The sequence below is a fragment of the Nycticebus coucang genome, chromosome X (genome assembly GCF_027406575.1).
Source record: "Nycticebus coucang isolate mNycCou1 chromosome X, mNycCou1.pri, whole genome shotgun sequence".
Classification (NCBI taxonomy): Eukaryota; Metazoa; Chordata; class Mammalia; order Primates; family Lorisidae; genus Nycticebus; species Nycticebus coucang.
The window spans coordinates 46,732,251-46,804,339 of NC_069804.1; the positions used below are offsets into that span (position 1 = coordinate 46,732,251).

General features: G+C 39.4%; 1 protein-coding gene and 1 pseudogene across 2 annotated transcripts; both read right to left on the reverse strand.

Moving 5' to 3' along the window:
• Positions 1 to 11,056: 11,056 nt before the first annotated feature.
• On the reverse strand, positions 11,057 to 37,583 carry NDP (norrin cystine knot growth factor NDP). Of its 2 annotated transcripts, XM_053580576.1 has the most exons (5): positions 37,276 to 37,577; positions 27,935 to 28,058; positions 27,514 to 27,671; positions 20,526 to 20,906; positions 11,057 to 12,242 (listed from the first exon to the last, which is right to left on the reverse strand). In XM_053580576.1, the coding sequence occupies exons 4-5, from the start codon at positions 20,697 to 20,699 to the stop codon at positions 12,015 to 12,017; spliced, it is 402 nt and encodes a 133-aa protein (XP_053436551.1). In that variant the 5' UTR covers positions 20,700 to 20,906; positions 27,514 to 27,671; positions 27,935 to 28,058; positions 37,276 to 37,577; the 3' UTR covers positions 11,057 to 12,014. The 2 variants fall into 2 exon arrangements, with proteins under 2 accessions (XP_053436551.1, XP_053436550.1); XM_053580575.1 differs by lacking the exons at positions 27,514 to 27,671; positions 27,935 to 28,058 and having other exon boundaries at positions 37,276 to 37,583.
• An 18,915-nt stretch (positions 37,584 to 56,498) lies between these two features.
• On the reverse strand, positions 56,499 to 60,788 carry LOC128578120 (trafficking protein particle complex subunit 6B-like; annotated as a pseudogene).
• Between the last annotated feature and the right edge of the window lie 11,301 nt (positions 60,789 to 72,089).

Sequence of the window (72,089 nt, forward strand, 5' to 3'; positions counted from 1 at the left end):
TTTCTCAAGATGCCTCTAAATCTGTTTGTGAATGTGCTTTCCTGGCCTGGTGAAGAAAATTTGAAATATAGGTAGCCTCTGAGGTCTCTCATCCACCTCCTTGATTCTGAGCAGAGAGTATGTGCAGGCTCTGTGTTACAGTAGACCGTTAGCACCATCTAAAGGCTATACACCGAATGTCTTGCCAGTATGCATGCTGCTCAAATGGCTGTTTGTTCTGATGGTATTATTTTTTAGGGGACTGACGCTCTATAATTTTTCACCTGGAATAAAGTAGTAGGTCACTATTGCAGCTATGTGTCTGTGATCTTTGTACTCTTGGGGAGGAACATGTGGTTGATAGTGCTTGTCTGTTAGAAAGAGGTAAAAGAGTAGGCTATAATATCTGAAGCTGTGCTGGACTCCTTTCTTGTATAGGCACAGTGAATTTCCTGAGCTGAAGGATGACAGCTCAGGAAATTTATTCTGCCAGTGGGCCTAGTTTAAACTTCGCCCTGAGTGTGGGGGTGTAGAGGTAAGGGAGAAAGGATGGGGCAGATATCTAACAGCCATTACCTTGCCCTGAGAGATTGAGGCTCCAATCCTGTTTTGTTGTGTGCTAAGTTTGTTACTTTAACCTCATTGAACTTCTTATCTATAAAGCAAGGCCATTCAACTGGGTTATCTCTAGGGGCTCCTCCTGTCCTGACATCAGTGTAGTCTTGGGTTCTGGAAGGATGTTATAGATGGACGGGCTGGTTCCTTACCTCTATTTCATATCATTGCAGGGAGCAAAATAAAATTATCCAGGCAGGACTCTGTTATGGAGTTCTTAAGCCCAGCCAATTTTTACCCAAATCCTTTGGATTCCAAGCCAAGAAAAGTCTGACTTAAAATTTATTTGAGAAGTTTAAAGGGGCCCCTGTGGCTAACTATAGTCCCCAGGATTCCTAGAAGCTGGCAGCACCCAAGAACCTTTTAGAAATAGATAGTGGTCTTATAAAAGACTTGCGCAGTCAGTGGTTTTTAGAATAAATTGACCTTTTTTTTTTTTTCAGAGCAAAGTAACCTTTGATTCTAAACCAGATACTCTGATATAGTCATCCAGTGGGAAAATGTCTTGTCTGAAGGTCAAACCTAGGTAAGTGCAGAGAAGGAGGCTGGATGGAAAAAGAAAAAAAAAAGAATCAAACTTAGTAGACAGAGATCTGTGGTCACCCTGAGACTTGGGACAAATCATGCAACCTCTTTAAGCTTTGGTTTTCATGTCTGTAAAATGTGGGTAACAGGAAAGTCGTTGAGGGAATTAAATTACATAGCGTATCCTTCTCATCTAGCCCCATGGAATAAAGGGTCTATGAGTGCTGTCATTGGCTTCTTATCTTAAAATCAGTCTCTCCTGTTGGACGTAACAGGGTTCACAAAGAAAGGCTGAAGGCTCTTTTCATGAGCACAGGCCCCAGCAAGAAAGTCCAAGTCTAGACTCAACAAAGGCTTGCCAGTTTTCTCTGACACACAGCCCAGGGCCTTGCCTTTGTCTTTCAAAATGTCCTCTCTGCCCACTGTTTTCCGAGTATCTGCTGTGGCCCTGCCTTTCTCATGCAGGGTCCTGCTTCTCTGTGTTCAGCACAAGTAGCTTTTGCTATCAGGGTACTTGAAGTTTTCCTTTGATGGCTCTGTAACTAAGCAACTTAATTATGGATCAACATTCTGCCTAAAAGCTTGTATCTCTCTTTCTTTTTTCTTCAAATACTACTGGCATGTATCCAAGGCCTCAATGCACAAAAGCAAGAGGAGGGATGACCCACCTACTACTGAGCGACCCCCAATTCCTTCCCATCCATCTGGTGCTTGGGGCTTTTGTTAGAAGGAAAAAGAGAGGAAAAGTGAACCAGGAAGAAAAGAAAAGGAGAAATATAACACATTTCCTAAAATATAACATTTTTTATTTTTAAAAAAGTTATATATATATGTTTTGTGGTAGAGTCTCACTCTGTCAACCTGGGTAGATTGCTATGGTGTAGATTATCTCACACTAACCTCAAACTCTTGGATTTGAGCAATCCTCTTTCCTCAGCCTCCCAAGTAACTGAGACTACAGGCGCCCACCACAACATGGTGGCTGGTTTTTATAATTTTAGTAGAGATTACAGGCATGAGCCACTGTGCCTGCCCAACATATTTTTAAAAAATTCTAAAAATGAGTGATGCATGATGAGCAATTCTACCCTACATAAAACAACAGAATTAACTATGTTTGAGACTGGTCAAAACAATATTTTAATGGTTTTACTAGATTACCCCCATTTTTCATCACGTATATAAAACATCACCCATGTACAACCTTTACAAAGAAGAAAAGGAAAACTAGAGAAACACAATAAGTAAAAATACAAGATTTCTTAGAGTGAAAATAAAATAAAAATAGATTTTTAAAAAGCTCCTTTACTTTGAAAACAGGTAGGTATTAGAGGAGGGAGGGAGTGTGTGTATGTGTGTGTGTGTGTGTAAAAAGAATATTCATGGAACAGGAATAGATTTTACAATCTGGTCTTAGAAACTAAGTAGAAGCCCAGGTGATTCAGTTGGGATTACACAGTCAGTTACTGGTGAAGTTAAAGGTACATTAAGGTTTTCAGACTCTGAGGGGAGATTGCTGGGTAAAGCCACATTGGCAATAAAGTCTCTGAAATGTCCAAGTTACTATTGCCTGCCAAGTACTAAGCTGATTCATTCATAATTTGCAGGCCCATCCTTTTTGTTTTGTTCTTAGATTTATCCATCATAATGGCCTTTTCCCCTTGTGTTCAGTATATCCACAAAATCTCAAAACCAATATATATTAATAGTTCAAACTGATATTCCTTATGGGTGTAAAATACATACCAGACTCCAAAGATTTGGTATTAAAAAAAGAATATAAAATGTTTCATTAATTCCTTTTCAATATTGATTATCTATTGAAATGATAGTATTTGAGATAATTGGATTAAGTAAAATAGGTTAACATTATTTCACCTGTTTCTTTTTATTTTTTTAATATGGCTACTAGGAAATTTAAAGTGATATATATAGCTCATATTACGTTTCTATTAGGCAGAACTGACTTATGTAATACAGAATTATAGTGTTCCAATTTTATTTCATTTCATTTTATTATTTTTAGAGACAGAGTCTCACTTTATTGCCCTTGGTAGAGTGTCTTGGTTGCTCACAGCAACCTCCAACTTCTGGGCTTAGGCCATTCTTTTGCCTCAGCCTCCCAAGTAGCTGGGACTACAGGCGCCTGCCACAACCCCTGGCTATTTTTTTTTTTTTGCAGTTTGGCTGCGGCCTGGTTCCAACCCCCCACCCTCAGCATGTGGGGCCGGCGCCCTACTCATTGAGCCACAGGCGCTGCCCAAGTGTTCCAATTTTAATTTGATTTTCTATCCTTTGTTTAATTCTAAGACTTGCTACAAAGGTTTCTGGCTCTGGGTGAATGATTGCTGTTTTGGAAAAATGGGAATTAATGTAAGAGACAAATAATTAAGATGTATTGAACTGTGTTAATTAGTAATTGTGTTGTTTGTAGACAATGTATACATTGGGCTAATTGATAGTTGTTCTATTTTGGAAAAATAGAAATTAATGTAAGGAATCAATGATTTAGATATTTTAACTTGTACTATTTACTATAGTCCTCCCTTCTTTGGAGTGAAACATATAGTCTCTGACTCTCTGGTGTTCTTAAATTTAAAATTGACCAAGATATTTACCTTCATGAGGTTCTCCCATAAGACTGCCAACAGAACATGCTTCAGAATGGGCTTATTAACTCCCATCTTTAGGAATTGTTAAGGGGGGAAGAGGGCATAGTATTTTTTTTTTTTTCCTTTCTCTTTTTTTTATTTTTTTAATGTCTTTTTTTTTTTTTTTATTGTTGGGGATTCATTGAGGGTACAATAAGTCAGTTACACTGATTGCAATTGTTAGGTAAAGTCCCTCTTGCAATCATGTCTTGCCCCCATAAAGTGTGACACACACTAAGGCCCCACCCTCCTCCCTCCATCCCTCTTTCTGCTTCCCCCCCCATAAACTTAATTGTCATTAATTGTCCTCATATCAAGATTGAGTACATAGGATTCATGCTTCTCCATTCTTGTGATGCTTTACTAAGAATAATGTCTTCCACTTCCATCCAGGTTAATACGAAGGATGTAAAGTCTCCATTTTTTTTAATAGCTGAATAGTATTCCATGGTATACATATACCACAGCTTGTTAATCCATTCCTGGGTTGGTGGGCATTTAGGCTGTTTCCACATTTTGGCAATGGTAAATTGAGCTGCCATAAACAGTCTAGTACAAGTGTCCTTATGATAAAAGGATTTTTTTCCTTCTGGGTAGATGCCCAGTAATGGGATTGCAGGATCGAATGGGAGGTCTAGGTTGAGTGCTTTGAGGTTTCTCCATACTTCCTTCCAGAAAGGTTGTACTAGTTTGCAGTCCCACCAGCAGTGTAAAAGTGTTCCCTTCTCTCCACATCCATGCCAGCATCTACAGTTTTGAGATTTTGTGATGTGGGCCATTCTCACTGGGGTTAGATGATATCTGAGGGTTGTTTTGATTTGCATTTCTCTAATATATAGAGATGATGAACATTTTTTCATATGTTTGTTAGCCATTCGTCTGTCATCTTTAGAGAAAGTTCTATTCATGTCTCTTGCCCATTGATATAAGGGATTGTTGGCTTTTTTCATGTGGATTAATTTGAGTTCTCTATAGATCCTGGTTATCAAGCTTTTGTCTGATTGAAAATATGCAAATATCCTTTCCCATTGTGTAGGTTGTCTCTTTGCTTTGGTTATTGTGTCCTTAGCTGTACAGAAGCTTTTCAGTTTAATGAAGTCCCATTTGTTTATTTTTGATGTTGTTGCAATTGCCATGGCAGTCTTCTTCATGAAGTCTTCCCCCAGGCCAATATCTTCCAGTGTTTTTCCTATGCTTTCTTTGAGGATTTTTATTGTTTCATGCCTTAAATTTAAGTCCTTTATCCATCTTGAATCAATTTTTGTGAGTGGGGAAAGGTGTGGGTCCAGTTTCGAGGGCATAGTATTTTTGAGAGTAACTAGATGATTGGAAGAAGAGAAGGCTGTACATTTATTTAAGAGTAAAATAATTTCCCAAGGAAAGTGTTGAGAAACTTGCATATTTCATTGCTTTCGTTATTTTACTATAAACCTGATTCAGGGTATAGGCGGGCACATAAAATGATCTCATGGGCATTTTCTGCCAGCAGTATGAATGTAATTTGAAGGTAGAATACATAAACTAAAAATTAAACTGTAAAACAACAACCAGATCTAATTTCTTCCATTGATTTAGTACTATTTTTTAGTAATTTTTAGGTTTAAAAAATGAAAACTTTTTACTGTAGAGTAATATAACAAGAAATCTCAAGAATGCAGAAATTTTGCCGGGAAAAAACTTAGGGCAAAAATAATGTTCAGTTTATCCAAAGCTATACTTGAGAAGTTATAATTTGTTCAAACTATGAATATGTAATGGGAACAACAGCTAATACTCATGAGTGCCTACCAGGTGTCGGGTATGGTTCTAGGTCTCTACATATCATGTATGACTCATTTAATACCCAGAATATTATTGTGAAGTACAATACATGCCTATTATCCTCATCCCTGCCTTATAGATGGGGAATCTGAGGCATACGGAGACCAAACAACTTGATCAAAGTCACATGGTTAATAAATAGCAGAAGAAGAGTTATGAACCCATGCAATCTGGCCCCAGAGTTCATTCTCTTAACATATGATGATGAACACTATGAAGTGGCAGGTAAGAGAAGACAAAGAAATTAAGAAGGCAGAGAAATTCACAGGATGTTGGTTTCAACAACAATAAAGGCCTATAGTTCCAACTACTTGGGAGGCTGAGGCAAGAGAATCACTTAAGTCCAAGAGCTGGAGGTTGCTGTGACCTGTGATGTCGCAGCACTCTACTGAGGGTGACGTAGCGAGACTCTGTTTCAAAACAAAACAAACAAAAAAAATAAAGCACTTTTTTTGTGTGTTGTCCATGAGAAATTGTTGACAAGAAGAATCAAGAGCATAGCATTGGCCAATGGAATGAATGATGGTTGGAAAGTCAGGAGACAGAGGATCTGAAACCTCTATAAAATGATAAAGTTGGACTATATGCTTTCCCCGTTCCCCTTCGAACCAGTGATTCTGTTAGTGCTGTGGTTTCTCATGGCTTCTTCCAACGATGACTACCTAAAGAGTCATAAATTGCAAATAAAGTTGTGGAACCTAGTGAGGGAAAGAGGAGGAGACTGTCCCAATGCAAAAAGAGAAATAATTAGATATGTTAGGATTATGGGGAAAAACACACTGCTAGAGTAGACCAAACATTGAAGAGAATACATTCTTAAGAATTTAGTTATTTAAAACCACAAGCAGGATTTAGAGTGTTAGCTCTTACAAGGAGAGACTTTACATATTTACATTTATTTTCAGAGCACATATGCCCACAGATACTTGAGTTACACTTTGTAATGAAGATGACAACATTAGATTTGGTGATGGTTTTGAAGACAATGAAGAACTCTGAGATAAAAAATAAAGCCAGAATAATTAGGAACCATATGCACTTATTCATATTGTCTGCAAAGTGGGTGTAATATTAGCCTTAAGGGCTTTGGGGACGATTAAATGAGAGAAAGCAGGGAAAGAGGTAAAAGTACGATGTCTATTTCATTATATGCTGTTAATTAAGGTTAACAATGATGACAATGATGACGAAGATGATACGCCACATAAATGGACCTGTTTCTAGGGACTCATGTCCAACTCTCAACAATTTTTACCTAAAACATTCACATTATACATGTTATAACACTAGGACATTGAAGCTATTCAAAAGATCATAGCCAAATATAGAATTTGGGGGGTTTGAGGGTTTGGGGGGGCAGGACAGGGTCTTACTATGTTACCCAGGCTGACCTTGAACTCGTGGGCTCAAGCTTTCCTTCCACTTCTGTCTCTCAAGTAGCTGGGACCGTAGCACTGTGGCTGGCCCATGGTAGAATTTTAAACCCATAAATACAATTTTGTTTCATATATAACTTGGACTGTATTTATTTTCTCCAGAAATTCATATTAGAATAGTTTATTCTATAAAATTCTACTGGGTTAAAGCACTGTATGCTTTCCAACAACAAGCTCCTCACATTGTGGGGTCATAGTTTGCTAATGAGAACTGACAAATAACAACACAAGGTGGTTCAATCTGCCTTTCAACAACACATGGTGGTTCGATCTGCCTTTCCTTCTGTCCACGTGCTTTTGTAAAAAAGGAAAAAGGATTTTTGAACAGCAAAGAAAATATAGACTTTGAAGTCAGAAGATTACCTCAGGTTTCTTATCTGTGACACTTTTGTAATAATTAACTTACCCCATAAGGATATTTTGAGAACAAATGAGATACTATCTGTGCATATGCTGTACAAAGGCTAATGTTTAAATGGTCACTTTAAGATTAAGAACATCAGATTATCTCTTTGTGGGTTATCTCTATGTGTCACTAGTGCACTTATTATAGTCATCTCTTACCCTCTCTAGCCTACATTAAAAGCAAGGCTATGACTTTTTCATTGCAGTATCTCCAGCATTTAGTATTCTTGCTGACATATAGTAGGTGCTGGCACATATTTTTAAAAACTACACATTTAAAGGAAGAAAAAACATTGATTTGAACCCTTAAATATTTGGGTCATACAATGAAACTAGTTGGCTTAGATCCAAAAATAATGGACTTCTTTCTCTTTACAGGCTCATAAATATGTAAAAGTTACAGTTACAGGCTTGGATCTCAAGAGCCAGATACGAGGTGGAATTTGTGGTGCAGGAGATTTATTAGGGACCAGCACATGTGAAAGGGAAGGGAAGAAGCTTAGGTAGGAAAAGGAGTGCTCATTAGCATGTCTTCCATCAGGCCAAGATAGCCAGGCTTTTTACATTGGCCTCCATCAGTTACTGGATATGAGCCACCCTGGAAGAGGATGTCCTTGGGCAAGGTGACTCTGTAGCTGAGGCAGTCCCTAAATGTGTTGTCAATAGAGGAATGGGGACCTGGCTGGTGCATCCCTATGTTCACCATAGTCATCAAATTTAAAATGTTCTGCCTACTGTGTGAGAAGACAGCACTGATGTTTGAGGATACAGAATAACTTTAGTCAATGAGTCATTTAAAATTACCTTCACAATTGAATAAAAGAAGAGTCCTGTGCTCTCGCAGATTTGTGGTAGAATATATCAAAACATGTAATTAATATAAGGAAGACTTACAGGAAAACAAGGGTTCTAACATTGATTTGTGGGCATGTGATGTCAATTTCTTATGAAATGTTATCATTTGGCAAGTGTCTCCAGGTACCTGTTTGTTCATTGAAATACTTTATTTTATTTTAATTTTTTTATTAAATCATAACTATATACATTAATGCATTTATGGGGTACAATGTGCTAATTTGATATACAATGTGGAAAGCTTACATCAAACTTCTTAACATAACCAACACCTCACTTATTTGCTGTGGTAAGACATTTTATTCATTGAAATACTTAATAATTTAAGTAAAGAGCTCCTCCCAGGGTATAATGATACAGCTACAGGCAGAATTTTTCCCAGATCCAAGCCAGTCCATTGTTCTAACTCATGAAGAGAACAGAGATGTTTGTTGACCAGGATGTGTCTGTACCCTGGAGTCATAAAGAAGGCAACAGCAGCAGTAAATGGCTTCCCTTTCCGTTCTCAGCCTTCCTACCCCCATCTTCTGGGCCCTATGCATTTCAGGTTTCATTTTGGGAAGCTCTTTTGCTCAAGTGTGTATGTTTCAATGGTGCCCAAAGAAGTGACCAAAAGCAAACATGTACCTTAATTCCTTCAAGGTCACTATGAGGAAATCAATTTACTCAAACAGTTCCCCAGTTATGATGTGTATGCAGCTTCCTTCACAAAATAATGTGCTCAGTGTATTAGCAAACACTTGAGTTTAGAAGAATGATAGCCACTATTTCGTCAGAACCAAGAAGGGATTGATTTATCTTTCATTTTAAGCTTCTGGAGAAAGTTTGGCATCTTATATGTAGAAGACTTAAGGGAAAGCTGGGATTTCAAGAAAACCAATTAAGTTCATAAACCCCTCTATCTTCTAGAGCATCATTAACACATTATTATTAAATGCTCCTAAATGATGAGGGTAAGATCAGTTTATAAAAGGGTTGCCTGGACTATTATGGTTCATCATACAGTTTTCTAAGATGTAAACTAGTAAGATTTTAACATTTTAATTTTGCTTTTCTTCATGTGTAATAAATGGGGAAGGCAAGGGAACATTCCTTAGGCATTCCAAAGTAGTGTTTTAAACTGATCAATGTTTTCATTTGGTTCTCTCTCAATCTTTAGGGGTAGGCACCAAAATAAAGCTAAATATGTTTAATTCCACAGTAACTTAATATCCAATGATGTCTGAATTATCTCAGTTCCTAGGGCTATTTTAGGTCTTCAGGGAAAATAGAGCTCTTTTTCTCCTTTCTCAGCCTTGGTATGGCCCCATTAAACTTTTCCCCGGCCACACTCTTTACCAGTCCACTCACTGTGTTCAGCATGGAAGATCCAGAAAGAAGTGAAATAGTGGGCGGGGGAAGAGAAAGGAAGCACCCACGTTCTAGCTCCAAATCCAATACTGTGTGTGACTTTGAGCAAGTTCCTGGATTTCTGCGGGCCTACATTTGCTTGTTTGTTTAAGGAGAGAAGAGAGTAGATGCTTTCTAATTCTTCTCCCAATCCCACTGTCCTGTGAGCCTCTAATGCTCCAAGCATATTATGCTCATTTTTATGGGGGAAGTTTTGACAACAGACCATGTAATAAGATCTGAAGGGGCTATTTTCCATGGCTTCCAGAGAATTTGGAAGATATGAGTCATGGAACTTCCCCCTTGAGTCCCAAATTGGTAGGAAGGAAACAAAGACTGGAATTTGGGGTGCATATTCCAGATTCTCAAAGCAAATTGAATTTTCAAAGCCAAGAAAAGACATTTTAAGGCTAGAAGTAGTATTTTCACTTTGTGATTAGAACATGAAAGAATAGCCATAAATGTGTTAAGAATTGTAACTATTTAATTTTCAGTATTAAATTTAATTATTCTTATGTTAAAATTTCTCTTTGTATAATGGTTCAAATTACCATTTCACATTTGCCTTCTGAATGAAGAGAACCTCCAGTTTAGTGGACTGGTTGGTTCCGTTACCATGAAGGTTAAGATCAAGGTCACGATTTAATAGTATTAGTTTCGCTTTGTTTCAGAGCCATGAATACAAATTTTACCCTGCTGGCTTTCTAAAAAATATATGAAAGCTTCTCCAAAGAGTGTACAAAATCATTATCTCTACAGTAAAAGTAATTCACAGGTTGGCTGTCCTAACAGTCAGGGAAGGGTACCATCACCTCTGGGTAACCAGGACAGCATGGTGTCAGGGTTGCCCTGGAAACTTAGTTGCCAAGTCTGGGTTAGTATTGAGATGCCTAAAGTGAACATAAATAGCCCTACGCTAACATTATAAGTATCCTCATAACCTTCAGTATCACTGTATCTGGAGCACTAGGCAGTCAATGGCACAGACACCATTGTTTGGAACTATTTGTCCTGCTGGTTCATCAGACTTCACTTATGAGTATTTATTGTATTTTCTTTTGAGAAAAGTGAAGAGATTAAAAAGGAGGTAACTTCTTTATTTCATTCCATACCAGCTAAGGAATCCAGAAGGCATTATATTTTGTGTTCCTTTAATAGGCTAAATCCTGAGACTAATAGTCAAATTTCATAACCCCCCACCTCCCTGGTACATTGATTTCAAAACATGCCACCACTGTGCATTCTAGAATCCTACCTCCCTCTTCTTTTGGATCCTTTCCTTATATTACGGGAGATGCTCAAGCACTAGCTACACATATCTTATAGTCTACATCATGGTAGGATATTGAAGAGGAAAAAAAATACTTACACATTCAAAACTTTGAAGATCCTCTGTTTTTATTTCAAAACATGGGAATAACTCAAAATTTGAGCCTCAAGAACCAAAACATATTTGAACCAAATGTTCAGAAGATGAGCCAGGCCATTGTTTTGGCAACGAGCTTCACATGGACATACGGGTATTAGAGAATGATGCCCGTGACACAGCTAAAGCATTTGCATGCATGAGTATGGTACATTCTCCATGCCACTAGTATATATATGCCTTTTCCAAAGTCAGTGCAGGATCCGTATTTGTGCAAGTCTTTAAAAATCTCCTCCCTTACAAAATTTTGCCAAAATTTATCTGAGACAGCCTTCCGGCGATAAATTCTTTATACCACCTTTACTTCCCCAAAGTCATTTCTGAATAATAATTATAGCTATCCAGAGTTCCAGCATCATATAAGAGAATCCGTTTGTTAGTTATTTTAATTTCAGTTAGCTGGCTGTGAGTAAACCTGGCTAAATATATCCACATGCTTGGTATCTGGAATTTGCAATTGGTAACCTTTACCAGTGATGGCAACCTTAGACCAGAAGGACAAAAACCCAACAACGGAAGATGTCCCAAAATGAATTGGGCTTTCCTGCTTTCCAAAGCGAATTCATAACAGCACAGGTGAACACACTCTTGCATGGGGCCCACTTTTGCCCACTAATGCTGAATTGTTGGAAACCCAAACAGCATTCAGAGCCAAGGGGGAAAATGCCTGAATCTGAAAAGGAACCAAAAGAAATTGTACCAGGGAAAAAAGATGGGAACTGAAAACAAGTTCCCAGAGTATCTCTCTCTGTCAACAAGCATGTAGAGTCTTTATTACTAGAGTATGCAAAGTCTCGTAGGAATTGCTGTATCTTTTTTTTTTGTCTTAACTCTTTTCTTGCCACTGTTTCCCTGGCTGGTTGATCTGCGTCTGTCGTTGTCCCATCTTGAAGCCACCCTCAGTAGCAGGCCTCAGGAGCTACATTCCTCACAGTGACAGGAGAGGATGTACCGGTAGGTGGCAGTGAGTCGCATGCCTCCTGAGCATCGCAGGCGCAATGCCTTAAGCTTGGAGGTCTGGGGGCGGCAGCAGTGACAGGAGGAACGGAAGGGTTGCTTGAGGACAGTGCTGAAGGACACCAAGGGCTCGGAGCGTGATGCTTGGCTGCAGTGTCCTTCACACCTGGCCAGGAGCACCATCTGGGGAGAGAAGAGGAGGTAGTTACCATGTAAGGATGCCAAAAACCTCAGCTAGCTACATAGCATCCTTTGAAAGGTCCTCCCACTCCTTGCCAATTCCTGCTGGATTAGACCAATGGCTCTCAGCACTGGTTGCATATTGGAATCACCTGGTCAACTTAAAAAACATCTCAACACTCAGGGCTCATTTCAGGCTAATTGATTTAAAATCTTTGGAGGCAGGGCCAGGTTTATTTGATTTTCAGAGCTTCTTAGGTGATTTCAAAGTATGCATGTAAAGAGGGTTTAGAACCACTGGGTGAGGCCCATCACCGTTCTATGCAACTAAAAATCAAAGAACAGCAACAAAAATATTTCTCCTGATATGTGTCAGTCTACCACTGGTCCAGTGCATTATAACCCTATCAGTAACAACATGCAGAAAATCATTCCAAATTGAAATCAAAGAGTATATAAAGAATGGCTATAGGAAAAAATAATTGATTTGTATAGGGAATAGCTAAAGAACAGGGACACAGTTTCTGAAGGAGGTATAACCTCAATGAAAAGTTCTGGATGCTGCAACTTGGGACAAAAGTATGACATTTATTGGTTTGTACAGTGAAGGGTCTGAGATCTGTGCAATCACACCTTAACCTTCAGAGTCATTTAGGGCAAATACTAGGATACACTCATTGTGATCATCTCCATTTCCAAAGGTTTGGGCTGGGGTCAAAGAGGTTGTATGTTCTTTACAGCGGCTCTTAACTTAGCTTTAGTAAACAGATAACTTTAAGAATATCATGAAAACTGGTAAAGTTATCATCAGAAACAAGTACATAAGCATACACTCAGTATTTTGCATACAGCCTAAGGGAATGGGAAAAAGGCTTATTTAAGTATCCTATACATAAATCCTGGTATCCTGGAAGTGGAAGTCATGGATGGGGTAGGGTGAACCAGCTTGATTCATTAAACTACATAACCCCATATGCTGGAATAGAGAGGGGGTTACAGAACCTGAGATTATGGGTCTGTGTTTTATGTAGGAGGGTTTTGCTTGGTGAATTTTATCTTAAATGATGGAAGAAAAGTTGTCTATAATTCCAGAGCCAACAGCAGGGCCATACAAGGTGGAACTATTCAAATGAAAGATTAAAAGATACATATATGCATGAAACCTTTTGACATTTGCCTTATGATATTTTGGGAATGAGCAGTTATTATTAAAGACTCATCAGCCATTATCTCTGACATCATCATGTAGGGCAGAGTTAAACACTTGAGGATTAAAAGGAAATGGCTAATCCATCTTTCCAAAAGGGGGGAAAGGTAACTTCTGGTAATTATAGATCATTAACATCATTATGTGAGAAGTTGCTGTGGGTAAATCCAAAAGTTACTTAGCAACCAGCAAGGCAATATGAAACACTAGAATAAAAACAGTAGGGCTTGAGGAAGAATAAGTTGGACTGGACCAAGTAATTAATTTTCTCTGAGAGTAAAGAGCAAAAGGCATCTTTAAGGTATTTTGATTTTATTAAAGATTTTTATTCTATCTTGCCTACTCTTCAGATTGATAGGCAAAATTAACATGATCTGAAACAAGTTTTTGTTTGGTTTGTTGTTTTTAGAGAGGGGATCTTGCTGTGTTGCTCAGGCTGGAGTGCAGAGACTATTCACAAGCATGATCACGGCTCACTGTGGCCTTAAACTTTAGCACTCAAGGGATCCTCTTACTTCAGCCTCTAGAGTAGCTGGGAATACAGGTATTCCCACTGCACCCAGCTCTGGAACAGGCTATGAGAGATTATGCTGGTGCCCAACCCATCTCTCTAATAAGAGAGTCCACGATTTTCCCTCATCCTTTCTCCGATACCTGCCAGTACTTGGGAAGAGCTGCTTCACATCTCACCTTGGAGTAGCATTAAATTTTCTGATTTCTAATTTAAATCACCTATTAGGTTGATTCAGCATCACCTCCCAAAACAGAGCCTTTATTGACCCTCTTTCCGTTTGGGTGGATATAGCAAATCCGTACCAACAGACTTAATTCGGAATGGCCACAGATGATGTGGGGCATCAAATCCAAATGATACACATGCAGGTGAACGAAACATAGACTGAATTGACCAGGCCATTAGTACCGGCTGTCAAAGGACCAAGTCAGCAGTGTAGGGCCATTTGTAGACCAGCTAACCTGTTTGTGATTTCACTAAAAGTTTCAGGATATCAAGCTCCATCGCAGCCCACACTGAAGGACAAGAATTCTAGGCGTGGGAGGAGCTGGGGCCAAGTCCAATGGAAGAGGACTAAGCTCCTCTTTCTTAAGAACTGGACTTTCTGCACAAGAAGAATGTGCCAACATGTTCAATGAACACCTTCAATGGCTGCCTCTGGTTGTCAGAATAAAATCCTTCATTTTGAACAGATGTCAAGGCCCTCCATGACCCAGGATTCATGTATCTTTCCAGTCTTATTTGTAACTGTTCTCATCACCCACTGCCTACACTTATCAAACTTTACTTAGGAGTCTATGGAACTGCCCCCAATACCTTTGTCTCTTGCCTTTGCTTGTGTCTTCTGTCACCCAGGAATGTTCTTTCCACCTGGCTCTGCTTAAAGAAATCCTATTTACTAGGTGGCCAAATTTAAATTCCTCCTTCTCAAAGAAGAGCCTACAAAATAATTATTGGATTCTTGATGTTCTCAATACACATACACACCTATGCACACACCTCCCCTGTGGGATACCTAAGTATACAGATCCTGGATCAAAGCTGAAAAGTAGATGGAAATCTACCTCTGTTTTGTGTGTGTGTGTGTGTGTGTGTGTGTGTGTGTGTGTGTGTGTGTTGGAGAGGTAAAACAGCATTTTGGAAGATAAGATCCACAAATGGGTGTCTTTAAGGAATGAAGGGATAACCATCTGCTCTCGGTTTACTCTCAATAGTCCACGTTTTAGCCCTTGTCACACCTCACCTGTCTTTTTTACTAAACATTTTCTGGCCTCTTCCAGACAAGAGCGTCTCAAACAGGAATGTGCAATTGAATCAGCCAGGATCTTTTTAAAAGGCAGGTTCTGAATAGTTCTAGAGTGGGACATGAGATTCTGCATTTCTCATAAAATTCTAGTTGGCATCAGTATTGCTGGGTACTCACATGTTGAGTAGCAAAGCTCTGGACTCATTAAAGTTTGAGAGCTTAGCTTAAGGTTGAGGATCATTAGATAGCCATCATTTTTCTAACAAGAACATTTATTAAGTGCTTACAAGTTGTCTCATTTAATCCTCAACAACAGTACAAGAAAGGTACGATTATGATCCATACTGTTACAATAGATGAGAAAACTCGGGCTTTAGAGAGTTCCAGTAATTTGCTCAAACTCACATTTCTGGTAAAAGGCACAGTGTGTCTGAAACTAAACCCCTGATCCAAACTGCTATAATACCTGCCTCCTAATACTGAGATGTTTTCAGGAGGCATGAGCTAATTCATACCTTTCCCTTCCCTATACTGATGTGTCCCTGGGACCCCTGACCATGTTATTGCCATAGACACACAAGCCAAGTCTAACCTTTGTCTTATGGGCTTCTTGGGAAATAGCATCACTACCCCCAAGCTCATGCAGAACTGAATCTTCTAAGAGCCTGACTGACCAGGTGTGTCCATTAGCATCAGAACAGAGAGCCCTCTGTCCTATCCTAGAACAGTGTTTTGGCTATTTTACCCCCAACTGAGTGGGAAGCATATTTTGCCTTTTCACAGCACTGAACACTGTGTATGTCTATGTGTGTGGCCCTTGAAGCACCCTTTTTCTTATCAGGAGTAAGACCCACCCATGCTGCTTCTCCTATTCCTTTCTCCACAAGCAACCTCAATAAACAACTGCTCATCTCATCTCCATGTACCCAGTTCAACCTCCAAAGGGTCTGTGTCAGGCTGAAGGCACCAACAAAATTGCAACAAGGGGAACAAGAAGTGAGTGGGAACTCAGCTCACTCCAAGAATCTGGTCCCATCACTCGGGTCACAAAGTAACACTACGTGGCCTTTGTACACTGAACACCTCCCTTCCCTCTCCTCCTTGTTTACTTGCAAGCATTTTGAAGGTAAAAACTCTGTCTCTTTTTTCTTTCTTTCCACTTTAGTGTCTCCAGCACCTTCCGCAGGATGTCCACCCAATAGGCATTGAGTTTAAGCGAGAATCAAATTATATGTCTCACGCAGTCAATTGTGTTATCAACATGACAGACCTGACTCCTGTGACTTTTCCTACCATGCTATGAGTTTAGTGGGCAGCTGTAGTTGGCCTGGGGGTCCTAACAGCTTCCTCTCAACTCCAAGACTCAGACCTTAGCATGCCAGTCCCTTTTCCTCTGGGAATTTTCCCAGGCTTTATCCCCTGAACCCTCCTCCTTCTCCTTTGCTGTTGCCCCTTGGGCTCCCCATCTGCTCCCATGGCCCTGAAGAGTTCAGACAACTGTGCCCTGGTTCCATACCCTGGCCTGGGGCCACTATCTCCCACTCTTCATTCAACTCAGCCATCACAGGTCTGCCTTTCCAACCCTGTTCCTGAAAACCCCTCTCTGGCCTGGAATCCAAAACTCACTCCTTTTACGCTTTCCTTCCTCCACTCACCTGGGATGGAAGGTCAGCCCAGACAGCAGGGGCTGTTTCTCTTTCACTTTTATCCTCCCTCTTAGCACCCAGCACAGCTCTTTCTTTCCTTTGCTCTTCTGCCCCATCCTGTGTTTAACAAGAACCACAGTGAAGTTCAGTTTCCTAATCCTTTAAGACTATAGGAGATCCCAGCAGTTATTGAGGTCTCAGTAGTGACTGAAATAGAAAAACGAGTCTAAACACCTGTCCAGTTTATAACCTCACCATTAAGATCATAATATCGTTTATTAAATCTTATTACATGATGGACATTGTGCTGACAAATATTATCACCAACACCCATACCCACACCCTCAGGTGGACAGCTCCATTTTGCATGGGAAGAAATTGAGGCAGCAAATGCAGAAAAGGAATTAAAAACCAAGTGGCTTTCACTTAAAAGTCTTTGATGCCTCAGTTACCTGAAAGATTCTCCAGGCAGTCCATTCCCACTAACCACTGACCTTTTGCCTATTTGCTGTACAGCCTTTACTTACTCAGAATTTCAGAGAAACATGGTCTCTCATGAAGATTATGAATGAACTTGCCACTCCCAGGATCCTTTGTGCCCAGGAGGTACCATGCCTTAATTCTACCAGGCACATCCTAATCTGTGGCCACACTCCTGGGTGGGCCTTTTGGCCAGTTTTTCCTGCCTAATTCCGTCTCAGCCTTTTCCTGAATTGCTAGGAGATGAGTGACAGGACCCTGGGACTGTCCAGTTGCAAGTTCAGAGCTAGGATGGACAAGTAGTCTCATTGAAGGCTCTTCAAAAAGCTTTCAGTACTATTTCTTTTTTCTAGAAAAAATTGCTGAGTATAAATCGTTATTGCTGGCTGATCAGAAGTTGAGCCTGGACTTCCAAACAATGGCTCCTACATTTTGCTTGTGTTCCTCTGTGTGGTGGAAAGATGAATGTCCTGAGACAGACATTGCCAGTCCCTGGTTATATATGACATCAAGCAGCCTACTTCTGACAGGTTTCACTTTTCCTTACTGGTAGAAGGGACATGACAACGCATGCCATCACAGGTTTGTTTACAATCATTAGAACATACAGTATTGGTATAGAATGAGGTGTCCAACATATATTAGGTGTTCAAGCAAGTGCCCTTCTTTCCCTGAATCTGGGTTACATGATCCCCTTCATCTGTCTTTACAAGGCCAGGCACTAGATAAATGTAAGTCAAGAAGCTCTGACAACTTACAGGCAAATTTAGGCATGTGTCAAGTAAGTAATAGCCCTTGAACATGATGTTGAAGGAGAACTTTTGTGGAGAAGAAAAAATCTACCCTAAGTGTCTTCTTTGTAAAAGAGACTAGGGTTGATTGTTCTTTTTTCTAGACACAGGCTAAATGTTTTATCCCAAGTTTCTTTTTTCTTTTCTTTTTTTTGCTTTTTAGAGACAGAGTCTCATTTTCTCACCCTCGGTAGAGTGCCGTGGCATCACAGCTCACAGCAACCTCCAGCTCTTGGGCTTAGGTGATTCTCTTGTGTCAGCCTCCCAAGTAGCTGGGACTACAGGCACCCGCCACAATGCCTGGCCATTTTTTTTGTTGCAGTTTGGCTGGGTTCGAATCCACCACCGTCGGTATATGGGGCTGGCGCCCTACTCACTGAGCCACAGGCACCATCCTGTCCCAAGTTTCTAAAGGCACACAATTTCATTAAGACAGACCCACTTGGGAGAAGGTCAGCCTGAGTTTGTGAGAGCCAAGAATTATAGAATATTTCCAAATGAAAAACAGTTTTGTTCCTGGATACACAGAAGAAAATCTAATCCAGAAAAGATCTGGGTAGTTGGGGTTTTTCCAGACATATTTTATGACCAAAGAAGAAAGGTTTATAATTGTAAGTACCATGTACATAAAATTATTGCTATATTTGAGATCATTTGGGTTATCTGAAAACAGACTGTTCCCATGAAATTACAAAAATTTCTCCTACATCACAATTTTGTGTTGTTATTTACTGTGGCATTATGGAAGAAACAAAGGTGAACAATATTATACTGAAGTCTGTTTCTAACATTCATGTTCAAGCACCATGAGTTTGTTGGGCTTCAGATAATGAAGTCTCTTCTTTGACCCTCCCTAGGTTATTGTGAGAGTTGCTAAGGCATTCCTTCATCATTTCATCCACACTTTCTAGATTGTTTTCTGATTTGTACAAATGCTACTATTTGTTTATTCCTTTCTATCATCACAGTGACACTTTCTCTGACATAATTTTAATCCCCTCCTTTTTTAAAAAAAGAATCATGTTTATGGAGGACAATTCACCAAAGGGGAGAAATTATCCAGGGAGTAAGAAACAGCACTAATATTTCTGAAGGAGGGTAGGAAAGAGAAGCTAGTAATTGTTATAGTCAACCTTACTTGGGCTTACAGTTTCTGAGCAATCACAGCTGTAAAAACACTTCTCATACATATATTTTTTAAATTTGTTGTAGTTTTCTTTTCCTAGGAAAGGATTGTAGGCCTATAGAAATTTACATTCAACTATTTACTTCTTTTTTTGGTTCTATAAGTACAAATAAAAGACAAAGTTTTTCTTAAGTGGAAAATCTCTGTTTGTTCCCATAGTCATAGGTCTTGTTAATGTAATGGTTAAAGTGATTTAACTCAAATTCCGATTCCCCCAAACCAAAACAAGTCATCATCATTGAGCTATAATCAGAGAAGTTAATGGAAATTTTAAAGGCAGAGAGAAGTCACAATGTTTTTAAATGGAGAGTGGAAACACTGACTTATATGGTCTTAATTCTAGTGGTTGATATCATAAAAAGTCTTGATTATACTGGTAATTAAAAAATACTTGTCATGTGAGAATTTTTAAGTGGTTTTAGTCTCAAGACTATAAGTGAAAATCTCTGAAGTCGGGCTAAAAAAATTCTCATTCACCAAATGTGGACTAGTTTCATTCACGCGCCTGTCTGGGGTCGATGATAGTCATGAGAATTCATTCAGAATATGTTCTTCCTTACAATGTGCCTACCTTCTGGGTGGTCCATGTGGCTGGCCACTCTTGACGGCCTTTTAAGCATAATATTCCTTTGTACACCAGTTGGGCATGGGTTTCCTCTGCAAGAGAAATGTAACCTACTCCAAACAAAAATAATTTGGACAACCAATGTAAAGTGATAAGTGATCAAATTTTCATCTTATCTTTTGAGATCATTTTAACATAAACATGGCACATGGAGAAAGGCTCAGAACACAAGCCGGTTACCAACTATTTCACTAGAAAACTCTTTGAAGATCCCTCCAAGAAGTAGGTTCCTGTGCTCAATCATATTTTATTTTCATTCTTTTCCTTTTTATTGCTGATGGAGGTAGAAGGAGTTATGACAACGTTTTTCTTTCATGAAAAAGGACAGTACCACTCATAAATTTCACAGTCAGGAACAAAAAACACAAGATGAGTATGGACATGGTTGATTAGCCAGTTTTACTGACAAAAGTGCTAAGTATAGTAGGAAATCCTAAATGCCTGATTCTCCCACAAGCTCTGTGGGCCAGCCACATAGCTCAAGTTTGGCTTAGGATCATAGTTCTCCATCCATACCCTGACAAAGAAATATGGCTTCTCTCTTGTGTTGAGGGGGAAGGCGATTCTCCCCTACAGAGACCTTGGTCTTACCTTTGAGCTACACTTGTACAATGGGTGACTGATAGAATCCACATAGTGGTGCCTCATGCAGCGTCGAGGGTCCGAGTCCATCATAAATGAGCTATCCCTTTTGCTGTCTGTATCTCCCATTATCACCAACAGGGAGAGCATAGAAATGGATGCAGCTAGTACATGATTTCTCATTGTTGTAAGGAAAAACTTCTCCAGAAGAACAGCAGAGGGAGGCAGAGGACAAAAATTTGGAAATGCCGTCACCTCCTAGGATCCAGGTCCTTTCAAGGAAAGGGCAGGATCTGGCCGAAGCTTTCTGGTTGTCATTGTCCTTTGTATGTCTGAGTTTTGTCTTACTCTTTGCACTTGCAATCCATCATCACAATATCTGCAGCACAGCTGGAATGAAAACAGAAATTATTTTCCCCAGAAATATTTACCCAGAACCACTAATGGAACCCAGGAGGTATTGAGTGGAATTTTTCCATGTCATTTTGAGTGGAGAATATTGGTTTCTAGAGTGTCATTAGCATAAGCTGTCATCCATTCCACACACCACCCCCTGCAGCTTATGCTACATATTTATAACCATTTGGAAGTGGACATAATCGTTTAATGGAAGCACATGTTTACTTTAATTGCTGGAGTCCAGGTTCCTAGGGGTAAAAATAGTTTGAACCCATGGTAAAGATTAAACATGTGGTTCTGGTGACAGTATAACTGAATTGGGTGGTCTCATCTTTATCCTTGGTGGGTGGGGGCAAAAAGGTCTATTCGGTTTCTTAATAAGCTTTGGTGTCAATGTCAGCTTACAGGGCTAGAAAGGAGGCAGATCAGTGATAATGAACACAGGCCACATCACATGAGGAAGCACATTTTCCATTTCCAAGTCCATACCCACCCACCCACCTAGTTTTCCACTTTGGTGCACTGAGCTTATCCTGTTTTTGTTTTAAGCCCTGTGCCACCTAGCATCAGTGACAAACTGCATCTGAAATACACACTATGATAACTGGCCTCTAGCATGGTTAAGTTATCACACGTGTATTTGCTAACAGAATCACACATTTCCGTAGAGCCTTTGTAGCCTGGGTACATGGTATAATCTGAACACAGACTTACCATTAAAATGGGATCGTATTATACAGCTTTTGCTGAAATTTGCTTTGTTCTTTTAATCATACCTCTTGGATAAGGGGCTAGAGTCCAGAAATCTTCCCAAATCAAATCACTAACACCCCTAGCCATGGCCAACCCCAATGCTTTTTATCACAGCGGAAGACAGAGTACATCCAAAATATTTCCACACCATTAGGAAAATTGTGGAGAGCTGACATCGCATCCAAAACAAAAGCAAAGTGATAATTCAAGCTTCAGAAAAACTTTCAAGGGTATTTTAGATAAAGTTTTATCATTTTGTTCACAGTACATTTTTAAACTTCCTACTCATGAATATGCTGAATAAATAGGAAAAAGTGTTGATAAAATCAAGAGTAGAAGTTCAAGTCGGTATAAGCCAATTTGTTTTGCCCCAGTAGAATAGCCTCATACCCACTTAGCCTCAGTCAGCTGTCTTGCAAGTATGGGGCAGGGGATCCTAAGTGGAAAGTGGTATGTGGGGTAGGGCTACTTCAGAGCAGGGCATCATTGGCATTGGCAAAACCTCAAGTACATGTGTTTCAAGAAAGTCTGAGAAATTTCAGGAAGGGCAGGGACCAGTAATAAGGGTATCCATCTGGGCTTGATTCCTGCCCTTTATAAGTTGGGGACCTTACCCAAGTCAGTTAAACTCTTTCAGCTCCAGTTTCCTCATCTGTAGAGTTAGGTGAGTTATCAGAGATGGCATCTGCTATGCTATTCCTTCTTGTTTAAAATGCCACTATGTGATAGCTATGGATTCAGTTACCATGATTTCCACATGCCAAAGGTAATCTCAAGGTTGAGGAGACCGTATTTCCATACAACTTCATACCACTTTCCTTTACATGTATGCTAATGCGATATCTTATAAAAATGGATCAAACCTGTACCCAATGTTCCAAGTCAGCAAAGGATGCAGAAAAGCATGTTTTGCTTTCTTTTCAGCTGCATATTCTAGATTTCTCTTACACATATTACCCCGAAACTCACCAACATTTCAGCTCAAAGAGCAGGCATTTTCTTTTTTTTTTTTTTTTTTGAGCAAGCATTTTCTTGAAGTCTATGTTCACCAGATGCAATATTGCTGACCATTTCATGAGTTTTAATCTGACTAAATTATCCAAAGTGGTTATCTGACTCTTTGAAGCCTTAAATTAGCCTCAGAAAGAGAACTGATTGGATTTCTCCTTCCATTGCTCTAGTCTACAGATATTCTCCCTAGGAGTCAATGGTAAAAGGATGAGGAGAAAAGCAAACATTCTGGTCCTGGCCCTCCTTTTTCACTGCCAGCAGCTTCTCTTCAAAGCCATGGCCAGGAAGTATGGTTAAATAAGTGAAGAAAATTAAAACACAAATGTATAGCCTGATGACAAAGATAAGCTACAACATCAACAACAAAATCCTATATATATGTATGTACGGTTGTATTGACATTTCCACTTTCTCCACAGAAAACGAAACGTAATGCTCCTCAAACATGGAAGATAGGCACCTCACTCATTTAAGAGAGATAAAAAAATAAAAGTATACTGAGATACTTTCCTCAACCAATCAGATTTACAAGGATTCCAAAATCTAATCATGCACTCTATTGGCAAGGCTGTGGGAAAACAGGCCCATTTTGGAGATAGTTCAGTATAAATTGGTCCAAACTTGGTAGAGGCCAATTTGGCAATATCTTTAAAAATGAAAATGTATATAATTTAGACCCAGTAATTTTACTTCTGTGAATTATCCTGCATGTGAGGTCACAAGAGAACATGATGGTAATACGCATAGCATAAAATTCGAAACAGAACAAAATACCTGTCAATAGGGGACTGATTATGTTTTATACAGATTCATATATGAAATACTGGGCAACTATATAAAAAAAGATGAAGAAATTCTATGTACGGATTTCTGTTAAAATGAGGAGGGACAAGAATATATATTTGTATTTGCACAGGAGAAGCCCTGGAAGGATATCCAAGAAACTAATAAAATTAGTTACCTGTGGGAGTTGTGGGGGATGCACGGGAGAAAGATTTTTCTCCGTATACTTTTTTGTAGTTTTAGACTTTTGAACCTGTGAGTGTATTACTTACTTAAAATTTTATTTAAAAAACAATGCTTTAACTTTTAAAAACTCAGCTTAAAACCAGTAACTTGTTGGGCACAGTGGCTGATGTCTATAATCCAAGTGATTTGGGAGGCTGAGGTAGGAGGCTTACTTGAGGCCAGGAGTTTATGACCAGCCTGAGCAACATAGTGAGATCCTGTCTCTGAAAAATAAAACCAACAACAAAAACTAGCTGGGAACAATGGCACACACATGTAGTCTCAGCTACTCAGGGGGATCACTTGAGCCTCGGATTTCAAGGCTACAGTGAGCTATGAACAAGCCACTGCCTTCCAGACTGTGCAACAAAGCAAGACCTTGTCTCTAAAAAAAAAAAAAAAAAAAAGTCCTTATAATGGACTACAAGGCCCTGTGTTATCTGATCCTTCATTCCCTCTCCACTAAAAAAAAAAAAAAAAAAAAAAAAAAACCCAAAACAAAAAAAGCACTACTAGCTAAGTTAATGGATATTTAATGTTTTTGCCAGTTTATTTTAATATTATACTTTTGATTCTTATAAATATGGGAAGACACAGGAAGTCAAAATACTCTTGTCAGGTGGTTCTTTTAGTTCTTATACATTACCACCACCTAGTAGCAACATCTTGAATTGCAATCATAGTTAATTTTTTTTTTCTGAAAAGTGAATAAAACATTTTTGCAAGCGAATATTGTAAAGTTGATACGGATAAAGAGATAGTTAATGTTAGCTACAATGTAATTTTATTATATGTTTTTGTATTTAAATATGATAAGCTGAACCTAGAAGTAGCGATAAAGAATAAAAGAGTGAGAGGAAATGTTGATACACCACTAATTCTAAGAAACAGATTTCTGATTTCAACACACTCATACAGCATGATACTTTTTGTCAAGCATTTTATCTTAAACTCTGAATTAAGGATGAATATCACAATGTAAATAGGCCACAAAAATTGCAGAACCTTCAAAATAAAAAGATTCTTGTAACATAACACCTTAAGTGTTCAAACTTAATGAACCAACATTGTTGCATTGAAGAAGAAATAAAAATAAAGCTCAAGAAATGAACAAAGTTAGGCTGAGTTGTCTTAACACTGTATTGCTCTGGGTGTACATAGCTGAAAATACGCACAGTGAGGTTATAGAGTAGGGGTGAGGCCTCATTAAAAAAGAAAATCAGGAATTAAGAAAATTTACACTGGCTTGGTGCCTGTAGCACAGTGGTTATAGTGCCAGCCACATGCACCGAGACTTGGCAGGTTCAAGCCCAGCCTGGGCCAACTAAACAACAATGACAACTGCAACAAGAAAATAGTCGGGTGTTGTCATGAGCACCTTTAGTCCCAGCTACTTGCGAGGAGGAGGCAAGAGAATGGCTTAAGCCCAAGAGTGTGAGGTTGCTGTGAGTTGTGATGCCACAGTACTCTACTGAGGGCGACATAGTGAGACTTTGTCTCAAAAAAAAAAAAGAAAGAATGAAAAAGAAAATTTACAGCACTAAGATCCTCACTTTCTGGCAGCCTACGTCTGCCTTGTAGGAGCTTCTGACATTTTCTCAAAACTAAGTTAATTCCAGTTTGCCTTAATGTTTTTCAGCCATGTGTCATAAAATCAAATGCTGCCTATCAAGACTTTATGCAGGCAATAATGAATTGAATAAGAATGACTCCTTTACTGAATTCACTAGCCCTGTGGCCACTCTATCCTGTGGTATAGTCTCTGAAACATGGACTTGGCCAATGTACAGAGACCACATTCTAATAGCTCCAATGTGGAGCCTCTGCTGGCAGAAGAGGCATGTAGGCTGGCGTGCCCGACTTTGGAGCTACCCTCCAAATGATACCAGTGGAAAAGAACAACTGGTGTCCAGATTTCCCCACCTGTCACCCTCAGCGAAATAATACAGCAGAGCTTACAGCAGGCCCAGCCTCCTGGTTGAGATATGGTGTTGTGCCCACAGATCAGCTCACTCTTGGGCTGACCTTCTGCCTGGCAGAGGGTAAAGTATTGGTTTCATGCAACTTATTCCAGCAACAGGCCAAGACAAGTGGAATGTGCCAAGAATGGCTGTCATTTTGCCCTGCTTGCCAGGCACAGGAGGGTGGTTCTTTGGTCCATATTCCTCCCCCCAACTTTAGCTGTTTTTAATACTAATATATGCAGATATTCCCACCTGTGGCTTCTTTCAATGAGTATTTTTTAAACATATATTCATTGAGGACTCATTATATGTCTCCTTTTGCTCTATCAGATAAGAAATAAAGGTCAGGAAAAAAAAGATAGGTTCTATTCTGGAACCGTCTTCTAACTCAGCTCACTGCATCTACAGGCAGAGTGGCCTGTTGTTTTCCTGAGTGATTTTTTTGGACACATTGAAAAATTTTCTTAACATCTAATTTGTACCCAAGATGCACTGCTTCATTTCTAAGAAGATCTAAGTTTAGCAGTTATCTGCTTAATATAATGACTTTGGTTTCTGCGGTTGCAAAAATATATATATATATATAATGACTTTGGAATGGAGTCAATGTATCAGCCAGAATTATTTGGTATTTATTATAATTTTTAAAAATTATGATATGAAACATGAATAAAGTAAAGATGGCAGAACATACAGCCTCTCTCAAAGGAATTCCACCCCCCTCCCCCAAAATCCAAGATTTATAACTGTGGAAGAAAGCTTGCTATGTAACACTTCATACAGCACTAGGATTGGAAAAGTAAGAAACTCTAGGTCTAATTCTGAGAATATGAAGTACTAAGTAGCCCCTTCCCAGGAACTCTAAGAATTCCAATTGGATCTAATCAACCAGATGCCTTGGAGAATACCAGATGCCTCTTCCCAAGGCACTTAATTTACAAACTGTAAACAGCCTGTTGGATTTTATAAAGCATTCTGTGCACTTAATGAATAGTTTTTCGTATTATTTCCATGTAGAAGCACATCAGTAGCAGTCAACAAGTCAGGCCTGGGCTGACCCAGAGGTAGCAGTACTGCCAGCAAATGCCTCCAGGCTGGTAGCCTGCCAACCCCAGGTATCTACAAGAATGGGAAGCCACAAGGTCAGTAGAGAAAGGAGTGTCTGCTGGCCCTTTCATCTCAGAGACAGAAACATTTCATGTGTTGATTCTACAGTGCAGGGGTGGTGAGGGATGGGAGAGCTTGGGAGACAATGACTGCCCCCATAGTGCTACCTCAGGAGAAAGAGGACAACATCCTTGGAGTTAAACAACAGTTCTCCTGTCTGATAGGACTCTGTTCTCTCAGCCTGCACCACTGATGAAGTGTGGCCTAACTCAGCTGTGGGGGAGATGGAGGAAGAGAAGAGAAGCAAAAGAGAAGAAGGAATATAGCTGGGGAAAGAGGCAATAAATCACAATTCTGGGATAAATAAGAGTGCTAAAATAAATGATTGAGAATAGAAATAACATGGGTGGTGGTGGTGGTGGTGAGCCAACTGTCATGCAGCCCCAACTGTGTGTGTGTCCTTGGCTTAAATAGTTTTACTGTCTGGGGAAGGACTGGAGTGGGAGGACTCGGCCTTGAGCCTGACTGAAACTTCAAAATCTTGATCTTGACGCATTATCAGGAAATGCAGAAAAGCCTCTCATTGTTGTCCAAACTCTCAGTTACCTATTACTTTCATCTTCTCTTTCCCAGTCCCATTGCTAGCTTATATTTTTAGCACCCTGTATCTAGCTATTTTGCACTGATTTGTAAGAAATATTAGATAACAATTGCACTGCATTTTGAAACCAAAGAGCATTCTACTGTTGCCAGACCTGGTAAAAAGCAGGCTGCTCTGAGGTTCTTCAAGCCATCAGTCCCACACTGCCATCACTGACTGTGTGATCTTTTTTTTTTTTTTTTTTTATAATTTCAGGTTGGCTGTGTGATCTTGAGCAAGTCACTTGTCTTCTCTTGGACTCAGTTTCCTCATCTACAAAATGAACACATTGGTCAAAATATTTCTATGACTCTATCCATTTCTAACAATCTCTAACTCTACCCAAACTTTTAAGAGTATATTGCCTACTTTGGGACTACATAGTTCCCAAAGCAATCTTACAAACAGAGTTCGTGGCTCAAGTGGCTAAGGTGCCAGCCACATACACCAGAGCTGGCAGGTTCAAATCCAGCCTGGGCCTGCCAAATGACAATGACAACTACAACCAAAAAATAGCTGGGTGTTGCAGTGGGTACCTGTATTCCCAGCTACTTGGAAGTGAGAATCGCTTGAGGCAAGAAAATCTCTTAAGCCCAGGAGTTGGAGGTTGCTGTGAGCTGTGATGCCATGGAGCTCCACCCAGGGCGACAGCTTGAGGATCTGTCTCAAAACAAAACAAAACAAAACAAAAAGAGTTCCTTCCTTATTCAAGGAATTAATGATTGCATAAGAGCCCAAACAAGGTCGAATGTAGTTCCTGAGCAAAAACTGAAGGCCAAGAATTGGCCTCTTGGTGAATGAGGCCATATTGGTGACCTGAAATAAAATAAATGAGGCCATATTGATGACCTGAAATAAAAATAGCCTTTAATAATCAACTGATTGGGTTCTTGCAATGTACTAAATATAGTTTATAAATTTATAATGTCCTATTAATGATAGGAAGTGGTTAGCAGGGATATTTAACCAGTTCCTGTTTCTCCTAAAGCCCTTGTAAAATTTGTGGTGTTTCTATCTAGTCTCCATGAAAGCGTAAGAGGAGAGTAGAAAGGCTAATAGTAAGTCAATTCTAGAATTAGACTTCTTTCATTTGATGACAACACAAGCTGAGTTCAACCTTCCTACACTTTCCTTATGAATGGCCCTTATTCCTAAACTGAGTTAAGCTACAGATATGCTCCAGTGTAAGATTAAGAGAGGACAACTGGTTAGAAAATACGTCTTCTTTTGCACAGCCAAGAATACAGTAAGTAAAGCAAGAAGACAGCCCTCAGAATGGGAGAAGATATTTGCAGGTCATGTTTCCGACAAAGGTTTGATAACTAGAATCCATAGAGAACTCAAACTTATTAATAAGAAAAGAGCAAGTGATACCATTTTATTGTGGGCAAGAGACTTGAACAGAAGTTTCTCTGAAGAGGACAGGTGCATGACCTACAGACACATGAAAAAATGTTCATCATCTTTAATCATCAGAGAAATGTAAATCAAAAGCACTTTGAGATATTATCTAATATATTATATCCAGTAAGAGTAGCCCACATAACAAAATCCCAAAACTACAAATGTTGGTGTGGAGAAAAGGGAATACTTCTGCACTGCTGGTGGGAATGCAAGCTAATATGTTCCTTTTGGAAAGAAGTTTGGAGAACACTTAGGGAACTAAAAGTAGAACTATTGTTCAATCCTTCAATTCCTTTACTAGGTATAGAAGACCAAAAATCACTTTACAACAAAGACATTTGCACCAGAATGTTTATTGCAGCCCAATTCATAATAGCCAAGTCACGGAATCAGCCCAAGTGCCCATCAACCCATGAACAGATTAACAAATTGTGGTATATGTATACCATAGAATATTATGCAGCCTTAAAAAAGATGGAGACTTTACCTCTTTTATGTTCGCATGGATGGAGCTGGAACATATTCTTCTTAGTAAAGTATCTCAAGAATGGAAGAAAAAGTATCCAATGCACTCAGCACTATTATGAAACCAATATATAATTACCCACACTTTCATATGAAAGATAAAACACAACTATAGCCCAGGATGAAGGAAGAAAGGAGAGGAGGGGTGGGGAGGGAGAGGTTTGGTGGAGGGAGGGTAATTGGTGGGACCTCACTTATGGTGCATATTGCAAGGGTACATGTTAAATCTATTAAGAGTAGAGTATAAATGTCTTAACACAATAATTAAATAAGTGAGGTGAAGGCTATGTTAACCAGTTTGATATAAGCATTCCAAATTGAATATAAAATCAGCACATTGTACCCCATAAATGCACTAATGTACACAGTTATGATTTAATAAAAAAATTAAGAGAAAAAAAGAAAATTTGTCTTCTATGCAGATGTAGAATTAATAAGATCTTAGTGTTCAAGAACAAGGCACCCTGCTTGGTAAAGTGTCTGTAGAACCTCCGAACCTCTGTGGTGGGGGGGTACGTTCCTGAAGCTCTGGGCTGGACTTGGCTCTAAAAAAGTTGACCATTGGGTCTGGTTCTTGGATCCTGCGCTGTATGTCTGTGGGCTTCTATAGTTTCTGCGGAAAGAATCATTCTGAGTTCTTAACAGGTGACACATAACAAATTGACTTTTAGAGTATAAACCTTGCATTATTAGAAATGACCAAGTCTAATTACTGGAATGTCAGAAAGCACTTTTTTGTTGAAGTCTTTTCCTCCCAGGGTTTGGATTACTTCTGTAAATCTAGCCACCTGACTCAAAGCTGTGACTGATATGGGGATGAGCTGTCAAAAAGTGCTTAGGTGTGGCCTTTTCTGCAGTGCCACAAATCAACAGTAGCCCTACACACAGAGTCCCCTTCCATCCTTTCATCAACAGGGAATAAAAACAGGGAGGGAGGAAGCCACAGAAGACGTATAAAAAGAGAAGGAGGGATTATTTTTGATGTTCAAAATCTGCCACTGTCCTTTCAATTTTTTCAAATAGTACAATTGCAGAAATGGGAGGATCCCTTCATTTCCCCCACTCCCTCCCAGGAAGGGTTTTGTTTGTTTTTTTAGCCAGGGCTGGGTTTGAACCCACCACCTTCAGCATATGGGGCTGGCACCCTACTCCTTTGAGCCACAGCCACAGCCCAGGAAGGGGTTTTTGTATGAGGAACAAGACACATTCTACTGCCCATGCATAAGACTCCCTGGAAAGAAAGCAGGAGAGTTCTGAGATATTCAACTTAGAAGGCTCGGTCCTGCCAAAATACATGAAGGTAACTCTCTCTATGGAAAAGAAAAGGTGGTCAGGTGTTCTGGGGACCCTTGTGCTGAAATAACTCAACACTTGCTCTGCCATTGGACTGCTGGCTGTGTCATGGCTTTAGGAGGAGAGAGGTGACCAATCTCAGCTCAGGGTACAGGCTCCCTTTTACCCTAGAGCCAAATGAGTATGTTGGCTTTTCTTCAAAGTGTGCAGCAAAGTGTTTCCAAAGCTGCATTTGAATCTCCTCACACGCAACAACAGCATTTTGGAATGGTGGGTAGTGATCTCACCTAACAGCTGTAGAGCCTTTGGTTAAGGAAGGGGTATGAACAATAGGAGCAACTCAGTCTTTCCATTCCTCATTTAATTTGCCTTTTCTGCCCAATGGTGGGATTTGCATATGACTTCAATCCTGTTGCAATCTGGAACACTTCTGGATGCAGACCTGTGTCAAAGGGGCATGGTTAATTTAAAAATCACAAGAAAATACATGTCATCATGTTGCTAATATTCCTGAACTTGTTGGGCTGGTGGTTTTCTGCTTTGCTTTGCTTAAACCATGCATACTACGGCTACATTGTCTGTCTGTCTGCTCCCCTGTAACAATCCTATTTTGCTACCTTTGGATTCCAAATCTCAAAAGACAAATTTAGATTCTGAAAAGAAGTAATATTTCATAATTTGGGGAAGGGGGAGTAGAATCATAGGAATGTATGGAGGCCTAAAATATCCCCTCGCGTTTTTTAAAAAGGACTTTAATTAAGATTGGATTTCTTTGATTCTTAATATCCATGTTAGGAATATGTATACCTACTTTTCACTTAGAGTTGAGGATGGGGGATGTTTTTTCACTTGAAGAGCTGACCTCCTTTTCAGGTAAAGAAGGCAACTTCAACTCCCTTCCTGGGAGAGAGTGAGTGAAATGAAGGGATCCTTCCCTTTCTGAAATTGTGCTATTGAAAAAAGCGGCAGATTTTGAACATCAAAAATAAAATAATCCTTCCTCCTTCTCTTTTGTTATTTCTCCCATGACCTGCTCTCTTCCTATTTTTATTCCCTATTGATGAAAGACAGAAGAGGACTCCATGTTTAAGGCTGTTATTGGTTTGTGGCACCTTAGCATTTTCTGACAGTTCATCAACTTTCTTGAATGTCTTAACCTGTAACCCTTTCATTTTTAAAGAATACTGCAATTGGTTGGATCACAGCTTAAAAGAGGAAGTTGGGATTGAGCCAGGTCTTGGAAGACAGCAAATAGTCTGAAAAATTCTTAGCTTTTGTAGGAGAGAAATATATATATATATATTGCAAATTTCATACCCATTCTAAAGCTGCTAGTGAATGTTCATGTCCAAATTTTGCCATGAGGGTGAAATGGACCCCAATTAGATGAATTCCTGATTATGAGCACTGGAGGATATGTCACCAACTGAAGTTGCTCATTCTTTGAATCTTCTGAGTCAGCATTCTTTCTAACAAGAAACTAGTTGTTCCAGACTGTGAATCCCATCCAGGGTGTTACATTCTGACTATTGAAAATGTGTCTGGGGATGTGACTCTTAGGGGACATATGCTCAACCATCAGACTTTGAGAACCACCACGGAAAGGGACAGCAACCATAAATAATGCCAAGCAAATGACTGCCAGAGATACGAGAAAAGAGCTTTGCAGTTTGCAGATGCAGGGGAAGCTGGCATCAGAAATAAGGCCATCAGCACAATCTTCCTCTGAAACCCAACTGTGTGGGTGTGTGAATTTGCAACCTATACAGCCAAGCAAGCTCTCATTTCAGTACCAGCTTCTTCTGCCCCCTCCCCCTCATACACAAGGGTTTCAGAAGGATTCCCCACCCTCTGTTTTCTCCTGACATCAAACACAGAAGTTCATGGTTGCTGACCTGATGGGCTAGGAGTGGGTACTACCAGCTGGAACGTTGCCACTGGCAGGGGCAGACAAGAAAACAGGAATGCTCTTAATGTCCTCCCAAAGAAAACTTTTGATGGACAAAAGAGTGGTTGTATTTTTACCCTCTCCCTTCATGCTGCCAGGCGTCTTTAAATAGATCCTCTAGCCTAGGGACTTGTATGGAATAATTCATATTAAAACCCAAGAAGTAGCAGTGAAGGGGAATTGGTTCTCTCTTCTCTTTCTTTTCTTTGTTTTCTTCCTTTCTTTTTTCCTTCCTGTCAAGCTAATAGGGAAAGACTCATTTTAATTCAGCTGTGTTAATTTTTTCCTTTTGGATCGTTTAATGAACTTTAGTTAATTTGAAAAAGTCAACCAAAGCCCCTAGGAAAAGAGAAGGAATAGGAAGCCACCTTGTGGATTGCTCTTTAATACCTTTTGGTCCCAAGGACATTAACAGCATCTTTTAAGGATGCTGCACAGGGAGGTTTACATGAGGCTCTTAAATGGGAATCTCTAACTGAGAGGTCCACTTTTCTTCCATTTGCAACTCATCAACCAAACTGTTGTTCTGCTGTTAAGAGAAAGAATAAAAGAAAAAAAAAAACCCTCCCCATTTTCTGGCATCTCATGCATTTTTATTGCGGCTCAACCCAGGATCAATTTCTCCCCTCTCCTTTTCTCCAACAGGTTTCATGAAGACATCCATTCAGGCCTGTGGTAGCCAGATTAAAAGTCCTATCTCTCATTCATTCTGTTTGGGGAGGGAAGGATGTGGGAAGGAAAGATGAGAAAAGGGAGCAGGGCAGGGCCCAAGGATCCAGGAAGCTTTGTTTCAAGTCACTTGTCTCCCCCCTAAAACAGAGAATAAACACATTTCTCTTAATGTAGGCCAAAGTGCATCCAGGCATTCCCCTAGTGTTCCCACCCCTGGGCCTTTGCTGGAGATGTTCGGGTCACTGTAATGATATGCTTGTCTCTGCCAACCCAGTCACTCCAGCTCTGCTCTCAGCAGCCTAAAGGGCAGCTGAGCCATGTGGCTGCTCTTCTCTGTGAGTGGGTTCAGGCTCAGGGCTACAAAAAGCCCCCCAATCCTATAGGCCTAGCCTGGGAGAGCTGGTGCCAAGAATGACATCCTGGGAATACTATGGAGATGGGAGACCTCATGGGCTATTCACTCTGGATGGAACAGGACCCACGCTGTCTGGAAAACAGGCAGAGCAAAGAGCCAGCTCACAAAGGAAGGAGCTCAGGCAAAGGGGAAAAGAGGAAAGACTGGGAGCAGTGGTGAGAAAGGAAAAGAAAAGCCACATGCCACCCAGGAACATTCCAGGGTGAGCAGGAGGAGGTGGTAGAGGAAAATCTTGCAGGAAGCAAGTACCCAGACATGGCACTGCCAGTCTAGCTGGATTCTTTTCTGAATTAGGTTATGTGAAAGAAAGAGGGGAAATATATAGCCGGCCAGCTGTTCAAAGGCTTATAACCTCGCTTTTATTGTCCGGAAAGTTGGTGAGGTGGGGCATCAGAGGAATTCCAAACATACCATCCCAGAGAAATTTTAATATGTTCCACAGTGTCATACATGAAGAGGAAATGACAGCTGATCACAGCCAAGGCAGGCCACAACAATCCAGGCCCTGGAGCTCACCCACCCTCCCATAGCCCTGCTTCCCCCTCTGCGTTAGCACTTCTCAGTCCTTCCACCTGCCTCCTCACCCCTTTGTGCCCACTGGCTGCTGGCCTAGCCTAGAAGGCCTAGACAAAGTAGCATTGACCAACCATCATGGGAAGAGGTGAGGTTGGGCTCAAGGCCTCTGGCCAAGAAGCTGAGGGCTGGCTAGGGTGAGTCAGGCACCTCAGAGAGTCAGAAGCATTTTATTCCCACTATGGGGGATTATTTACTGATAAGGACCAAGTCAAGGACCCTGCTGATGCTGTCTTCAGGGTTTTTTCCCAGTAACCTTACCGCATGATAAAACACAATACTGAGTTATTTGAAAGCAACACTGTGTGTGGTTCTGACAGAGACTTGGGTTTGGGGAACAGTTTCCAGCAGCTTCTTCCCAGAGGCCTTTTGAATGTAGGCCAGGCCCAGAGGTCATTAATTTTGTTTCTGGGGGTGGGACAAGTAAATGGTGGGAGATACTAATGCATCTTTCTCAGTGCATATTTCTAATTCAATGATTCATCTAGTGTCCCTGATATCAGCTGCTGAGTAGGTGACTCATGCCCAGCCCCCCCATAAAAACAGCATGTGGTCCTTTCCAAAGGGTGCTCCAGAGAGCAGAGAAAGGATCAACTGCTCTTTTTCCAGGCATCTTCTACCCAGGCTGGAAAGATCCAGGCTATGATAGCTGTGTAAGCGACATGTGCCCAAGATCTGGTGAAAAAAGGCTTCAGGAGAACCCCTTAATCATAAATGGAAAGAAAACCCATTGAAGAGTGAGAAAGATTTCAAGTAAATCTGGAAACCAGCAGCTATTTTAATTTTTTTTTTATAGCAAAAAAAGTTATTGTCCAGTCTACCCAATGGCAAACTCCATTTCAGTCCTGAAGACAGCATATGGACTTAGGGTGTGGGACAATGTCTCATTCACCTGGACTAGCACAGCATCATCAGGACTAGCACAGCATCAGGAACACAGAAAATGCTTAATAAATATTTATTAACAATAATTATAAAATAAATAATTATCCAACTTAGAATAACAGTACTTGAATTGTGAGTTCTTAAAATAAGAGTAAAAATTGCCAGCCTCCTTTGGTGGCTATCATTCCAAGAAACTCACCACATTTTTCAAGAGCCCAGGAAAGTAAATGAGTTGGAAATTGTATTAAAAAATGATTTATTTTTCCCTTGACAGTGTCATTGGAACTCAAATGAAGATTGAAAACTCCACAGGCACATTTCTATCTGTGAGTGTCAGCTGCTTGGTACATAGTCACAAGAAAGGCCTCAGCCAGTTCTCCCATTTACCTGAACCAAATGTATTTTGAAAGAAATGATGCAAAACATTGCATTTTGTGTTCAAATATTCTCATGTAATGATCTGAACAATAGTTTAAGAAAATTATTTTGATTCAGCTAAATGTTTTGCTATCAGCAATAGTTTTTAAAAATCACAGTAAAATTTTATAGCAATAAAATCCACTGGATCTTTTACAGGATTTCTTGAATAGTGACTATATTAACTCATCCAAAAGTCAGATTTTCATTCAACAATGCTTTCATCCAAAAGTCAGATTTTCATTCAACAATGTTTGTAAGGCTAGTTATCAGCAAAAACCAGAAAAGTTCCCCAGCCAATGATGTCTTGCTTGGCAATGAAAACTGGTCAATAGGATCCTAAAGTTTACTTGCAGAAACAAGACTGGTAAGAAAATAAGTAGATATTTGCATGGTCTAAAAGCTCTGCTCAGTGAAGCAGCATTCTACTGTCCCTACTGCCTTTGGTTGACACCCACAACCAACACTGCATTTTAGGCATCTTTAGGCTTTCAAATGCACCTGATATTTAATGTTCTGTGTTAAAGCAATTTGCTGATGCCAGCTCCTTGTAATTAAAATACACTAATATTAGAAATAAAAAGAGGAATTCTTTGCAGCAGCCATATCTGTTATTAATGAAAATTACAGTAATGAACTGTACATGGGATTCCTATCTTGCCAAATAGCTTCCTTTCCCACACCTGCATCTCTGTAGAAGCAGAGTCTGCCTCATTCACGGAGGCTTATCTAGGCCTGTCCTTTACAATGCGCCTCAGTTACTGGGCGTTCTGAGTCATTAACATTCTGTACACAATCAAACTTCCCGTCCCCCAAGAAAGAGTTATGCCCAGGCCTCCTACAGCTCAATTGTTCATTTAAAGAGAGCACTTGTATTCAGGAGTTTGAAAGAACCTTCTGAATATTCCTCAGGTATCTGTAGGAGCCATTCCTACGGGTCCTGTTCCCTGTGCTGGTGGGAGCATCCTTTCTCTGGTCATTCCTTGGACATCATGCTGCAAGGACGAGCTGACACTAAAAATAACCCCCTTCAGTAAGTCCAAGGCAAACAGCATGCATTTCCTAGGACTTTTTGCCCAATCAAAATCATACAGTAAACCCATCCTCATCTCTCCCCGGTGCTCCTGAATGCGGCTACGAAAGCGAAGTCCTGTGTATTGGGAGAGAGTGCAAAGGAGCAAGGTTCCTACAAAGCGTGACACAGAAAGCTAGAAATAAATGTTGCCTATTGTTTGAAGTCATTCTGAGCACTCCGGCAGAGCCCTGGCAGCAGATCAGCAGCATACATAAGTAGTAATAAAAGTAAACAGTGCGTTTTCAAACTCGCAGGATTGCCTATGTTAATAGTACCCCCATGTGAGTGGGATGAGGGCAGTAGGGAAGATACTGGGCTCCACGAATCCATGTTGGCGAGTTGCTGCTTCTCAGTCCCCTTTCACGGGGTCAACTATAAGAACCCTCACAAAGTTACATCTAACTACGCAGAGAGTTGGAAAAGAAAATCTCTTTAAGTCAAACCAAAAGATATTTTCGAGCTTCTCTGAGAGGCTCCCTGCTCTGTCACAGACTTCAAAGACCCGTTCATTTAAAAAACACAATGCTACCATGCTACAGATTAATGCAAATTAAAGCAATGCAAATTTAAGTGGTATTTAAAGGTGTCTCTTTGTCTGAGAGGAGGATGAAACTCTCGGTTTGGAAAGAAGCGACCTAGGCAAGCCGGCAGCGCTTGTTTTCCTGCTTACCTTGGGGGAAACGCAGGGCTCCTTTCTTCTCAGACTTTTCTGAGAGCTAGAAAGAGGTCCTGTTACTTCCAAATGCTTTTGTTCTTCTGTCCCTCTGTCACATGGCTTGCCTTTTATATTTGCAACACACAAAAGTTAGGACTGTTGTTTAAGCGACACAGGGAGGGGGGAGGGGGGAGAGAGAGAGCGAGAGCGAGCGAGCGAGCGAGAGAGAGAGAGAGAGAGAGAGAATGTCAAATGGAAAAGTGCCATTGCAGTCATATATCAATCAGGCGTGCGGCCGCAGCAGCGCACTAGCAAATGGGAATGCCACGGAAATATGAGGCGTTCGTTTTCGCGGACTCAGCCGCTGCCCACCGCTCGGCTCCCTTCCACGGAGCATCTTACGATGGGAACAGCGTACACAAGGGCGAAGGAAATTTCTCTCTCTCTCTCTCTCTCTCTCTCTAATTTCTCTCTCTCTCTCTCTCTCTCTCACACACACACACACACACACACACGAGGCCAAATGAATATTCTGAATTTAATTCTTTTGCAAGCATTTGGCTGCCATAAAGATGTGCAGTCTGCAATAGAGACGCTTAGTTTTGGAAATACAAAGACAGAGAGGCATTCTGTTCAAAGATTCGGGAGCTGACTGGGATGAAGTTGAAATGCTAAGAGGAGAAAGATGAGAATCAGAAATCTTTCTCAGGCGATGCTGTTGAAGCAAGTGCAAAACGCTGCCCTATTTTATCACGATGTGTGTGGGTGGTGAGAGTTCTTTTTCTTCCCTGGAGTTGTTCATCCCTTAAACTAGCCGTATATACATGATTATACTTACAATAGCACTTTAAGAAGCACCTTCATCTGCATAATTTAGAATAAAACTTTAGATCTGATTGAGAATGTGGATTAACAGGTTAAGGCCAACTCACCACACCACAACTAGTAGAAAAGTGACAAAGATAATGAGTATGGGTTAAGTACCTGCAGCTGAATAACGCTGTTATGAACTGTGGGATTACAAAGGGAAATATTTCATAATTCCTTCCCTTAAAAAGCTGAAAATTAAGACAGAAAGTTGTCAGCAATTTTGGTGGAAAATACAAAGAATCCTTTATGAGTTTTTTACACTAGGTAGACTCAGCCCCAGAATAATTTATTTTAATACTGATGAAGAATTAAACTGAGGATTTTTTTTTTAAAAGAAACAATAACACGGAAAGTAAATATATCATACAACTTAATAAAACTTTCTTAGGAGCTTCTTATAATTCTTCATGCTGAAACTGTCTTCTTCTGCTGTATCAAACTATTTATTATTCATTAACAAATTGGTAGTCACATTATTATTTTTTCACAGATCCTTACTCCAGTCACTGATGTTTACAAGAGACATCTTACAATTTTTAGGTTTACCACCACCCTTTATTAAAGAGCCTCTTTTCTTTTGTTCTACCTGGGAAATAAACCTGTCTACCTTGGACCAGCCGGTCATAGACAGAATCCAACTGCAAAGATAGAGGATAAATGACAAGTTCAAAGCCACAAAGGAAAATCTGGCACTTGGTTGATGAAGATATTGGCTAAATATCTTAAAAGTAGATGATCAAAAAGCAGAAAGAGGGATGGAGGGAGGGGGGGTGGGGCCTTGGTGTGTGTCACACTTTATGGGGGCAAGACATGATTGCAAGAGGGACTTTACCTAACAATTGCAATCAGTGTAACCTGGCTTATTGTACCCTCAATGAATCCCCAACAATAAAAAAAAAAAGATGTTTACAAGTGACAAAAAAAAATGCAAATGGAAATTGGGCCTTAAAACTGGAAATAATCTGAAAAGGGAAATGACTTGTAGCTGAGTAAGAGCCATGGAAACAGTAAGAAATACATTTTCTGGCTCAATTTTGTGGGTCAGATTGGGAGGAAGAATGAACTCTTTGGCCACGAACATTTTCAAATATCAGAGCTTGCAATCAATCCACCTTTTCATTTCTCCTAAGGAATAATCTGTGCCTTTCTCAACATGTGTTCTCCACTCCACCCTGCCATCTTTCGCCTTCAGGTTGTCAGGGTCACCCTATCTGCTGTGAAGCAACATGAAAAGGTGCGGTTCCTCCTGGGCGGAATTTTCCAGAAAGTATAAAGATTGCAAACACATTGACTGCTTGGCTGCAGAAGACAGGCTCTCTTCCAGACGGAGCCCCACTACTTCCTCCAACTGTTATTCTGTCAAGGTTGGCGAAGAATACCATCTGCTGCCCCATTTGAGAGGGAAGTTTTGCCTCTGCCCACTGGGATCCAGAAGACTGTTTCTAAGCCTGTCAATAGGTATCTGGCAACAGCAACTCTTTTCATCACATCACCATGGTTTTTAGGAAGGTCACTGTGCCACGTATAATTTCTTTACTGGCCATCATTAAAGCTGATGAGAAAAAAGGGCCTTTAACTTTCTATCTATACAAAAGGGGTGAAAAGACCCCTGCTGTTATTTCATGTGCATGCAGGGTGGGAAGAATTTGCAGAAAAAGATTCTATCATCTGGATGGAAAATCCTTGAAGACCACCTCTGAGCCTTTTATTTCTGGTCTTGTTTTCAGGTTGCATCTCTCTTTCTTGGTAGCCCTACTGGACATTTATAGGAGTCACCTAGCATCCCAACAACTTAGAGGAATGCATAGTCTCAAAGCACATGCGAAATACGACCTGTTTCCCTGTTGTTGAACCTGAAGGAGAAGGTGTTTCCTCTCCCTTCCTCGGGCAGCTGGAGGAGCCAAAGGTGATCAAGTCTGGTTCACCAAATGAGCCATCCAGGAGGAGTGGTCAAGGCATACCGACATCCAGAAGTTATTTTCTCTGTGATCCCACTAGAAATGAGAGCCCAGAGGCTGCAGAAGCCAGTGTGTCAAGAGCAACAGAGCCCAGCAATGTGATGGTGGGTGCCCTGGAGACACAGAGCCCTCCATCCTTAGCAGTCTGGTCTCTTTGGCTGCATCTGTGTTCACCACCATTTTATGAGCCTGGAGTTCCAGCTTTCCTGGTGATTCATGAACTGCACCCCATCCTCACCCCTGCCAAGATCCTGTCAATAAATTCCTTTCTGCTTTAATTAGCTAGAGACAGTTTTTGAGGTTGGCAACTGGGACTGAATACTACATTTTCCAAATTTAAGCAAACTAACATCATTAACACACAAATGGAAATACACCCTCCACTTCCTCCTACTTACTTTCCCAAACAAATATCTGGTTTTAGAGTCATTGTTAGTCTATTATAGTTTCTGCTATAACATTTTGAAAATAGAAAATTTTTATATGGGTATATAAGAAGATCTATGGTGTATAATCCTGACACATCCACATAGCCTCCTAGGCACAGTTTACAATTATCTGTGAGAATGCTAATCTTTCTTGTCATTATGAATATGATAGTGTTCACTCATTCAAAAATACTTGCTAATAATAGTAACAATTACTTAATGGGTGTTTACACTATGCTGGGCTCTGTGCCAAATGTTTTATATGCCTTGTCTCTTTCAGAGAGATACACAAGTCCATAAGGTAGATCCTATTATTGTGTTAATTTTATAAATAGAGAAACTGAGGCTCTGAGAAGTTAAGTTATTTGCCTATGGTTAACACAACAAACAAATGGCAGATAGGAACTCTGGCTTTCCTGCCTTCAAAGGCCATGACCTAACTACCATGCTATGGTGCCCCCATTCAACGAAAATTTCCTGATTAGTGCCAACATAGTAATGTTCTTGTGGGGAAACAAATAAAAGTAGGACATTATGAGATATCATGCAACTCCAACAAGAATGGCTCTTATCAAAAAGTCCCAAACAACAGATGTGGAGAGAAAGGAACTCTCATACACTGTTGGCGTGACTGCAAACTAGTACAACCTCTATGGAGAATAGCATGGAGATACTTAAGAACTAAAAGTAGTCCTACTGTTTGATCTAGCAATCCCACTACTAGTTGTTTATCCAAAGGAAAAAGGACATTTTATAAAAAAGATACTTGCACTTGATTGTGTACAGTGGCACAATTCACATTCACAAAGGTGTGGCAACAACCTAAGTCCACCAATGCATGAGTGGATTAATAAAAAATGGTAATGTATACCATGGAGTATTACTCAGCCATTAAAAAAATGGTGATCTTTTGTAACAACCTGAATGGAGCTGGAGACCATTCTTCAAAGTGAAGTATTGCAAGGATGGAAAAACAAGCACTGCATGTACTCAATACTAAATTGGAACTAGTTGATCAACTCTTCTGTGCACATATGGAAGTACAACTCAATGGGAATCAGGGAGGTGGGAAGGGGAGGAAGAAATGGGTAAATTTACATCTATTGGGCACATCACACATATTCTGAATGAAGGGCACACTTACAACTCTGACTCAATCATTACAAAAGCAAATTGTGTAAACAAAACTTATGTACCCTGTAATATTCTGAAATTAAGGACATGGATTCAGTTTTTAAAGGTGTTTATAATACTGTAGGGAAGAGAGAAATGTTTGCTTTTGAAGACACTGCAAGGTAGAACTTGATCCATGCCATCAAAAAAGTAAAAAATACAGAGGAAGTGGTACATTCAGGAGAAGTTCATTGGATCTTTGGAGGCACACAGTGGGGGAACTAAAGGACAAAGGTAAGTTTGTGGAATGACAGGGCAGCCAGACATTTTGGCTGGGCCTAAATTCATGCTATAGTGAGCCAGGAGGATGTGGTGAGCAGAGTGGAGCCAGGCTAGGGAGCTGGGGCCAGAAAAGGTTAAAAAGGAGAGGAAAGAGCAGAAAGCCAGCCTGAGACAAAGGAGAGCTTATGTAAGTGGAAGAAGAAGATTGAGGCAGAGGAGCAAAGACAAGTTGTATGGCAGGGGTGCAAACAGGTACTTTCATTCATCCATGCATTGAATACTCCTCTATGAAAAGAACTGTCTTTCAAAAAGTGTGATAATTTAAAAGGCATTGTCACGAAGCCATAGTAAATAACTGGAAATAAACTTTGTAACACAGAAAAAAAAATGTTTTCTCAGTGCCTCCTAACTGCCCAGTGTTTTTCTTATCCCGGGGCTCTGGCATTGGATCAGACAAAGTTTCTATGATTATGGTGGAGAAGTATGTCAGTAAGGACACATTAAAAACAAATAGCAAAAACCTCATGTATCACTGGCTTAAAATATAAGGCCATTTATGATGCCCAATCAGGAAGTGGTGGCTCCATGATATCATCAAAACCCCAAGATCCTTTTACTTCCATCATACTCAGTATTGTTGGCTTCTGTGTTCCTCTGACAGGTCAATTCATGGACATAAGGTAGCTGGTGGGACTCTAGAATTCATACCGAATTCAAGAGTCAAGAGAGAAAGAGAGAAGTGTTTGCTCTTTTTCTGCTTCTTCAATCAAGAGGAAAATCTTTCCAGAAACCTCAAAGGTTTCCCTTTCCATCTCATTGACCAGAACCTGACCACACGCCCAACCTAACAACAACTCTGCAAAGGGAAATACAAATGCCATCACTGACCTGGCCCAGTCACCATTCATTCCTTGGGGTTGGGTGCACAGCAGACTAAACAATCAGACTCTCTTAGCAAGGAGAGAATGAATGGCAGGTGGGTAGAAAACCAGTGGTATCTGCCACTGTGAGAGAGACAATATAGACACAAGATAACTTTGAAGTGTGACAAATGCTTATGAGGGAAATGAAATAGTCATGAGATAGAGAGTAACTAAGGTAGGGCAGGAAGGGAGGTGAGTTCATAGGGGGATCAGAGTTTGTATTCTATGGAGGTGAGTAGAAATACTACTGGCTGGAATGGAGTAAGAGGGGCAAGTGGTAAGAGATGTGGTGAGAGATGGAAACAGAGGTTGTATATCATACATAGCATATAAAGCTGTACTGGCCAGTGTAGGGGGTTGAGGTTTTTGTTATGGGTTGAATTATATGCCCCTCTAAAAGATACATTGGAGTCCTAATTTCCAAGTACCTCGGAATGTGACTTTATAATGTGACTTTATCAAGTTAAAATGAAGTCAGTGGATGGAGCCTAATCCAATATGACTTATGTCCTTGTGAAGAGTATAGAGGGAAGATGGCCATGTCACTGGAGTGATGTATCTACAAGCCAAGAAATGCTGAGAATTGCCAGGAAATACCCGAAGCTAGAAACTGCGAGTAAGGATTTTCCCTTAGATCCCTTAGAGAGAATGGGATTGCTGGAAAATACCAGAAACTAGAAACTGCAACTAAGGGTTTTCCTTAGATCCCTTAGAGAGAAAGTGGCCCTGCTGACACCTTGACTGCAGACTTCTGGCCCCTAGAGGTATGAGACAGTAAATTTCTGTTGTTTCAAATCATTCACGTTTTGGGACTTTGATACAATAGCCCTAGGAAACTAAAATAGTTTTCTCTGCAATAGGATGGGAATTCACTGGTGGATTTAAAATAGTGGTTTACATTCATTTTTCTTTTGAGTCAGGGAGTCGGTGTCTCACTCTATCACCCAAGCTACAGTGGTGACACTGTACCCTGAGACTCCTAGGCTCAAGGGATTTTCCTTTCTCAGTCTCCTGAGTTGCTAGGACTATAAGTGCCTTCCACTATGCCCACAGGGTCTCATTATATTGCCCAGGCTGATCTTGAACTCCTGGTCTTAAGTGATCTTCTTGCCTCAGCCTCCCAAAAGTTAACATTTTTAGAACTTCTTCTGGCTCGTATGTAGAGATGGATTGTGGGCAGAAAAAGAGGTGGTAAGAGACAAATGGAAGGACAGAAGTCATTGAAGTCTCAAAGGCAAGAAAAGGTGGCAGCTTGCACCAAGGTTGAAGTAGTGGAGATGGAGTGAAGTGGACATATTTTGGATGTGTTTTCTGGGTAGAATATACAAAACTTCCTTCTGGATTGGATGTTGGAAGTGAAGAACGAAGAAACGTCAAGGTTGATTCCTGCCTCTTGGTGGAGTTAGGTGTGTTTGGTGAAAAGTGGAGCTGGAATCATTAATTCAGTTTGGAACAGGTTTAGTTTGAGATTCTTATAAGACATCCAAGTTGAAATGTAAAGAAGATGGTTTGCTGTACAAGTCTGGTTTTCAGGGCCAATTTCAGAGCTGTATCCATACCCTTGGAGGTTGTCAACCTATGGAGGGTATTTAAAGCTACGTGATTGAGACCACCTAGAGGAGTGAAAGGCAAAATGGCGGCGGTAGCAGAGGCCTGGTGCTGAGGGGAGAGCCAGGTCCTCGCGACCCCCGCGACAGGCCACGCTGGCCTGTGGCAGCTCGCCAGCATCTTCCCCGACCCTGCCACCCTGCCGCACCAGGGATACTTGGGGACCCTGAGACGGGTTCCGGCCGCCTCGGCGCCCGCCCTCGGGCCCGTGACCGCTGTCCAGGAGCCCTACTCTCTTATGCAGGGTTATTTAGATTGTAAGGAATTTTAATATTCCTGGGGACTTCTTCAAAGGATCATTTTCACTTTTGCTCAAAAGAAACTCTGAATCTATCAAGTAGTTTAAAGAACTCCTTTGTGTGGGTTACACATACAGATGTTTTCATGAAGAGGAGTGAAAAGCCGGAAGGATATAGACAAATGAGGCCTAAGACCTTACCTGCCAGTAACTACACTGGCAGCAGCGGGTAAATGTTGCAGGAAATTCGGGAATCCCTTAGGAATTTATCCAAACCATCCGATGCTGCTAAGGCTGAGCATAACATAAGCAAAATGTCAACTGAAGATACTCGACAAGTCAGAAATCCACCCAAATTTGGGACTCATCGTAAAGCCTTGCAGGAGATTCGAAACTCCCTACTACCATTTGCAAATGAAACAAGTTCTTCCTCCCAGAGTACTTCAGAAGTTAATCCACAAATGCTTCAAGACTTGCAGGCTGCTAGATTTGACGAGTTTCTTCTGTGATACCTATCACTAAATTCTGGAGTTTCTGGAATTTAAAAGGCGAGGTCATGAAGTCTGAGTGGAAGTGCAGTTGAAGAAAGCCACAAGACATGGTTATACAAGCTCTTCAGAAAACTAATAACAGAAGTGTAGAAGCAGCAATTGAATTCATTAGTAAAATGAGTTATCAAGATCCTCGATGAGACCACCTAGAGAGGGAATCTACCTAAAAATAAGAGAATTTGGATGAAGGCCTGGAGCTCCCCTACATTGAGCAAGATTGCAAAGAAGTCAAAGGGGTAAGAGGAAAACCAGGAAAGTAGACCATCACCAAAAAAAACCCCAAATAATTGTTTTGGTTTTGTTTTTTAATTCTAGAAAGCTGTTGCTGGAAACTAGAGAAAGGATGCTATGGCTTTAGACATGTGTTTTCTCAGCTTTAGAACTGAATGGAGAGTTGTAAAAATGCTAAGGTCCTGGCTTCACCCAGGATAATTAAAACAGGACTTCTAGAAATGGGGACTCAGGATTTGGTATTTTTAAAAGCTCCCCTTATAACACCAAAAGCAACATTCATGAAACAGATAATTGATAAGCTGGATCTTATTAAAATTAAAAACCTCTGCTCTGTTAAAGACGGTATCAGGAGAATGAGAAGAAAAACCACAGACTGGAAGAAAATATTTGCAAAAGATACATCCGATAAAAGAATGATATTCAAAATATACAAAGAAGGCTTAAATTCAACAATAAGAAAATCAACAACCTAGTTAGAAAAGGAGCTAAATGTCTGAACAGACACCTCACCAGGGGAAGTATTCAGATGGCAAATAGGCATATGAAAAGATGCTCCACATCCTGTCATTAGGGAATTGCAAATTAAAACAGTAATTAAATTCTACCAGACACCTTATTAGAATGGTCCAAATCTCAAACATTGACAACACCACAACACCAAATACTAGAGAGGATGTGGAGCAACAGGAACGCTCATTCATTACTGACAATAATGCAAAATGGCATAGCCACTTTGGAAGACAGTCTGGCACTTTCTTACAAAATTAAAAATTCTTACCATATGATCCAGCTGTGGCACTCCTCAGTATTTACCCAAATGAGTTGATAACTTATGTCCACACACACTTATTTCTGCACATGTATATTTATAGCAGCTTTATTCATAATTGTCAAAACTTGGAAGCAATCAAGATGTTCTTTAGTGGGTGAATGCATAAATAAATTGTGGTACATCCAGACAATGGAATATTATTTAATGCCAAGAGAAAATGAGCTATCAAGCGATGAAAAGACACAGAGAAAATTTAAATACATATTATTAATGAAAAACAGTCAACCTGATGTATGATTCCAACACGATGACATCCTGAAAAGGCAAAAGTACAGACGGTAAAAAGTAAGTGGTTGCTAAGGGTTAGAGAGAAGAAGGATGAATAGACAGAACACAGAGGAATTTTAGGGCAGTGAAACAACTGTGTGTTATACTGTGATGGTGGATACCTGTCATTTGTCCAAACCCACAGAATGTACAACACCAAGAGTGAACCTAATTGAACTATGGATTGGGTGATAATGATGTGTCAATGTCGATTCATCAGTTGTAACAAATGAACCACTTTGGTGCTGAATGTCAGTAGTAGGGGAGAGTGTGCTCATGTGGGGACCAGGGATCCATGGGAACTCTACTTTCTACTCAATTTTTTTGTGAACCTAAAACTGCTCTAAAAAATAAAGTCCATTTGAAAAAAATACAAAAAGCATGGCAAGGTCCCTCTCCTCCCCTCAAATGTTACCTGAAGACAGCCTCAGGGAAAAAAACTCAAACCAAACCAAACAAAAAACTCCCCAGGGGGTGGCGCCGGTGACTCAAAGGAGTAGGGCACTGGCCCCATATACTAGAGGTGGCAGATTCAAACCCAGCCCCAGCCAAAAATTGCAAAACAAAAACAAAAACTCCCCAGGTGATTCTAAAGTGCAGTCTTTACCCATTATAAGTGTACTCAGTCTTTAATGATTATCGATGTATACAGTTCAACCAATTTAATACATAATTTCATAGTGTAAATTCAAACTAATGGACCACTAGATAAGCACTAATTTTAATTAATCTCTTTTGACATCTTTCCCACCATTTTATGAGCATCTTCAAAGTACTGAGAGGACATCTTTTCTTACAACATGCTGTACATCACATCTAAGGCATAAATAAGGAATAATCATAGGTTTATAAAAAGATGACAAAAGAAAAAAGACTCTCTGCTCTAAATTTAAGCATCTTTTGAACTTCGTAAAAATCATTTTAAGAGCAACATTGTTAGTGTAATAGAAAAATTAAGATTTTTATCTAGCCCATTTCTTTTTAATAAATTCTGAGTTGCTCCATAAAGATAATGAAAAATTATTTTATACACCAAATTACAAATGTAAGGATTCAAGGCAGTCTAAAGAACATATGAGAATAAAAGGACTTGTTTTTAAGGAGGAAACAAATCCTCGAATAAAGTGTGTCATCTTGCTTTATTGTGGTTCTAATATTAGCTCTGCTTTATTTATGTGAGAAATAGGTTATTAAAATCATCATTTAGTACCCTGCAAATCTACTGGGGAGCTCCATGCTAGAGGTAAGATTACCAATGTCTATTTTATTTCAAAGATCTTATTCTTTACCTCAAAGAACTCCCCAATAGTATCTGACACAACAGAGCAATTTTCCCTTATAATCCCTTCTTCTTTTAGTCTTCATTTATGTTATAGGCTCCATTTCTACCCTGGCATTTTTTTCCCTCAAGGCCTCAATTCCCTTCTCTACTCACACTCACTTGAGCATTTATCTAATTCATGGTTCAAATATTAGCTCAGTATCAATTTCTGTTCCTAGCCCACTTTCTGTTCTCCAAAATAAGAATTTCTCTTCCTTCTTCTATTTAAATATCCCACTGGTACCTCTCACTGGGGTAGACAGTCAGGCTGATTATTTATTCCTCTAATACTGCTAAATTTTTTGTATCTTTAATTGCATCCCAGTTGCCCCAGTCTGGAAACTAGTAATTTAGCTCTGCAATTTTGGGAAAGTTATTAACTTCTTATAGCCTCAGTTAGTTCATCTGTTTTATGGGTAAAGAAAACCAATTTAGGAGGCTCAGTGTGTAAGTTATTTGAGATATCGAACTGCCGCTGCTTTAGATTTCAGACATTTTTGCTGTGTGTTGTTGTTAGACAAGCCCTTGCTGGAGGACACCTAAGGAAATGGTGAACTCAGTTCCAGCTATAAACAACCCAAGGTCTTTTACTCCCATATTGCAATGCCTATAAAACTACTGGCAGCCTAAGAAGTAATAACTTTCTCTATAGAATAAGACAGAACTATTTCAGTCATATTTGAACTTCAATTTCTTATAGTCTTGCTATAAAATAATAGACTCAAGCATCAAATCTTACTTTCACAAATTCTTAAATTTCACAGTAGTAAGAAATATTCGCTTCCTTTGGTACAAAATGTGACATTCATCTAGAAATATATTTTTAATTAACTTTGCATGTCTCAGGACCACCAATTTCACTAGTGGCTCAGCAAATTCATGTAAGGTCAGTTTTAATTTTACTTAAAGTCAATCTTACATACAAAGAATTATTGCTAGAATTTGTACTGACAGCTTATAACTAATGTACACTTTTGAAACAATGGTCATTGACTAAATGATCAAAGAAAGACTATATTTCTTGATCCTCCCCCAGTTAAAAAAATACTTAGTCATCATGTTTGACACTTCTTTATTTTTCTGCAAGGAAATGTTTGCCATATTGAGCAGTTTCTCTGCCCCAAATTTATGATTGACTTATCAATTAAAACCTAATCTTAAAAAACATATTTGGTGGTTTGAGTCAAGAAAACAATAGCAGCCTTAGAGGTAGTCCATAGTTTTTGTATGCAATGAATAGAGGCTCCTTCATTTTATTTATTCAGTCTGTATTGAGTGCAGAAAATTTTGCCTCTTCATACTAAATTTATGAATAGTTAGATTTTTGAAAATATCCCCTGATTTTTCCGGATATATAATAAATTATTTTTTAATCTGTTTTAGTTCTTCTCATTCATTCAACAAAAAAAATTTTTTTGAGACAGGGCCTCACTCTGTCCCCAAGCTAAAGTGCAGTGACATCATCATAGTTCATATAACCTCCAACCTGTGGGCTCAAGTGATTCTTCTGCATCAGCCTCTTCTGCACACTACCACACCCAGCTAATTTTCTATTTTTTGTAGAGATGGGGTTTTGTTCAGGCTGGTCTCAAACTCCTGACCTCTAGTGACCCTTCTATCTTGGCCTCCCAAAGTTTTAGGATTACAAATCTGAGCCACCATGCCTGGCAACAAATAATTTTTGACCAGTGTCAAGCTCTGTTGTAGGCCTTAGAGTCAGAGTAGCAAACAAAATAGACAAGGTCCTAGTTATCGTGATGCTAACATTCCATTAGGCAGATAGACAACAAGCTCAGAAACAAATAAGGAGCTCTGACAATAAGGTTCACAAGTTCATCCTAGAAAGTGCTATGTACCTTAATGCTGAATATCAGTAAGGTCACCTTCAAAGCACTCCCCTTGGGAAGCTATGCACCAACGCCAGGGCCTAGTCACCCTTCAAAGCAATTTTGGAACTCTTTTTATGGAATGGCCATCAAAGCTCTTGTCATATTATCCTTGATGTCATCAAAATGTCTTCCTTTCAATATTTCTTTTATCTTTGGGTAAAGAAAAAAGTCACTGGGGGCTAGATCGGGTGAGTAGGGAGGGTGTTCCAATACAGTTATTTGTTTACAGGTTAAAAGTCCCTCACAGATAGTATCATGTGATCTGGTGCATTGTTGTGATCCAAAAGCCATGAGTTGTTGGCCAAGATTTTCAGTTATGATTTTCTTAAAAATCATAACAAAGTTTTCTGATTTCCCTTTCTGTATCGATGTTTACGTGGTCTGCTAAGTTTCTCGCAGTCAGCCAATGATTTTGGTGTGCAATTCAACCAATGTTTGCAATATTTTCATGAGTTCTGCTTGTTACTGGCCACCCTGACCTCTCTTCATCAGTGATGCTTTCTCTCCCCTGAGAAAAAAATTTAATCCCTTTGTACTCTGATGTTTTCTGCATAGCATTATCCCCCAAAACTTGGACTAACATGTCCCTCATTCCACTTCCATTCTTGCCAAGTTTAACAAGAAATTTGCAAATGTTTGTTTGTTGCTCTTATTCAAGCTCTCACATTCTTGCAATAGCACACAAAAACATGCAACAATAGTGAATGAATGCCACTCAGCAAGACACTGATACATGTCTACATGAACACAGTTATGAGACACTGATATACCAAGATTAGGAAATCTTACCAAGTTGTTTATACAGTGCTCCCAACGTGAGTGCATGGTGGCAAGTTTGCAAATTTAATTGCCGTCAGATCTCATATACAATATAGTTTCAGGTGATGATAAGTGCAATGAAGGAAATCAAAAAAGATAAGGAGATCTAACATGAAGAGAATGTCATATTATTTATTTATTGTAGTGAAATGCCATTTTAAATTGGGTGATCAAATGCACCCAGGAGGAGGAGGTATTTGAAAAGAGACATGGGTGAAGTAAGAGAGCCATGCAAAGGCTGGGAGAAGACCATTCCAGGCAGAGGATATCGTCCTGGGAGGGGAACAAGGTTGGCATGTTCAAGACAAAGAAAGGAGGTTACTGTGGCTAGAACAGAGCAAGAGTAGAAGAAAATGAGCCAAGGACTGGATTTATATAGAGCCCGTGACCATAGTAAGGCATTTCAAGTAGATTCTAATATGATGGGAAATCACTGGGGAGTTTTGACATAGAGGATGATGTGACCTGATTCATGTTCATAAAAGATCACCCTGGGTCTTTTGTGGAAATAACACAGTCTGGGTAGGAGAATTGTGACTGTACTTTAAAAACTAGAGCTCTTGTAGAACTTGCTGATGTATTGAATTTACAGCTTGGTTGACGAAGAGAAACTAGCAATGACACTTAGGTTTTTGGTATGAACTACTGACGAATTAATGGTGTTCTCATGCTATTGAGATGGGAAAGATTAGAAGATGAGTACAGCAGATGTTGGAGGCAGAACCAAGAGCCCTGATTTAGACATAATGATATATCTATTGTGCAATAAGGACAAATGTTCTGAGGGCAAACAGATCAGACCTGTTGGAACAGCATTCATTGTAGATGTGAGTTCTCTACTGCCTGTCACTCTCTAGGGTAGCTTTACACCAGATGCCAGATATGGAAGGGGACACAGGACTTTGGGATGTGAGGCTTTTATGCTGAATGATTAGGGAAGAATCAAGTTTTTTCCTCATATGATGAAAGGACAGGCTGTAATAGCAATATGATACAGTAGAACCATGCCCTATTCCTATCCTGCCAGTCCCTTTTCTTATATGATCAGGGGCCAGGACATAATAATGATTTGATTTAGCATAATGTTGTACCACCCTTATTCTGCCACCTCCTCTTCTAGTGTTACAGAAATGAGGGGAGGATCCAAGCTCTGTGTTGCAGCTGTACAACACAGAAATTTAATAGCAGTATCTGCCACATTGTAGTTTATGATTGCAGAAAAACTAGCATGCCCTATCTGGGCATGCTTGAAGGGCTGAGGTCCAAGTCCCATGGTTGACCAGGATTGATTGTCTAAAGCACTGGCCTTGGCCAGTTTCTATGGAGATTTGTAGAAGGCCAATTCCCTCCCTGCAGGGAATAATTCACGAACAAATTAACACTTCTTAGTCAAAACTTGGATTGAATTGATAGTGATGGAGTGGTGCAGTGTGCTTGGGCTCTGAAAATACTCTGAATGTAGATTTCCTAAAAATCTTGCTGGTGGGTTGGCTTTAGTATTTGAGGGGGAAGACTCAAGGAGGAGGTATAGGTTTTTTTTTTATCCTGCACAACTTACTTAATAGTGTTGTCATTGTGTCATTGACAGAAATAAGTAAGATTGAAGGAATGTGCAGTGTGGTGGAGGTAGAGCCAAGAGTTGTGATTTAGAAAAGCCTAGGAGCCACTCAAGTAGAAAATAGACAGCACCTGGAGTTCAAGGGAGAGATCTGGGTTGCAGACACAAATTTTGAAGTCATCAGCATGTAGGTGCCTTTGAAACTCATGAGACTATATCATTTTAGGAGCAAATACAAAAGATAAAAGGGCTGCAAACTGACTCTTGCCCAGGTGTGTCAATATTTAGAAGTCTAGAACAGATGCTTTTTCCCACTTCTATTCCAGGCAGACTCTTGGCTGCCCACACTAGGCAAAGAAGTATATTCAAGCATAATGTACTCCCAAAATGATACTTGTGATTCACTGCTTAAGGCAGGCTTGAGGTAGACCTGATGCATCGTGTTCCAAGGAAATGGGGGAATATTTGTATAAACACAGACACAAAAGATGAGAAAGATAAAAAAAATTAAAACTACAGTTGTCTCCCTGCTGTTATAAAAATAATTAACTGTCAGCTCAACAAGAAATTGACAAAAGACCACATTTTGCCTACTCTTTCAGACATTTCACTTACACTTATATTTTATTTCAAAGCTTTTTTTTTTTTTTGAGACAGAATCTCACTTTGTCACCCTGGGTAGAGTGCTGTGGCATCATAGCTAACAGTAACCTCAGTCTCTTGGGTTCAAGCGATCTTTTTGCCTCAGCTTCTGGAGTAGCTGAGACTACAGGTGCCTACCACAACACCCAGCTATTTTTAGAGATGGGGACTTGCTCTTGTTCAGGCTAGTTTTGAACTCCTGAGCTCAGGCAACGCACCTGCCTTAGCATTCCAGAGTGCTAGGCATAAGCCACAGCACCCCACCTTCCCCTACTTTTTTTTTTTTGAGACAGTCTCACTCCATTGCCCCAGGTAGAGGGTAGTGTCATCATCATAGCTCACTACAACCCCACCTCAAACTCCTGGCTCAAGCAAGAGATCCTCCTGCCTCAGCCTCCTGAGTAGCTGGGACTACAGGAGCCTGCCACCAGGCCCAGCTAATTTTTTTTTTCCATTTTTTGTAGAGACAGAGTCTTGCTCTTGTTCAGGCTGGTCTTGAACTCCTGAGCTCAAGCGATCCTCCCACCTCAGCCTCTCAGAGTGCTAGGATTACAGGCATGAGTCACCATGCCTGGCCTATTTAAAAACTTTTTCAGCATGACTTGTTTTTCTCTTGAAGTCAATATTTCATCTTATCTTTAATAAGCTTGTATTTTACTATTCTTTCCTCTTAAATTACAGAACTCTTAAGTTATTGGGCATTTGCTTCACATGGTATATCTATTTTCTGCTTCAAGTTTATCTAAGTTTCTCAGATCAATGTTTCAAGTAGGGAGGAATGATTTCCACTACAGATCACTGTTATATTCTTTATTACTCTAAGGAGAAATCATCAAGGAAATTTGAAAATGCCATTGACCTTTCCTCTGCTTTTGAGTCTATAGCCAGGAATTGGTTATAGCCTAAGCTAAATGAACTAGGCATTAAATTATGATTTTTAACAGTTAATTAGAAACCAAAAGAGTCTTGGTTGATGGCTGGGAATGGTGCAACAGATAAAAATGTCTAACAGTAAAACGTAGAAAATCACTCACATCTGTCTTTGTGTTAGCTTATTTTCTTCCCCCCCCAAACAAAAGGATCTGTGGGTTTTGAAAAAATAAAAAACAATTAAAATTTTTCTACTGAATTTGAAAATTTATTAGGACCAGAACAGAGGGTGCCAAAAACATGTATAAACATTTTACAAAAGGAAAAATCTGTATTAAAATTGTAATACTCAAGTCATGTTCAACTTCTGCAATTGCAAGAGGTATTCAAACATGAATTTTATTCACCTTTTGTTACCAATATATATTTAGTATAACATTATTAGTGCAGTTTTTTTTTTCTTAAAATTCATATAATTTTTTTGGCACCCTTTGAATAAGGGAAAGAAGAATTACTAAGGAACTTCTGGAAAATAAGCTATGGATAAAAAAGGATGTGATGAAAATATTTGTTGCTCACCCAATATCCATGTTCTCCCCCACATTGCTGAGCTCCCTCGCTGTGGATGGGACAATGAGACCAGCTCTGGCCAGTGGGAAAAAAAGTTGGCACTTCTGGGTCAAACTGTTTAAGATCCTGGGCACAAATTCTCCAGTTCTCTTATCCTATGCTTTGGTCACCTGGAAGCCATATATGAAGATTGTGGCCTCACAGCATGGAAGTATAATCAGCTTCATAAACAAAGATGCCTTTTTGTATTTCTCTTATGTTTCAAGTACCTAGGACAGTAAGATTGGTTGACCAGAACTTTATACCTTTCTGTTGCACTGATACTCCCTTTACAGATTTCTTTTCCCCAGAAACAGCAGAACCTCCTTGACCACCTGTTTGTCCAGAGAAGACAAATGACATTCCACCACCAACAGTGCCCAAGGACCTGCTGAGCAATATTCTCCCCATATCCTACCTGTACACAGACTAAAAAATTTTCCACCATTTTTTGATAAGCACATAACTTCTCACTGCACTTGTGTGCCCTGCACTGTGCACCAAACACGTAATGATGGTTACTCATTTCATACATTATTCATTTCATCTCCAGAAAACCCCTGACCTTGTTGGTCAGAGGCAGATTTGAGGTGGTCTATTCTTCCCACCTCCTGGATGATGCATCCTCTACAATAAATCTCTTTTCTTCCTTGGCAATCCCTGTTGTCTCAGTATGACTTTCTATTTGGTGAGCAACAGAGGGAACCCCTCTTGTGGGTTCATTAACAGAAGAAACCCATGTCACCGAATCTGTACATGAAGACAGCAGGCCTGGAGAGTTAACTGACCCACAGTGGAATTCGTGTGACTATGAAATAAGTCTCTGTTGTATTATGCTACAGAGATTTAGAGTTTTGTGTTTTCCCATTATCTATGCATATACTGATATAAAGGCAAACCTTCCTTAATAAATTATACTAAACAGATCAATGAAATATAAAAGAGCTCATAAATCAACCTACGCATACTTGTTTAGTATATGCCAATGATATTGTAATCAGTGGATAAAGATTAATGGTGCTTGTCTCAGCAAATTAACTCTAAACTTAGTGGTTCAAAATGACAATAATCATTTATTATCTTGGGGATTTGCTGGATCCGACAGGGCACAGTAGAAAGAACTTGTCTCCACACCACTATGTCTGGGGCACATCAAATGCTAGGGGCTGAAACCCTCTGAAGGCTCATTCACTCACATATCTGAGGCTGACACTAGCCATGGCTGGGGGCCTTGCTGGGACTATAAGTTGAAACACCCATATACGGCCTCTATGCATACCCTGGACAACCTGGGTTTTAAGGGTGAATGTAGCAAGAGAGAGAGAGCCAGGAGGGTCTAGCTGACTTGCCTTTCCTGACCTAGCCTCAGAAGTCACACAGTATCACTTTGGTTATGTTCTTTTTTTTTTTTTTTTTGTAGAGACAGAGTCTCACTTTATGGCCCTTGGTAGAGTGCCGTGGCCTCACACAGCTCACAGCAACCTCCAACTCCTGGGCTTAAGCGATTCTCTTGCCTCAGCCTCCTGAGCAGCTGGGACTACAGGCGCCCGCCACAACGCCCGGCTATTTTTTGGTTGCAGTTTGGCCGGGGCCGGGTTTGAACCCGCCACCCTCTGCATATGGGGCCGGCGCCTTACGGACTGAGCCTCAGGCACCGCCCTGGTTATGTTCTTTTTGATCAAGGCAGTTACATATGTTCACCCAAGTTTAAATGAGGGGACACAGACCCCACTTCTCAGTGAAGTGTTAATGTCATGTTGTAAGAAGGGAATGAAGAATAGGATACATACACAACCATCTTTTTACAATACAATCTGCCACAGTAATTTGTTTTTTATGGATCTGATATCATTTTTTTGATAAGCTGAATGAATGCTCTTCTACTACAGAGATGAGAATAAAAAATATTTTTATATGCAGATATTGTTTAAACAGATTTTAACTCTGTTAAACTCTGAAACTCTAGCTAGTAATTGCATAAAAGGAAAGGTATGCATAAGCCAGTGTTCAGCACACCCCCCTGGGTGAAGGGCTCAACTACAAATTGAACTTTATTTTAGAACTGAAAATGATGTAACCTAAAAATTTGTACCCTCATATAAATTTGAAATAAAAAATAAAAAAAGGAATTTTTTTGGTAGACCTTCCTCAAATTATAAACTAGTACAGTAGCACCTTCATAGTTGACTGCTCTTCATTGACCACCTCCTTTTTTTTTTACCTGTACAACGTTAAGTAATTTAATATCTCAAATAACAAAAAGTCCAAAGATAAAGTAGTTGCAGAGGTGGTTAATTTGGAAGCACAGTTCAGATGCTGTCTCTCTGCATCCTGCAGTCCTCAGTGTGATGCTTTCATCCCACGCTTGTCCTTTCAAGGTCATGAAAAGGCTGCTTGCTCCAGATGAGCTCCAAACATCATCATCACCTATCTTCACTGAGAAGCAACGGGAAGAGGGAAAATACCTATCTTGTATCAATTTTTAAGAACAACAAAAATGGCCTGGCACAGTGGCTCATACCTGTAATCTTAGCACTCTAAAAGGCTGAGGTGGGTAGATTTCTTGAACTCAGGAGTTCAAGACCACCCTGAGCAAGAGCATGACCCCATCTCTAAAAATAGGCAGGCATTGTGGAGAGCACTTGTAGCCCCAGCTGCTCAGGAGACTGAGGCAAGAAGATCAATAAAGCTGGGAACCTGTAGCTCAGGGTTAGGGTGCCAGCCACATGCACCGGGGTTGGTGGGTTCGAACGTGGCCCAGGCCTGCTAAGCAAACAAACAAAAACAGCCGGCCTTGTGGCAGGCACCTATAGTCCCAGCTACTAGGGAGGCTGAGGCAAGGGAATCGCCCGAGCCCAAGAGTTTGAGATTGCTGGGAACTATGATGCCATAGCACACTACCCAGGGCAAAAGAGTAAGACTGTCTCAAAAAAAAAAAATCCCAAAAGTTCTCCATACTCCCTGTTTGTCTCATTAGCCAGAAAGCAGGATTTCACCTTCTGGGACAAGGAAACACTATTCAATAGCACAAAGCAGCCATACATAGTTAAGACTAAAACAATAATAATTAGCAAGGAAGGGAGAGAAACATGGCTGATGGTCAGGCAAATGAGAGTGTCTAACCCACACTCAATTCCTATGTGCTGTACCTATTTTGTTTATCTTGAAGATTTCTATTTTGCTCTACTTCTGTGTCATTAGCTATTTCTGGGTCATTATGACTTTTAATTGATATGCTTTTCATTAAATTTTTATATTTGGTAGATTCTTTCCTAAATATTTGAAAAAAAAATTCCAAATTACCTGAGAATTAGGATTACAATCATGCATCAATTAATGAAGGGGCTATGTTCTGAGAAATGAGTCATTAGGCAATTCTGTCATTGTGCGAACATCATCAAGGGTACTTCAACCTAGATGGTTCAGCTTACTACATACCTAGGCTATATGTCACATAGCTAGGCTGTTTTGTCATTGTGCAAACATCATCAAGGGTACTTCAACCTAGATGGTTCACCTTACTACATATCTAGGCTACATACCTAGCTATATATTGCTTCTAAGCTATAAACCTGTACAGCATGTTACTGGACTGAATGTTGTAGGCAACTATAAACTAGTATTTGTGTATCTAAATATAACTAAATATTGAAAAGGTACAGTAAAAATCTGGTATTATAATCTTATGGGACCACCATCATATATGTAGTCCACTGCTGACTGAAAAGCTGTTATGTGGCACATGACTGTACCATAATAAATTAATCTGAGTTAAACAGATGTTTTTGTAATACCGCACCTTTCCATAAAGGAAAATGGCCTGCCTCTAACCCGTGTTTTCCTTTATGTCTGAAAGTTAATTTTTATAGTTTTTACTTTAGTTTTTAATTATAATTTTTTGGTTTATTTTATTATAAGAAGTCAATTTCCTTTTTTCTTTTCTTTTAGAGACAGAGTCTCACTTTGTAGCCCTCAGTAGAGTGCCATGGCGTCACAGCTCACAGCAACCTCCAGCTCCCCGGCCCAGGCGACTCTCCCGCCTCAGCCTCCCAAGTATCTGGGACTACAGGTGCCCGTGACAAAGCCTGACTATTTTTTGTTGCCGTTCAGCCAGGGCCGGGTTTGAACCCACCATCCTCGCTGCATGGGGCCAGCACCCTACCCACCGACCCACAGACACCACCCCAGAAGTCAATTTTCTTGATCTGCCATTTTTATGGCAGAGAACCCATTTTTTGATGTGTCAATTACCCCCTTCTGCAGAAGTTGCTTATCAAAGAAATATATTTAAAATAATAATAATGGGGCAGCGCCTATGGGTCAGTGAGCAGGGCACTGGCCCCATATACTGAGAGTGATGGGTTCGAACCAGGCCCCAGACAAACTGCAAAAAAAAAAAAATAGCTGGCGTTGTGGTGGACGCCTATAGTCCCAGCTACTCGAGAGACTGAGGCAAGAGAATTGCCCAAGCCCAAAAGCTGGAAGTTACTGTGAGCTCCTCCTCTAGCAAGGGTGACAAAATGAAACTCTGTCTCTTTAAAAAAAAAAAAGAAGAAGAAGAATGAATTGGGAAAGGAAGTACCATTTCAATAAAGTGGTGATATTCCAATATCCAAAGTTCTTACAAAAGCTGAATTGGAGATACCTGCTCATGCCAGCTAATTTAAGTATTAGTAAGATAAAGTGGAAGAGGTGGTAAGACAGAGATTCATGGGTCATGATGAAGTTTTGAGACAAACTGTGTTATGGTCCATTACTTCACTCCCCAGAAACACAGACAACGTTGTTTATGATTCAACTTACTTGGCTGATCAGTGTTACAGGGAGGGCTTCGTTTGTTTCTGTCCACTAGGATTTTATGTTTCTTGAGTTTTGTGTATCTCCATACTTTTGTAATGAGCCACATACTAAGATAAGCACTGATCTCAAACCACTGAGAAAGTGACAGTCTGATGAATGTAGATGTGACTGATCCAATTATTTACCCCCCACCCTTGTGAAAGAGTTAAGTAAGAGAATAAAGATAAAGATATTAGAACTTACACGAGAACTTGCACACATGGAGGCAGAAGTTGAAAATCAAGACCATAATAGCAACAAGCATAAAAATTCCTTCCCAACATATCTACTATTCTTTGGCTTTGAAGTCACTAAATTCACATTTAAACTAATATGTATTTCATTTTAATTACATTAATGTAATTTTAAGGACTCAAATCTATTAAAGTAAAATTAAGTTTTCAAGCCATTTAGGCAATCATATATGTATTTACACATGTATACGCATATGTATATATGAAATCTTTAAACAGGCATAAAATTCTCAATAGAAATAAATTATAAGCAATAAAATAAAAATTAACCTTAACTTACTGCATTGTTTGCTTTTTTAAATAACTAAAACAAATTCAAACTTTATCAAAATTTGTTCATTCTTAACACAAATGATTCTGTCGGTGCATATTTTTCTTCCTCATGCTAATTCAGCAAACCCCGAGATTTGCTTCTCCATCTGTGGTTAAATACATAGCAGTATAGGCAAGTAAAAATGTTTAAAATAAAGGTCTTACATCTTGGTGTCTGGTTATTTGAAATCAATATGAATTCTGTGTTCCACCTCATTTTAAATAGTTTCTATAAAGTGTTTATCATGGTACAATGTTCCTTTATCTGCTTTGAGTTGGTCTGAGTTGAATAGATAAAATACACCCTTACTCGAATACAAATGTCCAACATTGTAATTAAACCATTGTTACTTGAAATACTTTATACATGAATAATTCTCTTTTTCAACTGTTGAAGCCTTGCATTTCAGTATGTTCTACACCTTCTGTATCATCACCTGAAATTTGCAGGCAGGCATTGAAGATACTTCAGCTGTTACAATACTTTTTATCCCCAAGTTTGATAAGCCACCTCTGATTAAGCCACATATAAATGCTAAATACTTAGATGCATGTTCTAAATACTGTTTTCCTGCAGACATCTGAGTAAGCAGACGAAATTTATTGTCTTGAAGTACGTAGATGCCCTGATGATTTGTCCTTAGATTATCGATTTGTTTCTTGAATACTGTAGTCCAAAAATCTTTACAAATGAACTTCATGATATCTAACTCATCCTTGAATCTTGCAGTATCTTTTGTAAACCTAAAAAGATCAACTTTCTATCAATCCTTGTCCCACTCGAAACCCCATGTTTTCCAGCTTAGTAATACATCGTCTATTTTCCACCTCCCCCTGCTCCGCGGACTTGTACACTCCAGACACCATCTCGTTATGGAGAAGCAAAAATAACGCCTCGTCCGCCATTGCCTGCTTATTCTTCGGAGCTCCGGGTTTTGGCTACCGCTTGGGCCAGGCCCGGGGGTTCCGGCCGAGGCCGCGGCTCCCGGAGGCCACGGCCCACTCCCTTGTTGCTAGGAGACCAAGGAATTCACACCGCTTCCCAAAGGCAAGTACTGAAGTGAGTCTGGTCGCGGGCAGAGTCCACCCCCCGGGCCACCAAGCCTCAGGGCCGAACCACGGAGTAAGACCGACCACCTCCTTAAGTTGACCTAATTTTCTTTTTTTCTTTCACGATTATCATTACTTTTATTTTATTACTTCTTTTCTTTTTATTAAATCATAGCTGTGTACATCAATATGATCATGGGGCACCATACACTTGGTTCATAGACCATTTGACACATTTTCATCACATTAGTTGACATAGGCCTCCTGGCATTTTCTTAGTTACTTTGCTAAGACATTTACATTCCACATTTACCAAGCCTCACATATACCCTTATAAGATGCACCACAGGTGTGATCCTTTCAATGCTCCTCCCTCTACCCACCTCCCCCCTCCCTCTCCACCCTTTCCCCCTTCCCCCTATTCTTAGGTTGTAACTGGGTTATAGCTTTCATGTGAAGGTCCTAAATTAGTTTCATAGTAGGGGTGAGTACATTGGACACTTTTTCTTCCATTCTCGAGATACTTTACTGAGAAGAATATGTTCCAGCTCCATCCATGTAAACAGGAAAGAGGTAAAGTCTCCATCTTTCTTCAAGGCTGCATAGTATTCCATGGCGTACATATACCACAATTTATTAATCCATTCATGGATCGATGGGCATTTGGGTTTTTTCCATGACTTAGCAATTATGAATAGGGCTGCAATAAACATTCTGGTACAAATATCTTTGTTATGATGTGGTTTTGGTCTTCAGGGTATAAGCCCAGCAGAGGAATTACAGGATTGAATGGCATCTATTTTTAGATCTCTAAGTGTTCTCCATATATTGTTCCAAAAGGAATGTATTAATTTGCATTCCCACCAGCAGTGCAAAAGTGTTCCCTTTTCTCCACATCCACGCCGACATCTCTGGTCTTGGGATTTTGTGATATAGGCTAGTCTCACTGGAGTTAGACGATATCGCAAAGTAGTTTTGATTTGCATTTCTCTGATGATTAAAGATGAGCATTTTTTCATATGTCTGAAAGCTGCGAGCCTGTCTTCTTCAGAGAAGTTTCTCTTCAAGTCCCTTGCCCAGGCTGTGATGGGATCACTTGTTCTTTTCTTGCTAATGCGTTTGAGTTCTCTGTGGATTCTGGTTATTAAATCTTTGTCAGAGACATAAACTGCAAATGTCTTCTCCCATTCTGAGGGCTGTTTGCTTGCATTACTTACTGTGTTCTTGGCTGTGCAGAAGCTTTTTAGTTTGATCAAGTCCCAGTAGTGTATTTTTGAAGCTGCTTCAGTTGCCCGGGGGGTCCTTCTCATAAAAAACTTGCCCAACCCAATTTCTTCAAGGGTTTTCCCTGCACTCTCTTCTAGTATTTTTATAGTTTCATGTCTTAAGTTTAAATCTTTAATCCAGTAAGAGTCTACCTTAGTTAATGGTGAAAGGTGTGGGTCCAGTTTCAGTCTTCTACAGGTTGCCAGCCAGTTCACCCAGCACCATTTGTTAAATAGGGAATCTTTTCCCCAGTGAATGTTTTTAATTGGCTTGTCAAAGATTAGATAATGGTAAGTAGATGGATTCATCTCTTGGTTCTCTATTCTGTTCCAGACATCTACTTCTCTGTTTTTGTGCCAATACCACACTGTTTTGATTACTATTGATTTGTAGTATAGGCTGAGGTCTGGTAGAGTAATTCCTCCTGCTTTGTTTTTATTTCTGAGTAATGTCTTGGCTATTCAAGGTTTTTTCTGATTCCATATAAAACGAAGTATTGTTTTTTCAAGATCTTTAAAGTATGACAGTGGAACTTTAATAGGGATTGCGTTGAAGTTATATATTGCTTTGGGTAGTATGGACATTTTAACAATGTTGATTCTTCCCAGCCATGAGCATGGTATGTTTTTCCATTTATTAACATTCTCGACTATCTCTTTTCTTAGAGTTTCATAGTTCTCTTTATATAGGTCTTTCACATCCTTTGTTAGATAAACTCCCAAATATTTCATCTTCTTTGGCATTACTGTGAATGGGATAGAGTCCTTAATTGTTTTTTCAGCTTGACTGTTGTTGGTATGTATAAAGGCTACCGATTTATGAATGTTGATTTTGTAACCTGAGACGTTGCTGTATTCCTTGATCACTTCTAAGAGTTTTGTAGTAGAGTGCCTAGTGTTTTCCAGATATACAATCATATCATCTGCGAAGAGCAAAAGTTTGATTTCTTCTGACCCTATGTGGATACCCTTGATAGCCTTTTCTTCCCTAATTGCAGTGGCTAAAACTTCCATTACAATGTTAAAAAGCAATGGAGACAATGGGCAGCCTTGTCTGGTTCCTGATCTAAGTGGAAATGATTCCAATTTAACTCCGTTCAATATGATATTGGCTGTCATTTTGCTGTAGATGGCCTCTATCAGTTTAAGAAATGTCCCTTCTATACCAATTTTCTTAAGTGTTCTGATCATGAAGGGATGTTGGATGTTATGAAAAGCTTTTTCTGCATCAATTGAGAGAATCATATGGTCTTTGTTTTTTACTTTGTTTATGTGCTGAATTACATTTATAGATTTATGTGTATTGAACCAGCCTTGAGACCGTGGGAGAAAGCCAACTTGATCATGATGTATAATTTGTTTGATGTGTTGCTGGATTCTGTTTGTTAGGATCTTGTTGAATATTTTTGCATCTATATTCATTAGTGATATCAGTCTGTAGTTTTCTTTTCTTGTTGGGTCTTTTCCTGGTTTGGGGATCAGGGTGATGTTTGCTTCATAAAATGTGTTGGTAGTCTTCCTTGTTTTTCTACCTTTTGGAACAGGTTGAGTAGTATAGGTACTAATTCCTCTTTAAATGTTTGGTAGAATTCTGATGTGAAACCATCTGGTCCCAGCCTTTTCTTTTTGGGGAGGTTTTGTAGGGTTGATGTTATTTCCGAACTTGATACGGGACTGTTCAACATTTCCACTTGATTCTAGTTAAGTTTTGGAAGGTGACGAGCTTCCAAGTATTGGTCCATTTCCTTCAGATTTTCATATTTCTGAGAATAAAGTTTCTTGTAATATTCATTAAGGATTTTTTGGATTTCTGAGGAGTCTGTTGTTATTTCCTCTTTGTCATTTCTGATTGATGAGATTAGAGATTTTACTCTTTTATTCCTGATTAGGTTGGCCAAAGGTTTATCTATTTTGTTGACCTTTTCAAAAAACCAGCTTTTTGATTTATTGATCTGTTGTATTATTCTTTTGTTTTCAATTTCATTTAATTCTGCTCTGATTTTGGTTATTTCTTTTCTTCTACTGGGTTTGGGGTTGGAGTGTTCTTCCTTTTCCAGGTGCTTGAGATGTCCCATTAAGTTGCTAACTTCCATTAAGTTGCTTTCTTTCCGTTCCATTAAGTTGCTCCATTAAGTTGTTCCATTAAGTTGTTCTCTTTCTGTTCTCCTGAGGAAGGCTTGCAGTGCTATAAATTTCCCTCTTAGGACTGCCTTTGCAGTGTCCCAGAGGTTCTGATAGTTCGTGTCTTCATTGTCATTTTGTTCCAAAAATTTGGCAATTTTCTTCTTGATCTCATCTCTGACCCAGCTATCATTCAGCATGAGGTTATTTGACTTCCATGTTTTTGTATGAGTATGCTGATTCCTGTGTTACTCAGCTCAAGTTTTATTCCATGATGGTCCGAGAAGATGCATGGAATAATTTCTATTCCTTTAAATTTACTGAGGTTAGACTTGTGACCTAAGATGTGATTGATTCTGGAGTAAGTTCTGTGGGCTGATGAGAAGTATGTGTATTCAGTTTTGTTGGGATGAAATGTTCTGTAGATGTCTGCTAAATCTAAATGCTGGATGGTTAGATTTAAATCTAGAATTTCTTTGCTCAGCTTTTTGTTGGAGGATCGATCCATCACTGCCAAAGGAGTGTTAAAATCTCTGACTATTATGGAGCTGGAGGAAGTCAAGTTGCTCATGTCTGTTAGAGTTTCTCTTATAAATTGAGGTGCATTCTGGTTGGGTGCATAGATATTCATAATAATTGAAATCTCATCATATTGAGTATTACCCTTAACAAATATGAAGTGACCATTCTTGTCCTTCCTTACTTTTGTTGGTTTAAAGCCTATTGTGTCTGCAAATAAAATTGCAACACCTGCTTTTTTCTAATTACCATTTGCCTGAAATACGGATGACCATCCTTTCACCCTGAGTCTGTATTTGTCTTTTAAGTTAAGATGTGACTCTTGTAAGCAACAGATATCTGGTCTGAGTTTTTGTATCCAGTCAGCTAACTTATGTCTCTTTAGAGGACAGTTTAAGCCATTCACATTGATGGAGACTATTGATAAGTTTGGTGAAATTTTGGGTATCGAGTTTTTCAAAAGTCCAGTGGACATTTTTAATCTTTTCGCTATTGTAGAAGTTGGAGTTTGATCAGAAGTTTCTGAGTGAGTTTACGTTTGTAGTAGAGGATTGGGTTGGTCATTATGGAGGATAGGTCTGAGAATATCCTGAAGAGCTGGTTTGGTTGTGGCAAATTTCTTCAACATGTGAATGTCGTTAAAGTATTTAATTTCTCCATCATAGATGAAACTCAGTTTAGCTGGGTACAAGATCCAGGGTTGAAAGTTATTTTGCTTTAGGAGATTAAGAGTCGATGACCAGCCTCTTCTGGCTTGAAAAGTTTCAGCAAGAGATCTGCAGTCATTCTAATGTTCTTACCTTTGTAGGTAATGGCTTTCTTTTGCCTGATAACCTTGAGAATTTTCTCCTTCATGTTAACTTTGGTGAAGCTAATTATGATATGTCTGGGGGATGACTTATTGGGGTTGAATCATGCCGGAGTTCTGAAACTGTCTGCTATCTGAATTTCAGAGTCTCTAGGCGTGTCTGGAAAATTCTCTTTCATAATTTCATGCAGAAGGGCGTCTGTGCCCATCAATGCCACTTCATTGTTTTCCAGAACTCCTATTATTCGTATATTGACCTTCTTCGAATTATCACAGAGCTCTCTAACAGAGTGATCCGTTTTTGCTCTCCATTTCTCTTCCTCTTTGAGAGTTTGGGAGCATTCAAAGGCTTTATCTTCCATGTCAGAAATCCTTTCTTCTGCTTGGTCCATTCTGTTGCTGAGGGATTCTACTGTATTTTTCATATCTTTAAGGGCTGCAAATTCTTGCTCCAGTGTGTCTAAATCTTTGGTGGTTTTGTCTTTAAATTCGTTAAATTCTTTTTTTTTTTAAACAAAATCAGCTTTTATTTTAACTAAAAGTATAATAAAAATACCAGACATGAAAAAGGGTAAGAGAACAAATTTATATGTCTGCTTTTAACCAAATGTAAATTCGTTAAATTCTTGAGACAACTTCTGAATTTCTCCTCGGATTCCTAATTCCAGTTTATCAATCTTGTCTGCAATCCAAATTCTGAATTCGATTTCTGACATGTCTGCCAGTTGTTTATGAATGGGATCTTCAATTACATCCGCACAGTTCCACTCAGTTTTATGCCTGGTTGTATTGTTGCCCAAGGAGGGCTGCTGCACCACGCCTCAGGGAAGCGCCGCCCTGGTGAGGGTCACCCTCTGCTGACTGTCCTCACCTCTCTCCCGTGCCCCAGAATCAGTGCTGACAGCCGCAGCTCGGGGACTGTCCTCTCACCTCTAGAAGTCACCCAAGAATCTGAACTCCTTGGGGACAGGCTTTTAGACCTCAGAGAGAGTGGAGGGAAGTGCCTGGTGCTCAGAGTTGCCGGCAAAGGATATTTACAGTTTTATACAGTTTTATGTCCGGCAGGAGAACGCCTAGGCACCCTAGTAAGGGAGGTAGGTCCAGATTTTAGTAGGTTTCTCCGGTGAAGTGTAGTGGGAGGGTCTTTGATTTCTGCCCGTTTGTTTGTGGGGTTCTTAAGCCAATCGGGGGGGGGACTCCCATCCGCTTGGTGGTGGGTTTTGTACCTTTTGTTTGTGTCCTTGTGGTCGCAGCTCTCCTCAGTGTGGTTGATGTGCGTTCTTCAACTTTCTCGCTTGGTGCTGCTTGAATCCATGTGGTTACTTGCTAAATTTTCGTCCCTTAACTCTCCTTCAGGGCAGGGGCCTCTGTGGAAAACTGGCTTCAGTTTGCCATCTTGTCTCCGCCCCACCGACCTAATTTTCATAGAATGGCTATGTACTACATGTATGAATCAGTACAGTAGGCCTAGTTCCTTATGTTGACTGCTTTCATATGTTGAGCAGTTTGTTACAGTCCCTTGGGTGGTCAATTTACAGAGGTTCTACTATAGATACAAATTTCATCACACCATTGGCTTCCGTGGTTCTGAGGCCTTTGAACTTTGACTGAACCACCCTACTGGCATCTCAGAGTATCCGGTTTGCAGATGGCCTGTCATGGGACTTCTCAGCCTCCATAATCATGTGAGCCAGTTTTCCTACTAATCCCCCCTCATACCTCTCTCTCTCTCTTTCTCTCTCTCTCTCCATCATATCTTATTGATTGTGGAGAACACTGACACCTTTGATTCCTTTAATCATTATGTACCCTCTCTGAACTTTGGCAACTATTTTTGGAAGGATTAGCCATAGGCTACTGGAGTTGCTTTGCTCATGGGCACTGGAACAGGAAGTACCTGGAGGTTTTATCTCACTTCCACTCATTCCTGGACCCTACAACCTTTAGGCAATGACTGATGGGTGCCAGAAAATAAAAGCCAGTTCTTTTGTCCCAAGGCAGGACAAACTCTGAATTGTAATTTGTTCACAGATCTTCTTGCAGGATCAGGCTGAGGCTAGACATCACTTGAATTTTCACTTTTGCTTGGCTTCTCCTCGTCTATTGTGTTCCACTTACTCCCTTGACAGTTTTTCCTGGAATCCCTTTTTAAAATAAATCACATGCACACTAATTTTTTTTTATTTTATTTTATTGTTGAACACTAATTTTTAAATTAGAGTCTGCTTCTGGGGAACATAACCTAAGACACATCTATCTCCTTAGATATTCTAATATCTTTCTGTGAATTAAGGTAGAACATTAGAGAGTAGGACACTTGGGCTAAATGGTGTAGTCCTACAGAATCAGAATCTGCACATTAAAGAGATCCCTATGAGATGTGTGTGGACATTAACATCCTGGAAGCACTTTTCTGAGAAAGAGCCTTATGAACTGGTTTAAAAAAAAGTAGGATATTGTAATAGATAAAAAAACACACAATAACTAAGAAAATGCTGTGAAGGCTATGTTAACCAGTTTGATGAAAATATTTCAAATTGTATATAAAACCAGCACATTTTACCCCATGATTCCATTAATGTACAGAGCTATGATTTAATAAAAAATATTATTATAATATAATCAACATTAAAAATTATTAATGATAAAAAAATGCAAGAAATTGAAAAACTTGTGGGAGAATTACTGGGTTATTTGCACTTTATAATATTCTAATGCAATTTAAATAATCCCAAAGTAGAGAAAATTATAGAAAGCTTTTAAGTAATTTTATGAAGTAGGCTAAACCACAGTATCAGAACTTAATAAAGAGTAAACACTCAGATAGAAAGTTTATTAAATAGTCTAGTGAATATATAGAAATGAAAATCTTGAACATAGCATTAAGAAACTGAATCTAGCATGAAAATAAAAGAATACACCACAATAAAATAAAGTTTATACTAGGAATGAAAGGGTTATTTGATACTTTAAAATTTACTAATATAATTTATCATATAAAGAGAAAAAATCCAGAACTTCAATAAATGTCCACAAACTCAATAATTAATATGATAAAATTAAATATCCACTAATTATGAATATAGTACATGTAGTAAACTGGGACAAGAAAAAACTTAACATGATAAATGTCATATTTTGCAAACCAACAACTTACATCATTGTAACAGGTTTTTCAACTGAAATCAGGAACAAGTTAAGGACTCAAAAAATCAATCCTTTTTTATTTCTTGTGAGTCCTGGACAATACAATAAAACAAGAAAAGAAATAGGAGGTATAAATATTGAAAAGGGGACAGTGTCAATGCATTTTTTATTTTTTAACCTATCTGAAAACCTCGAGATGATCATTTATGAAAAGATAACTACCAGGAAGTGGCAGAGAATATATACACAAGTATCAATAATTTTCAAATAGTAAAAAATAAATTTTATTTCATTCACAAAATGGGCAATAACATACTTACAAATGATTTTAACAAGAAATGTCCAGTACTATGCAGAGAACAACCCCAAAATGCTAAAAACAAACAAACAAAAGTTCAATATAGAAAAAGACACGTTTTTGGATAGGAAAACCATTATTGTCAGTGTTCATTCTTCCCAGTTTCTTTTCTAAATATGATACATTTCTAATCTCATTCAATACCAACTGAACATTTTTGCAATTTGACAAGTGCTTTTAAAGTTTATCCAAAGTAATAAATATGCAAGAAGAATCCACAATATTTTAAAAAGAAAAATAAGAAAAGACTTGAAACCAAATATTGAAATATAGCACAAAGCAGCTGGCCTGAGTGTGGTGGTGCTTAGAACTAATTGATCAGAACCAGTTACACATTCCTTTGTTCCTTCTCTACTCTTACTGCTTCACTTGACTAGACAAAAAAAAAAAAAAAAAAAAAAAGAAATTAAAAGAAAGAAATATATTGTAAAGCCATGATTTGAACAATGTGGTATCAATTCAGGACTAGATAAATCAAAAACGATATACAATAATCTTAAACATATTGTGCTTTTCTATTAGAAGACTACAAATAAAATTGGGAAAATATCATTACTACATACAAAGTGAAAAAATAAATATAATGAAGAGTTTTCACAAATCAAAAAATATATAACAAAATTAAAATGGGCAGAGGCCATAAAGAGCAATTCACAAAATTTAAGAAAACTTTACTTCTTTACAAATGAAATTAAAACTAAAATAAAGGTGAGGTATACATCTCCTTTTGTGTATCAAACTGACAAGAATTAAATAAGATGACACACCAAGAGTTGATAAGTGTGCAAGCAACTGGTACCTTCAAACACAGCTGGCTGGACAGAGTATGCATTTTATAGTATTCTGTATCAAAAAGTGAGAATTCATATTAAAGACTTTCAAATTTTGAACTTTGATCTTATGGGAAATTGTCCTAAGGAAATATTTATAGATTTTTCTAACGATTTATCCATAGATAGGTCCATTGCATCATTTCTTGTAGTCATTGATTTTGAAAAACTAAATAACCAATAATAAAGAATTGTCTCAATAAATACATACCTTTAAAGAAATACATAGAAGCTATTAAAATAATTTATTAAAAATAATATTTAATAACATGGAGAAATTTATATAACATATAGTTTTAAATATTATGATTATTATTTTGCAGTTTTTGGCTGGGGCCATGTTTGAACTCCCCACCTCTGGTATATGGGGCCGGTGCTCTACTCCTTGAGCCACAGGCACCACCCTAGTTTTAATTATTAAAATTGGAAAATACTATGCAGTTTGAACCTTTGCTAAAAATTATATTCATGCAAAATAAAAGACAAAACACAACGTACACACTGGAATGTTCATAATGGCTTTCTCTAGGTTTTGGAATTTTAGATTATTTTTCATGCTTTTTTTTGCAGTTTTTGGCTGGGGCAGGGTTTGAACCCACTACCTCTGGTACATGGGGCCGGTGCCCTACTCCTTTGAGCCACAGGTGCTGCTCTTTACATATTTTTATTTCCTGCTTACCTGTATATTTCAGGTTTTATTTAATGAACACATGCTCTTTTATAATCAGAAATTATGAATGCATCACAATTAACTTTTTAAAATTTGAAAAGTAAAAATAAGCAGTCTTTAGAACTCCGAATATACCTTACTGAACATATGTTATCAACGTGTTTGTCACTATGAAATGCTTCCTTTAGGGAATACCGGGGAGAAATCCTCAGTTCTTACACCAACTGATGATAGTTGATTTTGTCCTGAAAAGTTGACCTATTTTTATCTGATGGATCCTATCAACCATGTAAACTAGAAAATTGGAAACAATCTAAATCCATTTCTGTAAACAAGAATATTTTTGTGTTATGCCACTGTTCCACTTTAGAATCTTGTCATCTTGTATTTAGTGGCATCATAGCTCATGGCAACCTCCAACTCTTGGGCTCAAGTGAACCTCTTGCCTCAGTTTTTCTATTTTTAGTAGAGATAGGGTCTCACTTTTGCTCAGGCTGGTCTCGAACTCATGAGCTCAAGCTACCCACCTGCCTCGGCCTCCCAGAGTGCTAGGATTACAAGTGTGAGCCACCATGCTTAGCCTTGTATTTTGTGTATGCTGAGACATCAGCTTAAGTCCATTCAGGAAATACACAAGATCTGTGTAAAGGAATGTATCTATCCACTAAAGGCCCTGAAGTGATAAGAGAATTCCACAGCATGCAAGAACCGTAGAGGAGGGTCTGTGCTAAGCCTACAGGAGTACTCACCCCTTTAAATAACTAGAAATAGTAGGTCATTCATTCCCTCAACTAACATTTGTTGAGGGGGTCTATTATGTGCCAGACATTGTTGTAGGTGCTGAGCATCACACAGTGGGTGGTAACAAAATTGCACAATTTCTTCTGTTATGGGCTAAATTTTACACAATCACCTTCCTTGATTTATATGTTGAAGTTCTAACCCCCAGAATCTCAGAATGTTATTGCATTTGGAGATAGGGTCTTTATAGAAGTAATTAAATTAAAAGGAGGTCATGAAGGTGGCCATTAATCCAAGTAGACTAGTGTACTTATAAATAGGGGAAATTTGGACATTAACATGCATAGAAGGGAAGATGATGTGAAGACACAGGGAGAAGACAGACTTCTATCTGCAAGCCAAGGAGCGAGGCCTCAGAAGGAACTAACCCTGCTGACACTTTAATCTCAGACTTCAGCCTTCAGAACTGCGAGACAATAAATCTTTGTTGCTTCAGCTACCCAATCTGCAGTACTCTGTTTTAGTAGCCCTCCAGATTGATATACCTGTCATCAAGGGCATAAGGACTGGGCATATACCCAGAAGACCAAAAATCACATCATAACAAAGATATTTGTACCAGAATGTTTATTGCAGCCCAATTCGTAATTGCTAAGTCATAGAAGAAGCCCAAGTGCCCATCGATCCACGAATGGATTAATAAATTGTGGTATATGTACACCATGGAATATTACGCAGCCTTAAAGAAAGATGGAGACTTTACCTCTTTCATGTTTACATGGATGGAGCTGGAACATATTCTTCTTAGTAAAGTATCTCAAGAATGGAAGAAAAAGTACCCAATGTACTCAGCCCTACTATGAAACTAATTTAGGGTTTTCACATGAAAGCTATAACCCAGTT

Bases quoted from the DNA above. Each gene is read 5' to 3' on its own strand.
- NDP (XM_053580575.1), bottom strand. From the start codon at position 20,699: ATGAGAAATCATGTACTAGCTGCATCCATTTCTATGCTCTCCCTGTTG. The intron at 12,243-20,525 runs GTAAGACCAAGG...TTCTCTCCCCAG, and splicing joins TGTACAAGTGTAGCTCAAAG to ATGGTGCTCCTGGCCAGGTG.